Source organism: Chelonoidis abingdonii, chromosome 10, assembly GCF_003597395.2.
Source record: "Chelonoidis abingdonii isolate Lonesome George chromosome 10, CheloAbing_2.0, whole genome shotgun sequence".
Taxonomy (NCBI): Eukaryota; Metazoa; Chordata; order Testudines; family Testudinidae; genus Chelonoidis; species Chelonoidis abingdonii.
The window spans coordinates 34,693,085-34,765,173 of record NC_133778.1 but is presented as its reverse complement, the minus strand read 5'-3'; the positions used below and the strand labels follow the sequence as shown (position 1 = coordinate 34,765,173).

The following is a 72,089-nucleotide window of genomic DNA, read 5'->3' as shown; positions in this document are numbered from 1 at the left end:
TTTAGTGACAGGCCTGGCTTCCTGTCTCTCGCTCTGGAAGGAACCACACTGTCCAACCACTTTGGGACTGACTGGGTCTCTGGGAACTTCCCAGCTGTGTTAATGCAACAGGCTTAACTACATTTGGCCTTTATATGCAGGGACCTATGACAGATGATTAAAGCAACTTAAAAACAGTGTCTTCAGAACAAAGCACTATTTACCCATTCCCCGAAAGATATGAAGCTTAAATGATAAAAATACCAAAAGTTTTAACAGGCATGGGTCTGTCTTACGAAAGCTGCCAAGGAATGAGTATGGTTTAAGGTCCCCTCAGCCCGGCTAACCTTCCTCTCTAGCTGAGGAAGCAAGCTATCCTGCTCACAGCATGCTGTCTCTATCTCTGTGGTCCCTTGCCAGTGTGTCAGTTGCTGCTGGTGCTCCCTGGGCAATTTCTGTCCATTTATTCAATTCTCACCTTTTACTAGGCCTTGATATCCTCTAATATTTAGTATCCTCCTTTTGATCTGAGATTTAGCCTTGGGATGAGTACATAGTTCTTAGCCTGGTTGGAGCCACGTGGGGGGTGTTCCCCAATAAAGAGCTTCCCCGTTGTTTCCTCAAGGACTTATCTGTCTCACTGTTTTACTTTCCCTGCTTGGTTCCTTTAACAAACTCCATTTGCTCTAACTCCAAAGTAAAGCATCATAAACACAAAAAGGAATCAAATTCATAGAAATAGCTACTTCCCAGTTCATCACACCCTCTTTAAACTATTTCTAGTCTTGTGTGGGGTAGGTGAATTGCATGAAAGTTGGTCTTTCTGTTCATTACATGAGGAAATACAATTTAATAATTTGTTTCCCCACTTGGGGGGTGACCATAAGTGAGTGGGCTTCCTACTAGCAATGCGGGATTTCTTATGAACTTCTCCCATGCTCTCTCTCCCTTTCCATAAAGGCAAAAGGACAGACATATTACTGGTGAGGAAGCCAATCTCCTTTGCTGTAGGGTTCACTGCCACTGTTCTCAGCACAGAACAATCCCAGAACACATGGAAGCAGGAGCCTTGTGCCTCTGCACAGCAAAGATGGCTGGGGAGGAACCAACTACCATATCAGAAAATTTTGTCCTTACCTGTAAATTTGTCTTTCACAATAGGAAATCCATGGCTGTAGTGTACACTTCTTAGAGAATGAAGCTTTTTTATCAGCTTGAGGAAAAAGCCCAGCTGACAAATTCTGCTCTGATTTATATTCGTGCAAAGTCTCTGTTCAATGCCATTTTTAGATCCTTCAGCAACAGCTTTTCAGTTTTATCTTTTCCCTTTAGGCATATTTTTCTCCTGAAAATATTTGACAGTTTAGCAGTGGCATGGCACAGACTGCTTGTCATGTCACAGCTGATGAGACAGTAAGTGACACGTCCATCACTTCACTGACACGCATCATGCAACAACATGCTAAAAATCTTACCGATTTCTTTTGGAACTTAACCACTTGATGCCAGTAAACTTTACTTGATGACGGGCTAAGCATAGGAGCCTCAATCCAGTCTATATTTGGCAAGTGGATCGAGGCATCTTAAATAACCAGGAAAAAATATATTTTACTTATATCCAGAAGTAGGTTTGTAGCTGTTGATCTGACACTGACATTACATAGAAATTGCCATACTAGATGATAGTACAGCAATTCCTGCCTGTGATTTGTGTCAGATTTTCTTCTCACTTACACTTATGAGAATCAGGCAGTAGACTCATTGAAGTCAGTGGAGTTTCACTTGTATAAGTAAGACTAAAATCATGTAGCCCTATCTGCATGAATAGTGCATATCTGGAAAAATACTCGATAGCCAGCCTCACAGAGCAAGATGCAGGCAAAGGAAGGTTCAGATTAATGTCCACTATCCTGCTTGCCTACAGAGAATCACCAACACTTGGGATATTTGCCCACATAGCCTACTGACAGTAGGATTTATTCCTTTGGCCCAATACTTCTCTTCTGGGGTTATGGATATGTGTCCTGAGTTAAACACAAATAATATCCCTCAGATCCCAGGCTGCTTAAATTATACGGTATTTTCCTATATGGTGTAGTAATTTAAGACTATATAGGAGAAGATTAGGTCGGGATATTTTATGAAAAAACCTAAATATAGCCAAGGAGGAGTACCTGTTGTATATTGCATGGAATGGGGTGAAAAATATCCCAGGGCTAGAACATGAGCGTGCAAACCACTCTGAGTGAGAGGCAGCTGGTGGAACAGTGTATTCTGTGCTAGGTGCAGACCCAACACAGTGTGCTTTCCTGTAGCAGGCCAGGAGGGAGAAATCTAACCTCCCTGTTCCCCTGGTGCTTCCAGGAGGGTGTAAATTGGGGCGGGGGGGTCTACCTGGTGTACAATAAACTGCCCAACACGCTGGCATGGTTATATAACGGAGGGTTTTTCCCACCCACCTACACACTGGCTTTGTGGAGCCTGCTTCTCTTCCCACACTTCTACTCAAGATTTGAGTAGCTGATTCAAGGAAGTAAGAGGGCACTTTGGACTCCCTTACAGCCCTTTGCCATATGCCACAGTTTGGTCCCCAGTAAGTACAATATTTTACTCAGATTTTTATTCTGTCTCCTGGTATGAAACAAAAATCAAACTCTGTTTCTCAAATGGTTTTAAAGGAAGTTTTTAAAACATGAAGGAGCCAAAGAAAGTGAGGAGATTTTTCTGGAGCTAATTTATTTTTAATTCATTTTTACTGCCTTGGCATTTGAGATTTAAAAAAAAAAATCTATTTGAATGCAAAGTCCTTGAATTAGCCCCTTGGAAACACTGGCATTTTGTTCCCAATATCTTTCAAATTCTCAGTAGTTTAGACTGAATTCAATGGCTTGGGGGAGATTATAGTGCATATTCCTGATTATACAATATATGCTGTATCAAATACTAATTGAATTGTAATTAAAATGCAAGATCCTCCCAAAGATACCAGTGCAAACTGTTCTGGATAATATTTATTTGAACTTTCAAAAAGCCTTTGACAAAGTCCCTCACAAAAGGCTATTCGAAAACTAAGTAGTCATGGTGTGAGAGAGAAAGTATTGTTGTGGATCAGAAACTGACAGAGGCAGAAAAACAGAGTAGGAATAAAGGGTCAATTTTCAGCATGGCAAAAGATTAACAGGGGGATGTCTCCCAGGATCTGTATTAGTCCAGTACTGATTAATAGGATTATTAATGATTTGGAAAGGGGTGAACTATGAGGTGCAAACATTTGTAGATAATTAAATCATTTAGGTTACTGAAAACTGAAACCCAGAGAAGACTATGAGGAACTTCCGAGAAACCTAACCAAGTTAGTTGAACAGGCAACACGATGGCAAATGAAATTCACTGTTGTCAAGTGCAAGGTAATGCACATTTGAAGAAATAATATGAACCACTCAGACACATTGCAGGGTTCTAAGTTAATGGTAAGCACTGCAGAAAAAAGACACACATCATTGTGGACAGCTCAGCAAAAACCTCTGCTCATTATGCTGTGGTAGACAAAAAAGCAAACCAATTATAAAGAAGGAGAGAGAAAATAATACTGAAAGTATTATGCCAGCCTATAAATCAATGGTATGCCATCAACTGAAAAAATGAGTTTAGTTCTGGTCACTCTATGTCTAAAAAAGATACAGTAGAAATAGAAAGACCAGACAGAGGTTGAGATGAGGGCCAATAAAAAGGATTATAGATATGGAAAGATTTTTATCTGAAGAGAAATTGAAAAGATTGGAATTGTTTAGAGAAGAGATGAATAAGGAGGAACATGACAGGGATGTAAGCAACAATGAATGGTATCAAGAAGGTAAAACAGGCATTCCTATTGATCCTCTTTCATAATACAAGAAGACATTAAATGAAATTGAAAGGCAACAAACGTAATACAGATTTAGAAAAAAATCCTCATTGTGTAGTTTATTTCATAATAGTCTACAAGATTTCTTGCACCTTCTTCTAAACATTTGGCTTTTTAACAATTAATTATTTAGAGATAATGTGGCTTTAAGAACAGAAAAAGAAGAGAATGAACTTGCCAGGAACAGGGGAGGAGGTGAATTTAAAAATCAAGGCCAGAGTTAAAGTGTAAATTAAATGTGTCACTCAGATTGATAATTTCACAGATTGGTGACTACCATCATTCAACTGACCTTGAAAACTACTCTGTTTGAATTGGAATACAACTTACAGGACATTAAAATGTTTGTCTTTGTATTATATTTTCCATAGACAGTACAGTGACTGCAATTATGGAAATAAGCCTTCCTATAAATAGTGTGAAGTAGAGAAGGTTTTTGATTACATATCCAGCAAAAAGAAAGTAGACCTCAAGTTATGGTTTTCTGTCCTGTGCGCTAAAACCAATCATTAACTCCCAGCACATTTGTAATCAAAGTAACGCAGACCACAGAGCGTGGCACCCATCCTCCACTAGCATACAGACGCAGAGTCTCATCTTGATGTGTACACATTTTCAATTCATGTTAACTCTAAATTATTCCTGGCCAGTGAGTTACAAAATTGCACAAGTAAAAATGTCAGATGGCAACACCAAAACACAGCCATCCCAGTGCAGATATCTATTATTCCATCTTTATAGTACATTGCTCAATCTTTATAAAAATGTGTAATTTTCCACTTCGAAGGCACATGTATTATATCATACATCACAAAACACATTCTCTTATCTACCATGTACATATTTTTTGTTTTGCTACTCGATATCCCAATAGTAAGAATATGAATATATTGTACTGCCTAAGTGTTGGGAGAAAAATTTATGTTTGAGGTGTTGAGAGACCACGGTGATGATGAGCACCACAGAAAAGCTGGTATATAAATGAAATAAATATTTAAAAAAAAATCTGGTCTAATAAACTGCCTTAAAGCACACGAACACCTAACCGTAAATTATCAGATACAAAGAGAATGACAACTGAATAAAATATGTATGTAAAAGGAACTAAAATATGAAAAAACAGAGATGGAAGATCCACATTGCAAAACAAAAGGATAAATTAATCTTTGGTGTAAACTTTGCCCAATGTTTTTAGGCCTTTGTCCGTACAAGAAAAGTGGCTATAGTTTAACTAAATTGATCTAGTTAAACCAGTGCAAGTTAAACTACATCAGTCTAAAAGATTTCAGTTACTTTAGGTATATTTACATAACTCACTTGATTTTAAATCAGGTTAGTTAAACCGGTGTAACTTTGGGGTATAAACGAGGCCTCACTGAAAGAAGTGGGGAAAGCATAAAACCAGACTATTTAACAAAACTCAGCCAATATTCAAATGAACACAGATGGAAACGAAGCAGAAAATCAGAAGCCTATTATACCACCACTGACTTGGCTCTTCCTTTTTGTAGACTAAGGCCCTAATCCTGTAGCTTGTTTCAGGCCAGACCCTGAGTCCAGTGAAACGCCACCGATGTGAACAATGCTCTATGGAGTATGCTCATATTGAACAAATTGCAGGATTGGAGCCATTGTGCCTGCCACATTGGTTGCTTGCTTGGGAGGTGGAAGACCTGAATGAAAATCTCTGCTCCACATCAGGCAGAATGGGGATCTGAACCCATCTTAGCAGGCTGCTCTATCCACTGTCTACGAATCCCTTTTTCAGTTATCTAAACTCTCCACGTGCACTGCACAGCAAGCCAGTGCACCTAACTGGGGTTGTGAATACCATCAGGTAGCAGGGCATCTAAAAGGCACTGCAATGTGTAGACAAAGCCTATGAGCCCTATTAAAGCTTCTTAGTGTCTTGTAACCCAACTAAAGTGGGTGTGGTGGTTGGGAAGTATGGCACTATAGGCCAACTCTCCCTTATCCAAGCCATTCTTAATATATACTTTTCAGCATGTGTTTTGCTGGGTGTGCACACACCTAGGTGGAATACATGGCTGCATCTACTTGAAGAAGAATATACTTTTCAGGATGTATTTTGCAAGTGTATTTTTGGTATATGTTTTTCTTCCCCATCTTTTGAATGGTTAGCACACTGCATGTGGCAGAGAAAGAACAAAACAGTAGCTCTAAAAATAGGTCACTAAAATGACAGAATAAACTATAACTGAGCAGGAGCAACAGTCTAATGAGAGTGCGAATGCTGAACAACCCAAATATAAGAGAGGCAGGACTAGCAAAGTGGCCATAACCACACAGATCAAAGGCCTGATCCAGCTCCCATTTAACTCAATGGGAGACTTCAATTAAGGTTAGTGAGATTTGAATCAGGCTCCAAGGCAGAGAGGGAGGCCGTGCACATTTCCAGCTATGTGGGGCAAGGAAAAAAGCTTACCATGGGTCTTAAAAGTAGGCAGATATTTTTTAAATTAAACCATGTTTTAGGAAAAACAGTAAAGGTTCTATTGCCCAAAAAGTTGAAGACCAGATTCTGGTTCTCTTAACTAGGATTGAAAAAGTACCTTTCTCTGATTTCATTGCAATGACTCACAATGAGATCATTCAGGAAGTAAAAATTTTATTAAAATAAATGTTTGAAATGAAATATACACAGGTTGAGAGGGAAGGTACTGTACATCTGGGGTCAGGCTTAAGTTATGGGGGGGTTATAGATATCGTTTGCAAGGATGAAAAAATACATACATATCGCATAACCGTCATATGGGGTGCAAGAGTTTTTAAAGTGTCAGTGAATAAGTAAGCTCGGGTTTGCCACCCATGGAATGAATAAGGAGTCCAAGTCAGTATTGGTGGAGCAGATAGGTACATGGGTGGGGTGCATCCCTTGGTCGCTCAGGGACAGAAGTGAGTTATTTTCCTGGTCGACTGTCTCAATTACTCAGTGTGGTATTGGCGGTGTCCAGTGATGTGTTTGATATAAATGTCTCTGGACCACCTGATGGTGTCGGACACCACGAGCTGTCTCATGAGCCGGGCATAGCGTCAACCGATCCCACATGCTCTCAGAACCGGCTCGTTGCGGGGGTCCCATGAGCCGAGGGCTCCCACAATCAGGGTGTGTACCTGGACTTCATAGCCCTGGCTCTCAGGGTCTCAGCCAGCGAGGCACACTTCGACTCCTTCCGTGCTCGGGCCTTGTGGAAGGCAGGGGACCGGTTTTCGAAAGGCACCGTGATGTCTACCAGGAGGACCTTCTTCTTTTCTGTGTCCATCACGACGATGTCGGGTCACGGTCGGCTGTCTGTCCTGGGGATGGCAGAGTCAACGGTGATCTTCTTCAGGGACGGTGGGATGGCTTTCACTAGTCAGTTCTGGATGGCGTTGTGGCAGTGCTGCCAGGCTCTGGAGTGCTGCTTGCATCCACACAGGACATGTGGCAGGGTCTCGTTCACGTAGCCGCATTTCCTTGCAGTGCTTGTCCCGGCTGCTGTGGCGGATGGCTCTGTTGAGGGGAGCACAGTTGAGTCGGGCCCTGTGAATAAACCGCCAGTCGGCGAACCTGGTGAAGCTGCCCCCGTGGAGGAAGTGGTTACTGGCGTCCCACTTGCTGGACACCTAGAACATCTTGCCCTGGTCCGGCTTCCGCTTGAGGTTCTCGGCGTAGTGGTAGTGGATGGCATCTTTCAGAGACCTTTCTAGCATGGCTCTGCGGGTCGGGGTGATGATGGTGTGGTCCGGGGTCTTTACGCATGGCACCAGTATTCCCAGCTCCCGGCGTTCCTCGCACCACTTCCAGCAGCAGCCGATCCTCTTACTCAGGCGTCTTGAGGCATTGCGGGCGCGGGTCCAGAGAGAGGATAGGTCTCTCTCTTCTCTCCCGAACTCAGCCTCCAGGGAGCCGCTGAGGTAAGTGGCAACGTCCCGCTCGGAGGGGGCCCTGGTGATGCGTTTCCTGACCACACACTCTACGGACTCCTGTGCGATGCTCCTCACTGTTGGGTCCGGGCACGTCAGGAGGAGGAAGGCATGGGCATCACCACCACGTCACACAGGTCACCCATCCGAGGTACGTTGGCACCGCCCTGTCTGTGGGAAATGTAGGTGATGTCCATGCATGCCCTTTGGGGAAGGTGGAGCCATTTCTTCACCAGCTGTCTGATGGTGCTGTCGGCCTTGTTCAGGGACACCTTGGCCACGGCCGATCCCCTGAGGACAAAGGAGATGCGGGGGATCAGGAACGTGTTGAGGGCGTTGATCTTTTGCCAGGAGGCGAGCAGGGAGGAATGGATTTGGGCCACGTCTCGCAGAATCTCTGCTATGGTGTCTTCAGGGGTCTGCCGGACGCGGACTCCTGTGGGTATGCCGAGGTGTTGGCATATCTCTCCCTCTTGAAGGGAGGCCATGGACTCGCCCTGGATAAGGAACCGCGAAGGCCAGACCAGCGCCCTGGTGCTACTGTCGACGTGGAGGGAGGCGCATTTTTTGGGGTTGTAACACAGGCCCATCCACTTGGCGGCTTGGCTGGTGACGTTGAGCATTTGCTGGAGGCTTTCCGAGCTGTCAGCAACCAGGGCCAGATCGTCCGCGTAGGCCAGAATGTTGATTTTCTTGCCATGCAGGTCGAAGCCAGCCAGGCCATTGGAGATGGCTCAGATGAGCGGTTCCATGGCCAGGTTGAAAATGATGGGACTGAGGAGGCATCCTTATTTCACGCCATGGTGGATGGGAATGGCATCCGTCTCTCTGTCCATGGCACGGGATGGTGGTGGTGCAGTCCTTGTAGAGGTCCTGGACGATCTGGATGAAGGTAGCCGGCATGCCGAACTCTCCCAGGGTGGCGAAGATGTGGTGGTGGGGTATGGACCCGAAGGCGTTGGTCAGGTCGAGCCATGCTACGACGCACTGCCTCTTGGACCTCCTGGCCTCCTGGATAGCCATCTGAAGGAGGAAGTCATGCTCGTAGCATCGCTCGGAGGACATGAAGCCCTTCTGGACTGAATTGACAGCACCCCCGCAAACTGACCACTCCGTGATCCTTGCCGCGAGGCAGCTGGCGTACAGCTTGTAGATGGTGGAGAAGAGGGAGATGGGCCTCCAGTTACCGGGGTTGTCTCGGTCCCCTTTTTTGTGAATGAGGACAGTCATGGACTTTTTCCAGGAGCGAGGAATGTGATGGAACTGCTTGCATTTGGTGAAGATAGCAGCAAGCACCAAGCAACCTCTCTTCCTCAGCAGGTTGTAGCGGATGCCATCTTTTCCAGGGGCGGTGTTTTTGGTCCTTGTCAGCCTCGCCTGCACCTCCTGGGGGGAGAAATCTCGCTCCAGATCTTCCATGAGGTCGATCCGGGGTAGCAGGAGAAGGCATTCCGGGCATCGCAAGTCGGTCTGGGCCTCGTTATCGAACACGTCCTTGAAGTAGGAGTGGAGTCTCTCGGGCTGGATGGCACAGTATGAGGAGGTCCTGTCGAGGATCTCCCTCATGGCTTTCGGCCGGTTCAGTCTGTAGAGTTTCTGTATATGGGATGCAGCCCCCGGATCGTAGCGGCGACTGACGTTCCTCTCTTGCCTTCGCTGGCGGTGTTGTTACGGCCCAGCGCGGGGAATCTGCGCATGGCCTGTGAGGTCTCCTGGGGTTCCCTCCTTCTGTCAGCAATTTCCGCAGAGAGTTCTGCAGCCAGACTGTCCGTCAGGCTGTTGAAGATCTCAAAGTCCTCAGCCTTTGCCAGTTCTCCCACCCAGGCTGATTGTCATGGTGTGGCGACCCTTGCTCGTGGCCGTTGTTCCTCCTGCTGCGATATCTCCACGGGTTCAGGTGCTGGCCTTCTTGATCCTCGACCTAGGGAGCGGTGTTCAGGTGGGTCCTGAGGCAGGGGTCCTGATGTGGTGGGGGGGAGGGGGGCTGCTCTCGGTGTCTCCGAGCCAGCGCTGGATCTTCTGGGAGTGAGTGGGCTTCTGGAAGCACCGGTGCTGGGCTTTGTGGGGGCGTGGCTCTGTTTGGAAGCACTGGGGATGGTTCGAGATCTTCTGCAGGTGGTATCCGGCTGTCTGCAGGTGGTATCTGGGTGAGGGATCCTCGGTGGGGCATGGGTTTTTTGGCAGTTAGAGGCTCACTGGGTAACCTTGGAGAGGGTGTTGGGTCTCCCGGGGGCGGGGTCCAGCTGTGGGAACCGGGGGCTGCGGGAGGCTCCTCCGTCAGCTGGGTCCCGCCGTGTGGCCTGGGGTGCGATGTTAGTTGCTCCTATGGCAGGGAGACATGAGGTTGCCTGTGGAGGAGCACTGCACCGTCTCGTGGTTGTGTCATGCTGGATGTTTTGTATAAGGTCGCTGAGGTGTCTGGTGAGGTTGTTGACCTGGGAGGTGGCAGTGATCCCCTTCACAGCAGGGTCCAGCGTGGGGATTCTGGAGATAGGGCTGGTCCTTTTGGTGGCATCATCGGTCCTCGAGGTGGGGGTTGCGCTTTCCTCCATTAGCAGTTGGATCCCCCTCGCCTGCCATGGCGGTGGGGCTGCTGATTGGGGTGCTGAAGCCGGACTATCAGTGGGGGTCGGGGTTGGAGCCCGCAGGACGTCAGCAGGGTTTGCCTTCGTGATCGTGAGGGGTCCCTTTCATGTGGCGTTATGGGACTTGCATTTCTTTTGGGTCTCGAAGGGGGCATTGCAGCGGCTACACTGGAAAGCAATCCGTTTGTTGTAGGTCTTGCAAACATGCTTGCTGAAGGCCCTGAGGGTCTGGACTCCGTGGACGGGGAGGCAGAAGGGGCAGAGGAGAAGGCCTGTAGGGAGCGAGTACTGGAGGTAGATGTGGTCGTTGTCCCCTGCCTCGCCCTCTGTGGGGTGGACTCCTGTTGTGCCTGCAGACTCACCAGGTGATTCCTCTGGGTCTGGTGGAGAAGCTTGAGATGAAGTCGCTCCTGGGCGTGTGCTGAAGTCACTGGCCACGATGTCTCTTTGCCCGGAAGGACAGCACGTGGCACTCGAATCCAGGGCTCTGGAGTCCATTCCCCTTCGAGCGGCCCTCCTCCGGACAGGCGGGTGGTAAGAATTTTCAGTCTCGGGTTGAGGAGGTTGTTCCTTCTGGAGCATCCCTTTCTGGAACAGCAGAGCAGCGCTCGGCATCCCAGTCCTGGGTCATCTGGAGGGCTTCTCCGGCGGCATCCTTCCTGGTGGAGTGGCGCTCAGCATTCTGGTCCTGGGTCGTTTGGGGGGCTCCTCCAGTGGCATCCTTCCCAGCAGGGCGGCAATCAGCATCTTGGTCCTCAGTCATCTGGGGGGCTCCTCCGGTGGCGTCCTTCCCGGCGGGGCAGCACTCAGCATCCTGGTTCTGAGTCGTCTGGAGAGCTCTTCTGACAGCGTCCTTCCCGGCGGGGCGGCGATCAGCATCCTGGTCCTCAGTTGTGGGGGGGGCTCCTCTGGCGGCATCTTTCCTGGCAGGGCGGCGATCAGCATTCCAGTCTTTGGTCATCTGGGGGGGCTCCTCCAGCGGCATCCTTTCTGGCAAGGAGGCCATCAGCATCCTGGTCCTCAGTCACTGGGGGGGCTCCTCCAGCAGCATCCTTCTCGGTGGGGCGCCCATCAGTATCCTGGTCCTGGATCCTCAGGGGTGCTCCGCTGGTGGGATCCTTCTCGGCAAGGCATCCATCAGCATTCTGGTCCTGGACCCTTGTGGGGGCTCCTCCAGTGTCGTCTGTCTTGGGAGCAGCAGGGCGGTGTTCAGCATCTTGGACCTGGGAAGCAGGTAGGGATCTTCTGGGGTCCTTCTCCTGAGGAGCTGTAGAGATGTTCTTGCTCCTGGATGTGAGGTCCTGAAGAGCTGGCCTTCCGCTGCTCAATCTTCCTGGAGAGGGGCCTGCTGGGGGTTTTTTCTGCCAGCTTCTGATGTTTTCATCCTTGCTGGTGGTTCGGGTCTTTGAGCCAGGGTTCCGTTGGGTTTTCTGGGATGTGGAGCACACAGGAAGAGCAGCAGTTGATGAGGATGTAGCTAAAAGACAAGAAGAGAGAGAAACTTCTTTTAAGGTTTCAGCAGTGCAGTGTATATGCAGATCAGCAGTATCTATTTGCAAATCAGCTTCAACAGAAGCATAGATCTGTAGGGCAGCATCAATTTTTTCAAAAATAGCTGCAGGAGATTCAATCTTCAGGACGGCTGACCTGATTCGGAAATTTGAAGAAACTAAACTGATAAGAACAGACACGATGCTTTGATCTTAGCTCCAGGGAGCAGAGAAGTACTCAGTGTAAGGATGGCTTCAGTTATTTTAGCCTTTGAGAAACAGGTTTTACCAATGCATACCAAGGGTTCAATTGGTTGGGTTTTTTAGCAGTTTGTAGAAAATGCATGATGATAGTCATAAGGAGCAAACAGGAAAATAAATTCCCTGACTCTACTCACTGCCAAATTATAGACTCACTTAGGGAAAATATATAAAAGAAAACTAAATAAAAGACAGAATACCTAGAAAGTTACTTTAACTTTTCTAGTTCACAAAGGAATAAATTGGTCATGTCACTTTCAACCTAGTGAACAGTCCAAAGCATTTATTTAATCTAGAGTTAGTTTATATTTCCAATTCAAAAGCATTATGGTAATCAAAAGTAATTATTAGCTATTAAGAATATATTTAAAAAAATCCTAGTTAACTTAATCCTCCAAAAGGAAAACTATAGTGATTGAAAATACATAGACGGGAAAGTTTCCCTGTTTTCTGTAAGTTACTAGACAATAACAGGAGTCAGTTACCTTTACTGATGATACACCACCACTAAATAGCTTATATCAGATTTATGCTTTAAAATTCTTTGACGCATTATGGTTTCAAATCTTTTTCTGTTCTAAGAAAATGTATCAGTTTGAGAGTTGTAAATAAAGTTCAAACTGTTGCCTTCCTTTATATTTATAAAGGTGCACAAGGAAACTTATTGATAGGGATGCGCTTACATCTTTTTTGGAGTTATGAAAAAATACTCCACCCTAACCAACATTTTTGTTTTGTTTTGTTTTGGTGATGGGGGTCAGATGTATAATTAACTATTTTAGAAGGTTCATTGCATTCAAATGTTGAGACAGGGATCATTCTCAAAATCCAAAATGAATTAAATAGGACACTTTCAGGTTCAAAATCACGCTTTGGCATGTAGATCTCCTTACCTGTAATATTAACAATTCTTTGTTGCAAGAGACACTTTTCAAAATCCAATTTACTCTGAAATACGTATGCTGTGTGTTTATTTTATGCAATGCAGTGTAGTTATAGCTGTGCAAGTCCCAAGATATTAGAAAGACAAGGTGGATGAGGTAATATATTTTATTGGACCAACTTCTGTTAGTGAAAGAGACAAGCTTTTGAGTCACACAGACCTGACTTGAAGAGCTGTGTGGCATAAAAGCTTCCCTCTCTCACCAACAGAAGCTGGCCCAATAAAAGATACTACCTCATCCACCTTGTTTTTCTATTTGCGCAATTTATTGAGCTTGGACTGGAACAAGAAAAGCCCTCTAGTCAATTTCACTTTTCCATGCAATAGCACAGTGCTGCAATGTTTGTTGTTCAAACAGTACAGGAATTACTTCAATATTAACCTAAAGAGGTCTGACTAAAATTAAAAAAATATTGATATATATATTAGGGTTTTTAATTATTTTTTAATGAAGTCTAAAGTATGGGCCTAAATTACCAGTCAGTTAAGTACTCTGATACCTTGATTTGCACAGTATGATAGCCTAAATGGAATGGAAGTGTCCCAGTATTTCAACCATGGTTTTCAGACTTGAAGATGGGGATCAATAACAGTGCTAACAAGGCAGATTTACCCAAAACAGTGACAAAAATTATGTTTAGAGGGCAGAACAGTGGTCGTCATGGTAGCCATGAATTCCAGAGACGATCCAGGAAGAACTATCATTTGTATGAACATTGAATTGATTGGGTACTTTAAACTGAGGCCCCTCTACTGTCACCACAGTGCGCAATGGGAGAAATTCAGCACGGGCTTTTGGAGTAAAGATGGGGGTGGGGGAAACAAAATACCCAAGTCCCACACTAAGGCCAAGATTGGACTGAGATTTCATGGGTATTTGGAAAGCTAGGCAAATACCATTGACTTACCCATGGTTCTCTGAATGGATAAGTTGCTGCTGCCACAACAAATATATTTGGAAGAATTGAAACTGTTGTTTGTATCTCCAAATCAGTGTTGAACTCATATACTATTCTGGGACAAAACATTCAATTACAACCATTTTTGGAAGGTAACTTACTGCATATAAGTTCAGATACAAAAGAGATGGTCAGCTCCTTCTACCTGATCCTCTTGGTTCATGCCCATTCAAAACCATCTGGGTGAGACTCAGTCCTGCAGTCTTATCCAAGTATTCTGTGCTTTGATGTATAAAGATTATCAGCCCTGATCCAGGCATGTGTAAAAATAATTAATGACCATGTATTAAATAGCATGAAGGATCATTCAGAGCCAACATTCAGCATGCCTCCTAATTTTGACAAACCATGCAGAAGACCTTCTTGCAAAGCCTGATGGGATCTTTGAATAGGCATATACAAGTAGGCATCCAGGGCTGTATACAGGTAATCTTGGGAGTAGAGCTCCTGAATGAGAAAAAAGACACACATCATTCTGATGTGTCCGTTGAAAGTGGAGAAATCCATAGTAGTTAAGACTCCACTGCATCTTAATATCACTCCAAATACTCCATGATGTCTATGTTCCATTCCATAACAAGAATTGGGGAATGAGCCTGGATAAGAAGTTGTGCATTGTTTCCACAAAAATATGTTTTCTTTGGCTCGATAGAAAGAAGGGTAAATTGAGAGATCTGAGGAGTGAAGACAAATTATATTGGCCCTAGATCCTCTCAGGCTCAATGATGGGGGTGGGGGAAACAAAATACCCAAGTCTCACACTAAGGCCAAGATTGGGCTGACATTTCATGGGTATTTGGAAAGCTAGGCAAATACTATTGACTTACCCATGGTTCTCTGAATGGATAAGTTGCTGCTGCCACAACACATATATTTGGAAGAATTGAAACTGTTGTTTGTATCTCCAAATCAAGTTAGCAGTGGTTGAAGAAACTCCAGAATAACTTCTCTTTCTTCTGCCATTTGGGTTTCCGTACTTTCCTCTAGTTGGTGGCTTATTGATTACTGTACTGAGTTCCACTAAGCAGCCAAAGTTATTGTTAGACCAGATGCTGTCTCCCCACTATGGAGCATAGGAGAATCAAGAGAAAATAGGCACAAGAATCATCATTTACAAATAATAATAATAATAATAATAAACCCCAAGAAAGCCATCAGTGTTCTGATATCCCGTTTGTTAGATGTGATCAGAGCAGCACGATAGCCTAGATGTTATTACCTGTTTCAGCTCTCAGTGGCCTGTGTAAGTGTTGTGACATAGGCCAGAAGAACAGCCTGTTTCTTGCTGTGTTTGTCCTTCTGGAATTTTTATTATTTGTGACCCATCCTGCTATTGGAATGTTCACACTATGGGGTGATCCTGTTCGACTTGTGGAGAGGCAGAGTCTCATTTGGATTTATGCATTTTGAGAGGATCTCCTTTCTGAACTGAAATATTTAGGATTAATAAGGACATAAAAAGAGAATGCAAAATGAGAGAGCAGAAGCTCTGCTGGAGACAGAACATGGAGGAAAACAGGCACCAACTGTGACAGTGCCTAAACAAAGAAATTCGCACACATTAGCTCAAGCTGAAAGTGGGCCGACCCAATCAGCATGTGAATCAAATTGGCAGATGGATGCTCACCTGAGCAAGGCCTTGCTAAACAAATGTCATTGTTCTGAAAATGAACAGCTCCTTTGTTTACAGTTAAGCAAAGAACCAATACTGGCTGGATCTGAGCTAGAAAACTGGCCCACGAACACAGACCACTGGCTTTAGTGATACTGCAATACAAGTAAATCAGTGTATATCATTGAATATTTAAATGTTTGATTGACCTTTGCTATTCTTTTTGTATCTTGCACATCACCCAGTTATCACTATTATTATATCATTTGAATAAATCCTGATGCATAGCCAGAAATCATCATAACCTGTGTAAGGTGATCTGAAATTATACACTGAACACAAGTTTTATTAACATAGGCATTTCAGGTTCCCTGACAAAGAACCAGAACTATTGTACTATTACATAGGGTGTAATAGTTACAGTTAAATGCATAAACAAACACTTCTGTAAATGATCATTATTTTGAATTTAGGCCTGGAACTTCTAAGCCCACAGAAAATCACAAGAATAACTGTGAGCCACTAACAGGGCTGGATTAATGCACAACCCTGGCCCCACCGCCACAGCTGGAGCTGCACCACCTCCTGCACCCCAATCCCCTGCCCCAGCCCTGAGTCTACTCCCGCACTCAATCCTCCCAGAGGCCCCACAAAATTTAATAGCCCCGGGCCCACAGGAGAGTAAATCTGGCCCTGTCCACAAAACCTGAGTTAGGCCCCTTGGCTCCCTAAACAATGAATGGGAAGGGACAGATGCCTTAGTGTGATCCACAAAAGCCAGCATACTAGATCGGGGGCCGCCAAAGCTAGCCAATGGGAGACCTTGATAAAAGGAGTGAATCCTCAGCCCTGTCTCACCCATGAAGAAGATGGGTGCCAAAATCTGGGCTGTAGGGAGGCACCTAATAGCCTCTCTCTGCTAGTGACCCACAACTGGAAACCTGTCTCCTGGAGTCAGGCAGCTTAGGCGCCTACATTCTGTCCTGTGAGTATCAGTTGGATGCCTGATTCACTCCATACAAAGCGGGGGTGACTGGGAGGATCGCCACTTTATTTTTTGTCCCAGTTAGAGCACTCACTTAGGATGTGGGAAAACCCAGTTCAATTCCCCCCTCTGCTTGGGGAGCAGGGGGAGGAAGGATTTGAACAGGGGTCTCCACCTCTTACTACGGTGCTCTAACCACTAAGCTATGGGATACTCTGATGTTGGGCTCTCAGTCTCTCCTGTTGATGGTATTCCTCTTTGGATAGAGTCCTTGGAGTTCAGGGACTCCCACCTCTGTGGGTGCCCTAACTACTGGACTAGTCTCTCTTCCTCTGGTGCAATTATTCTCATTTTTTGTACACAGTGGAACAACTTCAATGGGAGACTGAGGCTCCTGAGAGGTGGGAGACACCTATTCAAATCCTCTCTCTCTTTCTGTTCGAAAGGGTAATCAAACCTGCATCTCATATCACAGCTGAGTGCTCTAACCACGGGCTAAAATTTATAAGGTAGGCCCCACCACCAGCCACATTTTGAATGAGACCCAAAGCAGTAAGCAGCCTCTGATGAGGGCCCATATGTAAGTAGGTGGACAAACCCCTATATTCCCCAGGTTCCTGGATCACTCTGGGCTTCAGCAAGAGATATATGCCCAAATACCTAAAGCAGAACAGCAGTTTACATGCCTACAGGCAGAAAACTTAGGTGCTGAAGAAACTTTTACCTCAAAAATTTAGACCCTGAGTTAGTTTAGGCATCTAAAGGGTTTGACAGTTTTATCGATCACAGTAGACCCTAAAACTGGGAGTTCGGTGCCTAAGTACAATTATGGATCTGGGCTCTTTTGCCTAACAAGTGAAGCACTAAATACATCTCTTACACTACCTTATTGGCAAAAAAGTACTTGGCAAAAATGTCCATATTGTTCCTCTCTCTCCATGCATTGTAATGTATTAATAAGTTTTCGTCCCACTCTGCTTCAAGGTCTGGAAAACCAGCCATACTGTAAGAAAGTAAAAAAGCTCAATCTATTCAATGGAAGCTGAAGCTAAACTAATACAGATTACAAGAAAGGGGCACATTTTAAGTCACCATAATTAACCACTGGAACAACTTACTTAGGGACATGAGTGGTATATTCTCTCTGTTGCCTGAAGTCTTTAAAGCAAGACTTGATGTTTTTCTAAAAAATCTGCTCAAACTCAACCAGAAGTTATGGGCTTGGTGCAGCAATCACTTGGTAAAATATTATATTGGAACAGACATGTATTGGTGGTTTTATTGTTTTTAACAGTATTAACTTCCCAATAGTGAAATAAGGGCTGAATTTTTAACAGTAAGATTGGTATCTTGCTTAAAGCTGCAGTTAATGCAATTTCTTATCTAGTGAAATGGAAATAGCCATCTTTGATTCATGGTCAGCAACAAAATGGTGACACCAAAGAGCTGACACATGAGTTACGCTCCATCTCTCCTGTGAACCAACTGCACTCATCCACAAAATGGGAACACCTTTTTGTTTAATAAAAGCTGCTTGTTTTATTTTAAAAGTAGAGAGAAATGATTTATGAAAAACACTCCCATAAAAAGAAACTGGAACAAAATTGAAGCCAAAGGGTCATCTTAAAAAAAAAAATCTTTTGCGAGACTGTAAAATGTTCACATTTATGTTAAATAGCAATAAATTTCTCTTTACAAAAGCCATCTTTATGTCAGATACAGACTGTATGTAACCACAACCATAGCTAATGCTACTCTAGCAAATTATTTTGCTGATAGCAAAAAGTCAAAAAAATTATAGCAATACCAGAATTTATGCTAGCACTTCTTGAAATATGCCAGAAATAGAGTTATTTAAAAAAAAGTGAATTTGTTTTTATGTATTAACCTTTATTCAAGTGCCTTTTCAAGGCTCTATTAACTGATACACAGTACGTAAAAGAGTTTATAATGTGAATGTTAGCAGACCCTTAACATAGTGGAGTAAGCGTTATTGCAAAATTTGGAAAAATATGGTGTGGTAGTAAATAAGCTTGTTCAACACAACTATAATCAAGAAAAGGCCATTATGACAACAGCATACTGTGGAGAGTTGATGATGTCAAGAAAATTAATGGACAACCACCAATTGGAATTCTTCTGTCACAAGCATTCTTTCAGAATTAACCTTTTCAGTGGGATTCTTAGTTCAAGGCATTACAGGGAATAAAATAGGAAGAGTTGAGACTGTGAATACTGAAAAATGAAAGTTTTCAGATTCACAGCAATTTGCATTTTAGTTCATTCTGTAAAAAAGTTCAGGGAGAAAAGTCAGTCTTATATAGCAGTGAGGGCAAGCTATAGAACTGACTCAACTGTTACTTTTACAAAAATCTCCCATTGTATATACCTACACTATTTCTTTATACACCTTATATCAAAGGACCCTCTGTTTCTTTAGGTATTACTCATTACCCAGCCATACTTACCAGGTTATTTTGATTTCTCTGGTGACTAATAATATATTTATCTAACTGCCTCAGCTATTTTGGGTCTGTCAGATTTATACTAACTGTTTCTACAACTACTTTTTCTGGTCTGATATAACATTTTGTGAACTTAATTATTCTCCTGCTGGCACTTCTGGAAGGAATTTTAGAGCATCTTCTGTACTATAGCCCACTTCTTCACATAGCCCCGTGCCTACTGAGTAAGGTCCTGCTAAGGCATCAGTTATAGTGACAGAGATCAGAGCTGTATGACCTTCAATCAAACGCCCTGGTTGAAAAAAATAATTAGGTGGGGGATATTTTTATAAGCAAGCTAAGACAGGCTGGTCCAAGAAACTAAAATCTTCCAGAAGTAAAAAGATTAAAAAGTAATATAAAAACAAGTTTCTAAAACTTCAAACTGTGATGTTTACAGGTGCAATTTTTTTGTGTCTTAAAGAAAAAACCAATAATTTATATTATATCAGATTACTCAGAGGTCTGTGCTCACATCTGCCTCCAAGTTTAACTGCGAATCTAAATTGAAGAACATGCACTACAGGTCTCCACTGTTGGTTATGTACTTATGCAGTCTGCACGGTCTATGCTGATATGTTTATAGAAAGACTGAAGAAAAAAAGATTTTCAACACTTAGCTGAGCTTTACCTCTTACCATCTGAAGTTCACTGAGAAGACATCACCAAAATAGGAAGACATCACTCATAGTTCCAGTTCAGATTTTTAAACTGTACTCATAGCATAACATTTTACAATATTTCAGCTCAGCTTTTTGAAAGTGTTATTTGCATATTACCATTTGGTATAAAAACATACTTGAGACTCCTTAATTTGTTTTGTCTGTTTGCATCTTAAGAGCATGAAATATGCAGGGTGTCCATATGTACAATAATCTGACTGCTCTGCTTGTCAACTACTAAACAAAACTAAAAAGTAGCATTTTCAGATACTATAACTCAAACAATATTTACGAAACATCTGAAGTTAAGTTGATAAAAACATTCATTTTGGCAAGATCTCAACTATTTTATTCACAAAATATAAGCAAGCTTCTGTTTTTCTCTCTCTCAAATGAAAATCCTCTTCGAAGGAAGAAATTTAACAGGTTCTTCACATACAGTGATTATAAAAGATTCAGTACTGAAAACCTTAAGAAGGCCAATGAACCTTACAAATACAAACTTGCACTTTGTACAAAAGCTCCTTTTTTAAAAGAAAGTTCAGTAATAGAGTTAAAAATATACAGTTTTAGCTGCACAGAAAAGCATTTATTTCAAACTCAGTGGCATAGTGTTATTTTCGCCTACGTGGAGAATTCTCCCTTCGTCTGTCCTCATTTTTCCTAGATTCTCTACATTGGTCAGAATATCTGCTGTACTTCTCTGGGCATTTCTCTGCACCATTCCGATATCGATTCTCCTGCTCCTCTTCCTCTCTGGGACTTGAATTATTACGGTTTCTTTCTCTAGATTTTGACCTCTCTTTTCTCCTGCTGTGATGTACACTGTCTTTAGTGCAGTGTTTGTCCTTTTCATTATCAGAAAACGAAGTTCTTCTGTCTGTTTTCTTCTTTTTGGAATTACCGTGTTTATTTTCTAAATCCGTATTTCTTTCACGATACCTGTCCTTTCCACTTCGGTAACTGTTCCTGTCAGTGGCATCAGCTTTGTCATAGGGATATTTAGATAGATCTCCTCTCCTATTTGGATCTCTCAAATTTCTGTCAGCATTTCTTTCTGAATTTCTCTCAACGTCATAGCTATCTTCCTGCTGTCTCCTTTCTATTTTCTTTTCAAGTAGTTTCTTTTTACTCCCTTGTTTTTTCCTGGCAACTTTATCCAGTGCTTTATTTTTCTTTTGCATCTTTTTCCTTTTTACTTCAGCAGCATCTGAAAGTACAGCATACATGAGTGTTAACTGTTTTTAATTTATTCAGTGTCATTACTTATGCCGAATTAGAATATTACATTCTATAGAAAGTTTTGGGAGAAATGTTTTGCCAAAATTTTATATTAAATGCTTATCTTGCCACAGGGTTCAAAATAATGAGCTTAGAGTTTTGTATCTCTTTCCCTCATGTGAGTCTCTCCAAAGCATGCTGGGAAAATCTGCCCATGCTCTATTAATTGAAGAGAAATGACTTATTTTTAAATGGCAGCCTAAAACAGGTTTTTTGTTTAAAAAAAATGAAAAAGATTCTCTAAAGGAAAGCTAAGGAAAAAGAAATTTGGTAAACTGGCTATCACTTCCAAGATTTCCCCATATTTTATTCTTCATTTTCTAGGTTTTGTTGCTGGCCTATACATCCACTTGTTTTATTAATACAAAAACAACAACAACTTCATTTAGTGACAGTAAGGTTGCATGTGGACACACTGCATCCACCCACAATTTTAAAAGCCTGGAAATAAAGGGAGTCGTCTACATTCCTTCCCATTTTATATTGCCTAAGTGCTGTCAATACCACACTCCATCCAACAGAAAGCTTCCACTTGCATCTCCAATAGATAACAAAAAGAAATACATATTCCAACTTCATGAAATCCTCACTCTAAACACAACCTTACAAGAAACCTCAGCATTAAGGCAAAGTAATTTCTCAAATATAGGGAATTCAGATCTGCCTATCTGTTGATTCAAGAATTATAAGTGTCACCATTAGTTTCCCTTAGAATCATATTTCCCTTATTTTAAGTTTATGAGTGTGATGGGAATGTTCTGATGAAACCTTACCAATCATTAAACAAAATTACTGTGTGCATTAAATGGCTAAGGAACATATGAGAAGCAAGAGTACGGTGTTATAGCCAAAACTATGCAGATGTGGCTGCCACCCACAGAGAGGATAAAAGCCTTGATGACATACAATACAGGGAGGTGAAGGAGAATCATGGAAGACTTGCATTTTTGGAGCTGACAGATCTGGGTTCCATTCCTGTTGGAGACCCCACTGTGCCCATACGTACAGCACGTGGATTTATTACAACAGTTAGAGCAATGCAAGCTATCAGGGTGACTGGAGAGAGCAGGACCATCGCACAGATCCTCAGGTTCATACACGGAGTCAGTGACAGAGACAGATATAGAATCCAGGAATCCTGACTCCCAGCTCACTATTCTAACATGCTAGATCACACTTCCTACCCAGAACTGGGAAGAGAACTCAGGAGGAGTCCCAACTCCCTATCCTTAATTAGATCATCCATCTTCCATAAGCATACTCCTCCCACAGAAGTCTCTCAGTCCAAAAGGGGCTGAGGTCCCTGCAGTAGTCTGCTCAAGTTATCCTGAGGGAAAGAGAAGGGATATTGGAGAAAGTCATGACAGAGTTATGGGATAGTATTGCAGCAACATGAGATACTCTGAGACCCATTTCCACGATGTAAGTGGTTGCAGCTGGTGGGCAACAGCACCTTGACAGAGGTTTCAACCACCAAATTACCCCAGGCACCAGCTTCAGCCTACCATAGAGAATGACCAGTCCCAGAAGCTTTTCCAGTGATTCCCCCAGTCCCTGCTGCTCCTCCATGCACAAGATAGGGCAAGTTCATCAAACTCTCACTTTCATGCAGAAAATCTTAGGTGACCTCATATGCTCTTGTATCAACAGTTCAGTTCCACCGCATATATTATTTTGTTACTCTGCATTTACATTGCTGAGGCTTTGCATCAGAGTGAGAGTTTGAAGAAGTAAGGATATAGCACTTTTAGTATCTGCTACAGATGAAAGTAAAAATCTTATAGAGTGCTTGAAGTGTGTTATTGACAGCACTGGAGACAACGTGAGGGTGGCAAGGAACACTGGAGACATCCCCCTTATTTTCATGCTTTTAAGATTTTGGGTGAGGTATGTCCTGTGCAATCTTAACAGTCACTACGCAGTTTTTATTTATGCTATTACTACTTAAAGACAGCAAAGACAATACAGCTAAAAAAGTAAATTATGTTGCTAACTTAGAAGAGGTAGTTTTTTTCCTCTGCATCCCACCCAAAAAATAGGTATCCAGGTTCTACATTTACCTCACAGAGAAGCAAAGCTTTAAACAACATCTAGATTTCCGAACAGACTAGTGTCTATCTCCATTGTGAAACAAATTTAATTTTCCCAACCTACTAATATCTGTCAATGCAGAAACTATTTAGTATTCATTTAAGGTAACCAGATAGCAAATGTGAAAAATCAGGATGGGGGTGGGAATGTAATAGGAGCCCATATAAAAAAAGAGCCCTGAATATTGGGACTGTCCCTATAAAAATCGAGACATCTGGTCACCCTATATTCAATGGAATGAACAGACATGGTAGACGTTTCCAAAATCATGGATAGTGTCATTATGTTGATTGATCACTAAAAGAAGGGCTTAAAGGATGAGCTGCAAATAAAATACAAACATTACATCAACAGTATGTGCTGAACATCCCCTAGAGTGAAAATCACCACAAAGAACACAGCTAAAAAACAACCTTCATTTCTTTTTACTCTAAACACTGCAATGTCACACTGGCCAGCTCTATCTCTGCTTAATTGCCTTTTGAAAGCATCACAACTACCAAGAAGAAAATAAAACATTTTATTTTAGATCATATAACTGAATTTTACAGCAGCTGCCTAACCTGATGTGGAGAGAGAGTTTGCTGGTGCTTCTCTGATGACATGTTTAAAACCAGCCCATAGGGAGTAACTTAAGTCAGATTTTACAATATGTTGGGTTTTTTTAATAGAGTTTCTTTTTTCATTATTATAGCTCTACTGGAATGTAAAAAATAAGAGACTTAGTAAAGTAGTTTAATGGATAAAAAAATAACTAACTTATTTGACTATGAACAAGCTTGGTGCTCCAACAGACAATACGGAGTCACAGCTGAGCTGACAGGGGAGATGTTGGGACACACAGTAAAAGACAAGTTCACTATTTGTTATGTGTTCAGTGCCTTCTTTCTCTGTTCCCTTTAGATGTTCAGAACATATTGCTGAAGCAATTTTCAATTTTCTTTTCAGGTTCACCCTGGAAATTTACCTGAAGACCAAGAACACCCTTTCCAGAATAAAATGTTTTTAAATCTGGCTTACTTCCTTTCTGTTCTAAGAAACATGGAATTTCTTTAATTCCTGGCCCATATCCTATTATATATGCACAGAGCTTCCATCAGCACAGGAATCACAAATTCTTAGATTGTTCTTTAGCAAGAGATTTTCGCCTAGCAACATTTATGTGCCAGGTTTAATTGCTAGACCAGTACTACACTGTTAAGAGAGTTAACAATAGATTCCTCTGGGAAATGCTTTTCAGAATACTACTAGGAAGTCCTCATTATAATCTACGGAAAGATACAAAAATGTGAAGAAACTGAGTTACAACCAACAATTAGCCTTTGCTTTCTAGCAAAACCGTGATGTTTAAACCATTAGGGAATACACAGTTACAAAAAAGAAATCTGATTATCTCTCAGAATTATTAGTTAACACTGTATTTAATTATTTTTGCCACATTCCTGCTTCTAGTGTACATAATCAAAGCATACCGCAGAGATTATCAAAATGCATATATTTATCTGTTTCTGAATGGAAAAAGGACAATATAGTACAAGAGTGTGTCCTTTTACAAAAAAGCATGCTCACATTGACAGACTGCAGAATCAGTTGGTTTTTCACTAAGGACTTACCTCTCTGGTTCCTATCAAGCAGCTCAGCCAAGCTGCAGCTGTCTATCCAGAAGCCATCTGGCTCTTTGCTGAACTTACGTCTCTCTGACCCGGTTAAACTGTGCCCTCCACTAGTGCTTTGTCATCATTAATGCAATAGCTTTATAGTGATAAACAATCAATTCAGACTATGTAAAGTAAGCTTGCAACAGAAAACAAAAATGCATTTCTAATACATGTGTAATTCATACTGCTTGTGTACTTGGCTTTATTAGTATTTTTTGCTACTAAAATCATAATAAAATCAAATTAACTTTGAATCAGCAAGCTTCCTAACTACAGAAGTTCATGCTGTGCTATCATCTGCTCTCCCACCATACTATATAAGACTAAATGCTCTAAATTAGAATAGCAGATATATTTTAGCTTAACAATGTTTATTATACTTCATGTTAAAAAGCAGATTTTACATCAGCAAGATGATCTTATTAAAAATACTAATTATAATTGTAGCAGGGTGGATCCCTGCTCTGGCCCTGAAGGGTTAAAAACAGCCCAGGGAAGGGGCCAGAGCTGGAGAAAGCAGCCTTTTAGGCTGGGCTGATTGGGGAAGTGGCAGCAGCTGGGGGCACGCCCCAAACTGAGCCACAGGCCCTTATAAAAAGGGCAGAGAAGCCAGGAGCCCAAAAAGTCTTCCTCTGCCTGTAGAGGGAGAACAGCCTGGCTGCCAAAAACCAGAGCAGGTACCTAGGGTAAAGCAGTGCTGGGGAAAGGCAGTGGAGCTGGGGAGCTCCTTCCTGGAAAGCCCCAGGCTGTGGCCTAGAAGTAGGCCATGAGGTACTGGGGTTGCAGGGTGCAACCCAGGGGTAGGCCAAGGCAGCAGGTCCAAACCCCTTTGCTGATGATGAGAGGCTAACACTGCAGTCTGCCCCAGGGCTTGGGGGCTAGCTAATGACTGGGCAGTTGCCAAGACCCTGAGGCAAAGTGGGGATAGAGTGGGGGTGGGGGTTCCCAGGAGGGGGAAACCCTTAAGAGAAAGGGGTTACTGCCAGGGGGGCAGAACCCCACAGAGAGAAGGAGGCACCGGGGTCCAGGGAGGGACACGGGACCAGTAGCGGAAGCCAGAAGATGGATCACCGGCCTGCAGAGGGCGCTCCGAGCTGTGTATGTGAGCTAATTCCCTGAAGCAACCGGCAGGAGGCACCGCGGGGGTGAGTTCGCCCCGTTACAATAATACATGAAATTCTTGCACAACAGATTGTCAGCCAAAGTTTCATCTTTCTTTGAGAATTCTCAAGGGACAGGAGCCTTGGTTATTATAACAGCGCACCATACTGCTTCTGAGCAATAGGAATGGGAGGTGGATTCAGAAACCCAGATCTGCATAAGAAGCTAAATGAATTGCAGAGAACTGAGCAATCCCTTGTTTGACACATGAAATAGCACAACTGTGGTTACAGGGAAGTAAGGAGCCAAAAAAATAAAATAAAAGGGATTGGAATCCAATGGACAGGGCCATGAGACAGGCCTGTACTAAAATAATAATTAAAAAAATCAGGTGTGTTAACCTTTACAGTTCACTGATAATCCTACCAAAAAGACACTGGTGCTTGGCCAGTATTTATAAACCAGTATCAGGAAGTGAATCTGAATAGTAACTCCATGCAATGGATGCATCAGTTTAAGTAAACAGCACACAATATAATAGGTTCCTCAAAAACACATTTTTCACTCTCTGGAAACAGACTCCCAACAGTTATAACTTCTATAATTAAAATTACTATGGATTTAAAAAACAATGAGGAGTCCTTGTGGCACCTTAGAGACTAACCAATTTATTTGGCATAAGCTTTCGTGGGCTAAAACCCACTTCATCAGGTTTTAGCCCACAAAATCTTATGCCCAAATAAATTGATTAGTCTCTAAGGTGCCACAAGGATTCCTCATTGTTTTGGCTAATACAGACTAACAGGGCTGCCCCTCTGAAACCTGTCACCTTGTATGGACTGAAAGCAATTTCTTTTCTTCTAGGATTTCCAGAATTTTATCAAAATTACAGATAAGAATTTTTAAAGTGCAGATTTAGCAATAAATATTAAATATCAACTACAGCTATTTCCTCGTGGTAAGTATATCAGTACACACAGTAAAGAGAGAATGAGATAAAGGAGAGATGTTGTTTAATACCTGAGTCACTGCTATGGCCACTGCCAGAAGAGGAGTCACTGCCACTAGATGATCCCGAGCTACTATTACTGCTGACAGAATTGGAATCGGAGGAGTCGTCAGACTCTGAGGAAGATGATGAGCTATCTGATGACTCAACATCTTGTTTCTGTGTCATGATCATCTTTGGTGCATTTTTCAGATGTTCCCGTAATTCATCCCTAATTAGCAACAAAAAACAAGTCTCAATCCTTAAACAAAAAGTCAAGCAATGTCAAATCATGATTAAGACCAAAAAAACCCAAAGATTTCTTACGTTAGTCCTCCAAGACCAATGGAAGTGAAAAAATTGATGGCAAATCGAGTGTTTCTTGGGTTGTCCCGAGGCAATAATCCTTCAAAAAAAGGTTGCAGTGTTCTGATAAAAACAAAACATTGAAGTTAAACCTCACGCAGCAGACTATTCTTAATTTCTACATGCATTTGTTGAAAAATACATCATAGGAATCCCACAGGACAAAAAACAGCCTTTGTTCATGCATTGCTTTTTGTGGACACTGCAATGGATGAAAAAGCAATGCTTTCGTGGGTCCAACAAAGTAAGTGTTCCTTTAGCAGAATTTTAAAATTTCTTCATAAGCCTCTTGTGGTTTTATAAAAAGAGATGGCCTTTCCCTGTCAGATTATGACAACTTTAAGAGCCTGATTCTGTAGCAACTCTCCATGTAGAAATTCCATTGAATTGGGTCCTAAAGTAGGTCAAAGTTTGGGCTTCAATGAGTTTTGAGTGTCTGTTTCATTTACCATCATATAGGAGAACAGCTCCTGAAAATGAGTAAGCCTTAGATCCTCAAGAAATAACCTGAACAAATAGAAGGATCCTCACTGTTGTGTCAGTACTGGAACACACACATAAGAGAATGTTTTACTTTTGTTGTGCTTAAAATTAAGCAATTAATCTTATAAAAATATAAAGTTAATATTTCAGGCTCTGCCAAAAAAAAAAAAAGACTATTCTGCCCCACACCCTTCAGGAATGATGCTGATATATACAAATACATGTGCTTTAGCTCGGAAAGTTACTATTCAAGTTGAAATAGCAGTGGAACAAAACCAAGAAGATACAGGCCCTGATTCTGCAAATATTTATGCATGTTTAACTTTGACTAGTCACAGCATGTACACCGACATCAATGTGCACACGTTTGTCTTTACAGAATTGGGGCCATAATTTGTTTTGCATTTTCATTTAGTAAACTTTCATGTGAAAATGGAGAGTCTGTATGTATTCTTACAGGGTGAAAGCATTCAAAAGACAACGTTAAAGAGTAAAAATTCAACTTACTCATCCTTTAATCTTGCATTAAGATTAGGAAGTCCCATATATTCACTAAGTTCCTGGAAGAATATTTTGACAAAAATTCTACTTGACGACGTAGTAGTTTCTTCACTCAATATTATACATTCAAGGACCTGAAAATGTTAAGAAAAAACACAGGTTAAATACATACATCCGGTTCTATTCTTATTTTTAGAAGTTCAAGCTCATCCTTTGGCCCATACATAAAATAGCATCTTTCATCCCAACACTATAGCAATATAGTTCCTAGACTTAAAAAGGTATCCCTGACACAAAGCACGATATATTGTAATTTATTTCTGAGCACCACAGACTAACTATTGAAGAAAGAAGCTAGGACAAAGGTCTTTTCTACTTACACTCCAGGGAAGTGAATCTGTGTACAGAAGATGAGCAAACATCTTGGCTACATTTCTCAATTTGTTTGTTTCCAAACGGTGGATAGTATCATACTGTTCTTTGAAAATAGCTTCAAAGGATTCCATGTATTCTTTTTTTAACATGCAGAAACGCTGAAATAACCAGATTAAATAGAACATTAAACAAAAATACACTTAGAACTAAACATTTTATACAAGTCTTTCCTTTTAAAAGGAAGGAAAAAATACCTTTAAATGGAATATAAAGATCAATTTATTACCTCCCGCAGTTTCACAGAGGAAACTAATCTTGTATTATGAAACAATTACCAAATTTGACATGTTACTAGATAAGGTAATTTCTTCTACCTTGCAACATCTGGTTTCTAATAGCCTCACCTGGTGGGACCCCTTAATATAATACCACAGGCCATAATATTTTTAATTGCATCATTGCAAGTTTATTTGAAATTAGAGAAGTAGAAGGGAGCATAGTTAGTGTCAAGACATTTCAGGGAGAAACAGCAATTCCAAGAAATAGAAAGAACACACTTGGTTCCATAATAATCCTGAACGTTGAAATATGTTTCAGTGGCAATCTGTAATAAAAGTACTATAAATTTCAACATGCAGGATTATTATGGAACCAAGTGCTTTCTTATAATCAGTTACTAGCAAATTATAAGGTAATTGTTGAGTACTAGGTGAATAATAGGAGAAGGAAATATGGTCCTTTGTGCACAGCTACATCAGCAGTAACATTTTCTGAAATCTGATAGTCTAGAAATTAATGAAGCTTCTGTATTGTAAGTAACCTTGTAAGGACATCAAAAGTTTTACTTATGTAATCTTATATTACTGTCAGCTATACTGAGATTACAGGTGGAGTAAAAGAAAAACTGCTACTTAAGTAATTGTAACAAAAGTTATAACCAATTTTACATACACGAAGAGAAAAACCTGATTTGTTTCTTTTAGTGACAGAGAGGTGCAGGAATGCGTAAAGTCATCCTAATTTGCTAAATTAACTAACTAAGCAACCTTAATAAAGTGGAGAAACAACGGAGAACTGCAAAATACCATCTTTCCTGCTGTTGCAAGAAAATTATAACAAAGAATAGTACTTTGCACTTATGTAGTTCCATTACTGTTACTGCTATGTATTGGCCACTGGACCATCCTTCTACAAGATAGGAACATTAAAGAAAAAACAGGGAAAAAGTGTGCTCCCATTCTGCATTTACTGTGAATGCTTATTACCATCTAATGGATAATCCAACTACCTCAGCTCATATAACCAACTTCAGGACAGAAGAGCCACACGTAATTGACGTATTTATCATAAAATATCAGATGCCTATATGAAAACTTTTACTGCCATATTACATAAAGCATATGTTTCTTGCTGTAAAATCTGAAGTCTGAAAGTGGAACTCACCCCTGCCAGTAAACCAAAGAATTTTTCATATGTTCTTTGTTGAGCACAGCAGTCAAGGATCATGTTGCAGAGTTCTTTCTGTTTTAAGATAACACAAAAATTCCTCTACATAAATTCTTTGTAGTAGTAGAAATCAACTCCATAAATGCAAAAATATTAAAGAATGATTTTTGCATGGATGCCATCTTTGAAACAAGAACTTAAAGGTTTTCCTAAAGAAAGGTCAGAGGGGTCAATTTCAGTAGTTTTCTGTATTTCCACTATTTTGGAAGGTATTTGGGGCTTGGCTATTAACTTTCTCTATCCAAACTTCTCCACCTGTCCAGATCTGTAGGGAAGTTATAATCCTGTAGTTTTACTAAAGAAGTGTCATCACAAATTCAACATTATGATTTAACTGCAAGATTAAAAAGACAATGGGTTGTACAAAGGGAAACCACTTTTAAAGCACTGATCCTTTTCTTATTGCATAAAGGTGTCATAGAAAGTGAGTGATAAAGCCAAGCGTAAATGTGAAATTCCTTGAGTAAATGGCAGTTGAGAATGCTCTGTGATCTCAAGATCAGAACTTCAGGTGTTGATTCTACAAAGAGACTTATGCATGTGCTTAACTATACATTTGTGAGTAGTGACTTCTTTAGGACTATTCCTGTGCAACGTTAAGCATGTGTGAATGGGTACATTTACCCTACAGAGACTACACTAGCAGAGTTATGCTGGCATAACCCCATAATGTAGATGCAGCCTAACTGACAAAAGGGTTTTTGCTGCCAGTGTAGGAAGACCACCTCCACAAACAACATTAGCTACATTGACAGAAGCCCTCTTCTGTTGATATAGCTACATCTGTGGGGGTGAGAGTGAGGTGTGGGTGGGGATTAGAAGGGAGAAGGAAGCATTCATATCAGCAGAGCTATGTTAGTCAAGGGTGTGTTTTTTCATATCCCCAATGCTGCTGCTACAACAACTTTCAAATACAGACGATGCCAAAATCTTTGCAGGATTGAGGCCTAAATTACTCTCACATTCATGTCTACTCTTAACCACAAATTTAATCCAAATAAGGCTAAAATTATTCCCTTCTTGTATTACAATTAAGGGACTGTTGAGTAAGTCAGATACCAAAGTTAAGTTTTAGTAAGGCCCAATAGGAACACAAAATAAAAGAACTAAAAAAACCCCCACCAATTAAAATAGGTTTTTTTTTTTGTTTGTTTGTTTGTTTTTTTTTTGTTAAATTTCTTCTCAATGCCAAAAACGCAAATATAAGATCTGGGCTAGTTCATTAAAACCAAAAGACACCACACAAATGTTGAACAGTACATTTGTTTCTCTAATTCTTGTATGTTTAACTGTCAAAATATAGTATATGGCTTTTTTAAAAATGACACTTTACTTGACAGTCCCAGTTTAGATATTTTTATGCACATTCTATTCTGCTATATAGAACTTTCTGTCATCATTGAAAGGAGGAGTTCTTGAAGAATTTTACAAGTAAAATAATTTGGAAGAATAATTGATTAACAAGTGTAACTGCAATGTTTTTATCTGGACTTCCCTCACCTCAAATCAGAAATTTCTTACATTTTAATTACTGTACACCAAGAAAAGCTACATCAAACAATAAGGCTCAATCATGAATTTGCCACAAGTCCTAACAAGGGGAGTGCCCTGTTGCATTGCCCCTTGAAGCAGACCAGGAGATCATGACTCAGAGTAGGTCTATGCTAGAGAGCTTTGAGCTGCACAGCTCTAAGATCTCTAGTGCAGCTGCTCTATGGCGATGGAAGAGAGCTCTCCTGCCAACATAATTAGTCCGTCCCCAATGAGCAACAGTAGCTATGTTGGTGGGAGAAGCTCTCCTGTAGACATAGTGCTGTTCACACCGGTGCTTATGTCAGCATAATTTAGGTGCCCCTAACCGACATATATTATATCAACAGAAGTGGTAGTGTACACAGCCTGAGTCATAATCTGCTTTCCAGTTCCCTCTGCTCCACTGGGGAAGGTACACTTGTGCAGAAGTGAGATGGGGGAATGGGGATATAGCTTCTTTCTTCTCTGCATTGCTATCTGGGTAGCTGACATACAGGGGTATGGGATCACCTTACACCTCCTTACTCCCTTGCACAATTGTGTAATTGGGTCCATAATCTGCCCCTGCGGCAGCAGCTTAAAAACCATTTATAAAGAATAATTAATATTAAGACAACAGAAGCAAACATTTTCATATAAATGGACAGTACATTTAACAATACTGCACTTCGTAAAATTTAGTTAACATTTTATTTTCATTAACAAAAATAAAAAATTATGCTAGTAGTTCCCAAATACATTATGTTTTAAAATGCCAACTTTGTAGATTTTTGGAGATGTCTGATCTAAATGTTATGAAGGATCTGTCTAGCTGTTTAGATCACATCATAACATTTTAACAAGATGACTTGTCTGACTTGTGAAAAATAAAAAAAGAGATTGCACGCTAAAAGTTACAATTAGACTGTCAGTCATACCTCTTTAGCAATTAGTTTAAATATTTGTCTCTTTAGACTAATTAGAAATCTTAGGAAAAACGGAACACACACATTTATAGTTATTTCCTCAAAACTGAGAAGTCAGAACAAAAATTTCCCCCAATCAATAGAGAATAAATATATTTAATACAACTACAATTTAAAAAAGTCAAAACAGATTTATACTTTAAATTTGGTAAGTCTTATATTAAATCTGTTGTAATGTACTTCCATTTGCACTCCATTCCTTCTATCATGAAATACTAAAAAACATTTTTGCCCATTACACAGCTCAAATACACAAAACAAGCTAATAAAAATAAAGACATCTATTCAGTGTTAAACAAATAACTTTCAGCAAATACTGTACCAAAAAAAGTTAACTTATAAATCTGTTTAAGGCCATTTTTTCAATGTAGTCACATTGTGTTAGCTTGATATATTAAAATGCATATTAACTTTTTTATATTACCCTCCTGTTTTACAGTAATGCTGTAATCAGTTTTCAAACAATAAAACAGGGCAAAGTGCTGATGCCATTGCTAATAAAGTCAGCACGAGTTGCAAAACCAATTATTTTTTCCTCATATTAAATGCAATTACAACACTGATATCCCTTGAGGTTTACAGTAATTAAATATTTTAACATTTTAATTAAATATTACAATGATTTCTAGGAGAATATCTTGAATAACCACATGCATGAAAATAGATTTACCCACAAAGACATTCTTGCTAATGTTATCAAAACAAGTTGAGGTTAAGTCTAGAGTAACTGTCGTCTAGATTAAAAATTAACAAACTTTGAAATGATTAAATTAATTTTTAGAGAGATAACAAGTTCACATAGCAATTTTAACTTCAATTATAGCTTTAAAGGTTACTTCACTAGTTTCTTTGCTTATAACACTTCTGATAATGCCTATGACACCAACAGTCTGCACTTTTAAGTCCATTATTTGCTTTAAAAAGCCAGTGAATTTTATTTTTTACAGACAATTTATATACCATATAGCTCAAACGTTTTTACATACTAATGCACAAATTGCATGCAAAAGTGACTGTAATCAACATTTAAATGACAGAATAAAAACACCTGTCCAATCATGATGTAACCAAGTATTTCGAAAGTATTAGAGTTTAAGTCTCACGTGAAGTGAATCACTTATTTTTGTGAAGACCTTTAGCTCCAGATTTTGTTTTGTATTATGGAAAAGTCACTCTACTTGGAAGTGTCCCTGTGTCTAGGTGGTTGAAAGATAAGTTAGAAGACTCAAAATAAAGGTGCACTCTCCAAAATGCCTGCTCCATTTCCACCTCTATCCTACAGAACAGCAGTTCTTAGCCATGGGTCCACGAGCAGGTTTCAGGGGGGCCACCAAAGTAAGTCAGAGAGTAGGGCTGTGTTAGGCTAGGACCCAGGGCAGAGAGCCATAGCTCAAGCCCCACCGCACGGGGCTGAAGCTGAAGCCTGAGCAACTTAGCTTTGCAGGGTCCTGAGCAATTGCCCTGCATGCTACCCCCTAACACTGGCCCTGCCTCTTAATTTACTGGATATGCAGAAAAACAGCTGCTGTGGGCTGTGAAGTTTTTATACCATATGGGGGGTGGAGGAGACTCAAAGAAAAAGGCTGCTAAGAACCCCTGCTATAGAAAAACCAATCAGAAAAAGACAACTGGGGCTAAGGAGAAGAAAAAGACAGTTACCTGTTTCGTAACTGGTGTTTTTCGAGATGTGTTGCTCATGCCCTGTCCATGTTAGGTGCGTGTACTCGCCACATGCACCAATGCCAGAAGTTTTTCCCTCAGTGGTATCCGTAGAGGACTGGCTCTGGTGCCATCTGGAGTGGCGAACACATGATGTGGTATAAGTGGTGCTGCCAGCTCCCCCCACCCTCAGTTCCTTCTTGCCAGAAAATCTGACAGTGGGGAAGGAGGGCGAGTCATGGAATGGACATAAGCATAACATCTTGAAGAACACCAGTTATGGAACAGGTAACTGTCTTTTCTTCTTCGCTTGCTTGCTCGCTCATTTCCATTCCATATTAAGTGACTCCCAAGCAGCACCAACGGAGGCGGGTAGGAGTTCAAGGATGTGTATGCAACATAGCTCTGCCGAACCCAGCGTCATCTCTGGCCTGCTGCGTGAGGGCGTAATGCACCATGAACGTGTGAACCAAAGACCATGTCACAGCTCTGCAAATGTCCCGGATGGGAACGTGTGCCAGGAAGGCTGCCGAGGATGCCTGAGCTCTGGTCGAATGGACGCTCACAACTGACGGCAGTGGGACCTGTGCCAACTCGTAACAGGTCCAGATGCAGGAGGTGATCCAGTTGGAAATACTCTGTGAGGACACCAGAAGGCCTTTCATCCTGTCTGTTGTCGCGACAAAGAGCTGGGTCGACCTGCAGAAGGGCTTGGTATGCTCCAGGTAAAATGCCAGGGTACGTCTGACGTCCAGGGTATGTAGCCTCCTTTCCTCACTGTGCGGCTTGGGACAAAAGACTGTGAGGAAGATGTCCTTGTTGACATAGAAGGAAGACACCACTTTTGGTAGAAAGGCTGGATGGGGACACAGTTGAACTTTGTCCTTATAGAACATCGTATATGGCGGCTCCAATCTCCAACACTGGTCTCACTGATGTTACCACCACAAGGAAAGCGATCTTCTATGACAGGTGAGAAAGGGAGCAGGAGAACATAGGCTCAAAGGGCAGGCCCATGAGCCTAGAAAGAACCAAGTTAAGATCCCACTGTGGGACAGGAGCCTGGACAGGTGGGAAGAGTCTCTTGAGGCCTCTCAGGAATCTGACCAACATGTGCAAGAACACTGTCTGACCCAGGATCGGTGGCTGGAAAGCAGAGATGGCCGCAAGGTGCATCCTGATGGAAGAGAGGGTCAGCCCCTGGTTCTTAAGATGATGCAGGTAATCTAAGATAGATTGTAAGGAGGAGCACAACAGAGAAATGCTATCCTGACGCCTAGTGGGAGAACCTCATCCGCTGGACCTCATTAAGAGCAGGTCCGCTCCTGCGGGTTCAACAATGCAGCATCCACACTACCAGGTGGAGGAAGGTGAGGTTGAGGTGTAGGAGGCTCCCGTGATCTTGCGAAATCAGATCCGGTCAGTTGGGAAGGAGCCAGGGAGCGGTCTCCGCCAGGTCCATCAGCGTGCCGAACCAATGTTGGTGTGGCCATGCTGGGGCGATCATGATGACTTGGGGCTTATCTCTCTTCATCTTTGACAGAATTCTGCTGATGAGTGGGATTGTTGGGAATGCATACATCAGACCACCCTCACCATGACAGGAGGAAAGCATCGGAGAGAGAGTCCTTGCCCAGACTCGAAAGAGATTGTCAATAATCAATAGATAAGTAAGCCTTAGCTTAGGTATCATAATTGTGACTTTGAAGATCAATGCATGAAAGAGGAACAATCTCACCACTGCCTAAATACCTGTCTTGGAAATTACATGGCTATTTAGATTCTGCCCACCGCTTCATGATCTGGTTTAAGTGATATTCAAACAGCAATTTCAGAAAACATAGCAGTCAAATGGATTTTAGATGTACTATCTGCAGACAGACAGACACTCTTCAAGCTTACACCAAAACAGCCATACTTGGAGATGACTGCTTAATACAGTACATATTGTTCAAACAAGACTGTGAAAACAACAAAAAAAATTTTTTTAAAGCATCCCCATAAAAACAGGGTGCAATTCCATCTTTTGAAGCTATTGTGTTGAATTTCTAGTTGAACAGATAAAATCAATAGCTATCCAGAAACGTACTAAAAAATCTTCCTTCAGATATATTCTCTGGCCTCTTAAGTTGTAGCTGTTCTATAGTAGTAGTTTTGTCATTTTGGCAAATGACAACATTTCAACAGTTTGTATAACAAACATTTTTATAAACAGAATGACATTTTATCATTAAAAATGTATATTGAAAAGAAGGAATTTCACCCAACTGTCTAAACTGCTAACCAGTGTTCTCCCTAATTTTTTCTATCCATGTGTGGAATGAATTTTGTTATGTGCACCATAGCGAGGTAATATGCATCACCAATAGAAACAAAAAAACCTAGACATTATATAATTTTAAAAAAACTACCATAGGAATAATTACTCCAGCCAGGACAGGTTAGGCATTTTAGAACTCACTACTCAAAATAATTAAATTTAAGCATAAGAGAGAAATAAAAATTATGAAAAGCATAGACCAATCAAAAAACTAAAACACACTTTGAAAATAGTATCAAGTAGCAACACCATCACAAATAAGTGTTAGAAGGGGAGTGTGACAGAGAGATTGTGCGTGTGTGTGTGTGTGAGAGAGACAGACACACACACACTGCACCTTGAAGCAGATCAGCACTCAGCAGTCTGAAGCCCGCTTGCTGGCAGCTGTTGCTGTGTCTCAACAAGCTCCTTCCATCCTGAGCCCCGTTGTGTTCCCTCCCACATTATGTGGAGATGGGGTACAGGGTGGGGGGGGACACCCTGACATCAGCATCCCCCCCCGCACTGCTCCACACAGCAAGTGGGTGGCTCCTGGGAGTAGCTGGCAAGGGGCTCCAAGGCAGAGGGCAGGAGCAGCATGACAGTGGTGGGAAGGGACACCTGAAGTGCACAGCACTTGATAGCTGGCTGGGCAGCCACCCAGCTACACAGCTTAACTTAGTTGCTAAATGAGAAAGAAAAACCAACCGCATCCCTCCACCCCAATCAAATGTCATGGTATTTGTCATAAAAATTACATAATGATCATTGAGAAATAACTGTAATGGCAGTTAATTCCATTTTATAAGTAACATGATTGCATTGTAGGTGTATATCACGTGAATATTTATTTTGTTAAAATGTTAATGATTAAATTATACTCCCACCCCACGTCATCCTCCCCCAAGAAACAGAAAGGGAATAAAAAGCAAGGCTTACTTACAGTTTGACTGTCAGGAAAGTCCATCTTCAGCAATTTGTGGGCACATTCTTCAAAGTCTAAGCTGCAAAGAAAAAATAGTTTTGTATTCCCCTTAAGTACACATTATGTTAAAAACATACAGAATTATGCTGATATCAATGATGTTAAACGTACGAAGTGTTTTAGCATGACAAAAGTATGAAGTAATTGAACTTGTTGCTGTTAAAATGCCCTAGCAATGCTAGTTTCAGCTCCTTCCAAACATAAGGGGAGTTGCGGAAATCAGTATTTGCAGTATGACGACAAATGAAACAATAGGGAAAAGCTGTCTAAATCAAGGACTATGATCTGCATTTTAAAGAAGGCTGAATAAATTCTCCTTTCACCACACTTTAATTACTCATGAAAAGCACTGTGTTCAACAGCTTTCCTTAAAAAGTTTTCAAGCTTAAGTTAACATATTTCCAATAGCATTCTGCTATTTAACAATTTTGTATCTGAAAGTGAATCCAAACTCAATAAATCTGCAGACAGACTAAAAACAAGATGACTCTTTCATATGAGTCATTACTATTACATCATACTAAATGAAAATACACAAAGTCTAGTAACAAAACTAATGTTAGTTCATTCTAACTCCTGTAAAATACCGAAATGTAACCTTTATACCCATGCCCGTATGCTTTTCTGAAGTTGCTATCTCTTCTTTTGTATCTGTTTTCATTTAAAAAATGCTGTTACTGTTATGCTGTTATGTTGTGAAGAAATTCTAAAACTGCTAAGTTAACTGACAATGAGGCTCTCTCTCTGCTACAAAGATAAGCTGGCCTACATTAGGTAGACTTACAGCCACTGCACTTATTACAGTGGTGGCTGATGTCCACACTACCCTCCTTCTGTTGGTGATGCGCGTACTCACCATTAGAACTTCTGCCAACTGAAGAGGGGCAGTATGGGGACTGAGAGCCAAGGCTCTCAACACCACGCAGTTCCCCTCCGGGAGCCCAGCTGCACTCCAGGCCTTCTTGCCTTTCCACACCCAGCTCAGAGTGGGGGGAAGTTGCCTGGGCCTTCTCGCCTCCGTTGGGGAGATCCGCACCCAGAGTCTGGTAGGCTGCTGTGCTCCCAGTGGGGAGCTGTGACCCCAGGGGGCACAGGGCTCCCTGTGGAGAGCCCCAGCAGCAGCCCAAGTCAAGAGCCTGGGTGGCAGCCCAGCTTGGAGCAGAGACCAGGCAGAAGCCTGGCTCTGGAACCAGCTATCAATTTCATGGCTCTGATGACTTTTGTCAATAAAACTGTGTATGGTAGACAAGTCCTGAGGAAGGTCTCAAGAGAGCTTGGAACAATAGTTCTGAGAGGTATGAACTGCCTCCATTCATGTCTGCAAGGTGTTAACTCAGCTGCCCAGTAATAAATTACTGTTCACTATTTCATTCCTCATGTAGGAAAGAAGAGAGGATCACACATCTGTACAATTTCCTTTGAGCGATGACTCATTTTGGTACCACAAGAGGTTAGCATTTGGCAGATACTACCAGTTATTTTTTAACTCTCATGAAAAAGCCAATCCCAAGGAGCTCATGGCATGTTCAAGAAACAACGGAAGGGAGCCAAGCAACACATGCATATTTACACAAGATTCACATGGGTGAAGCTTATTTTGTGGGCAGAGTCTGCAAAAGTATTGCTTCTCCGTACCCCAATCTGCCCTGATTGTACCAGTGCTCCATAAAACAGAAGAATGATCTAGTGTAACATTTTAAAAGTCTTCACTCAAAAAGGAAGTTTAGAACTGTAATGTACTAAATGGTCTCTAAATTAAGAATTTAAGAATGACCATTCAGGGTCAGACCAATGGTTCATCTAGCCCAGGGGGGGGCCAAACGATGGCCGGGGGCCATGTTCAGCCCTTCAGATGTTTTAATCCAGCCCTCAAGCTCCCACTGGGAAGTGGGAGCCGGGGCTTGCCCAGTTCCATGCCGCGGCTCCACATGGCTCACGGATGCAGCGACACGTCCCCCTCTGGCTCCTACGGGTAGGGGCAGCCGGGGGCTCTGTACGATGGCCCTGCCCCAAGCACCGCCCCCACAGCTCCCACTGACCCCCTCCAAGTGCCACCTGGAGCCTGCACCCTTAACCCCCTTCTGAACCCCAACCCCCTGCCCTAGCCCTCATCCCCCCTACCCTCTGAGCCCCTTGGTTCCAGCCCAGAGCACCCTCCTCCACCCTTAACCCCTCATCCTCAGCTCCACCCCAGAACCCTCCCCACCTCCCTGCACCCCAACTGTCTGCCCCAGTCCGGACCCCCTTCCCACACCCCAAACTCTTAATTTCTGGCCCCATCCCAAAGCCCTCACCCCCTCCCGCACTCCAACCCCTAATTTCATGCACACTCATGGCCCACCATATAATTTCCATACCCAGATGTGACTCTTGGGTCAAAAAGTTTGCCCACCCCGCTTTAAAACATCTCTTCAATTTGTTTATAAGACTAAGATAATGATAAAGCTATTAACCATGTATTCAACAAATTCATACAAATGCACACACTTTTTTCAGTATAAATTATATTGCATTTTACCTTGACTGAATAGCAAGATAAATTGTACGACGAAAAGAGACCAGGTTAATTTCTGTTTGGTCATGGATAGTCACTTTTTGTCCTTGAAGAAAAAAAATGGATATTTACAAACTGAAGCAGAGACATACATTCTAAGAAAGGAGAGAGATATGCGTCTTCAGTAAGTCTTCAGTCCATTATGTAATATTGTGTATAAATATATTTAGGAGCATTTAGTAGGTGCTGTAAACTTTTACAAAACACTGGTACTTGCATGATATGAGACTACAGCTTAAAATAAGTCAAATTCACAAGTTATTCACAATTTTCAATGATACACATATTAAGATCCTCATTTTACAAAGGGCAGAACCATATGCCTGTGCAGAATACAGACACCTGTTTATGATCTGGGGCTAACTGAGTGAACATTTTCTTTTCATATGCTGGCTGGCTGACATTTAGCCCAGAACCTGAACAGAAACTACAACATTTATTAAAACAAAATGTTTAAAACAAAGTTTAATAAAGGCAATTACTTACACAACTGTATGTATTTAGACTGAGACCCAGCTTCCATTGACATAAACAGCAACCTTTCCATTTACATCAATGGTAGTTGGATCAGGCCCATAGTGGATATTTGATGTCCACCAAAGGATATTTGATGTCATGCACTGGAACAGAATTAAAAAGGACTTAAATATCTAAACAGCTGCTCTGAAGGAAATTAACATCCTATTTCATATGGGAATTTTCAAACATGCAGTAGAAGTGATAACAGGCTTCTGTGAATTACCATCTTCTTCTTCAGCCTGCTACCTAAGTCATTTTTGTGTTTACTTTTTTTTGTACAATACTGTAACAAGCTGGTGAAGAAAGGATTCCCACTGCTCTACAAACAGAATAGAGCTTTACTTCTAGATTTTGCAGACCTACAAAGTAAACATCTAAACTTATTCTCATCCATCCTATCTTTTTCAGTAATTACATAAGAAATTCTGCAAAATGCACAGACACCAATACGATTGTTTATTTAGAGTAAATAACTTGTAACAATGGTCTGTACAATAAGTTATCCTGTCTAGAAACTCCCCTTTTTAAAAAAATCAGTTGAAAGGTAATTGCAAACTTGAATTTTGAAATTGACCCTAAAACATTCAGAGCACAAATACTATGTCCTGAACTGTTCTTAAAAATTCCTTCAGAAAAATTACACTTTTTTCTACTCTCTGGTTTATATTTATAGGGATCTTTCGGGAATGCAACTGACACAATCAAACATGCAAAGCCATAAATTTCTCCCTACTCCCGTTTCTCTTTCTATGGGACCCTGCCCACTTCCTCCCACCTCTTCAGTTTTAGCCTTGCTGCTGCTATAACTGGTAAACACCCTCTTGCAGAGTCAGTGGGAAGACATGCATAATCAACAAAAATGAAACTTAATATGCACAAAGTGCTGTCAAAGATAAAATAAACAAATTGAAAAAAGAAAAATAAGCATATTTAATCTTGTAACAGTAAAAACAAATTTTAAATAGAAATGTGATTTTTGTTGATTGCACACTTCAAATCTCAATTGCTTCAGATAGCATATAGCAAGTTACATTGTTTTCTTGACCTACCACTAAAAAGATCAATAGTAAATGTCTATACTCATACTCCTACCTTCTTCATCCTCCTCCTCTTCATCCTCTTCACTGCTTCCAGCATCTTGATCTGCTTCTGAGTCACTATCGCCTTCATCAAGAATTTCTGGAACCAAATTCCAAAGTAAATATGGACTGTATGCGTAGTGACGCAGAGATGTGGCCCCAAATACCTCAGGATATGTCTAGTTCTAAGGGAGGGAGAGCCTGACAAAGCTGAAGCATGAAGACATGCTGCAACCAAGCTTCAACAAAAGGAAAGTCACTCTGAAACAGAGCTTAGAAAAATGGGACTCCAGAGGGCCTAGATACCATAGTAACAGGTATATTAAAATATATGATAGACAGACAAATAAAAGGACCCTCCACCCCCCCCCCCCCCAAAAAAAAATAGGGACACCAATCTCAATTCAGGCATACAAGGAGGAAAAACTGGTGGAGAGGGAAACTGGTTGGTACTTCTCTAAAAACCTATTTTAAAAATTCCTTTCACAGACTGATTTGACACGGGCAAGAGATGGAGGGCTCTGTGTTGAAACTCAACTCTGGAGCAGAGGGAAAATCATTGTGACAAAGACTCAAGAGGAAAAGCAATGTACTCAGTGCTCTCAGGAGAGGTGGAGATCCCTGTTCTTGGGGAGAAAAAGCTGCCTTACATTTACTTTATAACTAATATTAGTTTTAAAATAATAGATTTCATATTTCAAAGCAGGATTATCATTTGGAAACAGAAGTGTTGCCAAAGAACACACAGTAGAAAAATCTGTATTAAGTGTGTATTAAATTATTACTACACAAATATTTAGGACACAAGTGGCAGATTAAAAATTGTGCAACTACAACAAGGATGTAAGTAACTGACAATATTTACGGAGTATTGTAATAAAACAAGTGATGTCTCTCTCATTGTGCATATGTGCAGTCTACAACATCATTTCAATAAGAAAAATTCAGCTAAAATTAAAATCGGCTTTTACCTCAACAATAAATATTGTTGGAAATTTTTTTCTGCCACTTCCCCCTACAAAACACTATCTATAAACTAGCTAGAATGCTATCATATGCTTCATAGTTTTATACCCCACCTGAGTGCTTAAATGAACCTGGTTTACATACCCTTCTTAAGGGTTTTGTACTTTTCTTCGTTTTCCATGAAATCAGGATCCATCTTGAAAACATCTTTAAAATAAAAGAAAATCTTAATTCAACTAAGAAAAAAATTATTGCATGTTTCATCTTAAATTTGTTTTTATACAGAATGAAATTGGGAAATTAAATTTTTACTTCTCACTTACTAAGAACATCTTCTGGGTTATAATCATCTTCTAAAGGTAGCATATGAGTAAACTGATCCTCCTCTTCTACGAGGTCTAGTCCCTCTGGAATGATTGGGTGATCCTTGAATCCATCCTTACGTACAGCAAACATAACTTCTATCATGTACTGAACACGCATGTCAATTTTAGATTCGTGAAGAACGTGGCGAAGGCGGTCAAAGATTGCTTTAGATTAAAGAGAAAAACTAATTCTAATCTGAAGTGATCAGATACTAATAAAAAAAGACTACAGATTTAAAGATAATTATTCCAACTAATTATACTCACCATTAATACCTCTAGGAGAAACTTCAGTTAATTTGAGTCCACATTCCTTTAGAAATCCAATTGCTACTTCAATACTGTCATCTGTTGGTCTTTCAAGAAGTAATGTGAGCATCTCCAAACATAAAACCTCATGAGCCTTCAGGGAGAAAAAGTCAGGGGTTTTATAAAAGCAAGAACCTCTGACTTCCAAAATTATGATCCATTTTTATTGCACTATTGTTATAAAATACTAGTTGACCAAGAACTACGCTTCTTGAGACTGCTACATCTTGTTTCAGTCTGGGAAGCCACCTAAACTAAAGTCAGCATTTCAAATAAGGGTTCTGATTCTTATATTTGCACCTTATTTGTACTGGACGCCACTTTACTACTCAAATACGGCTGTCCTCGTTCAGTCAAGCAATGCAAGAAAATCATTGCCATCATGAAGGTAATGGAACACATTCTGAACACACAACAACATCAAACATCATTTAGAGAAATAAAGTTCGGCATCTTCCTTTCATGCTCCTCTCCTTTATATTTACTGCTAAAGCTTATTTAGAGGGGAGAAAAACGAAACAACTGCTGGACACCAGTTTGTTTTTAGGTGGCATTAAAGAGGTTGATATTGACCTATAAAGCCTTACATTGTTTAGGTCCTATTTTAGGCAATGATTCTGCAACTGTCTTTGCATGAACAGAGTCTTGTGCCTGTATAGAAGCTCCACTAAAAGAACTGGGGCTCTTTGTGAGCACCAGGATCTGCTCACGTAGTCTTAAGTGCAGAGCTAGACCGTAAGAGATCCCTGCTTTCCCTAAACAAATATTATTTGTTTATGGTCTCTTAGTTCCTTTTTTAAATAAAGAAACATTTATCAAAAAGTAATAAATTAAACATCTTACTGTTCAAAGATTGCTAAGTGTAACCTCTAGTACAACCATAATGCGTGAAACCATATCAAATACAAAATAACGTACCACATTCTGATTGATTAGATGTGCAACAAACTTTGAAGCTGTCAGACAAAGTTGCTGAAAAACGAATAAAGAACAGTTAAAAATACTTCAGTTTCTTCGCATATTGAAAGAGCTCTCAACTAAAAACCAGACCTCACAAACTGTGTATTTATGTAAATCACAATTTAAAATTCACCAGGAAGTCCTGTGGCTTGTGTGATACAGGAGGTCAGATTAGATGATCACAACGCTCTCGTCTAGCACTGCAGTCTATGAATCTATTAAAGCACTAGTGCAGGATACTGAAGCATTTATTTTAAGATTATTAAAAGGATTGTACACTTTAAAATAAAAGCCACTGTTGTTGCATTAACTGAAGTTAAAAAGATTATCAATCGTCAAGCTGCAGGGCATAAGATGTGGTCAGTTTAATAAAAAGACCACCATGATATATTACCACTACTACTACAATTAATATAGTATATTATGCCAGATTCTGGGTAGTCAGACACATTCCTTTGAAACATACATTATTGACCACTCAGTAATAGGATAACACACTAGGGGGATCACTGGTTTAATAAATTTAATTTAATAACTGGAGATATACGTATCTCCTAGAACTGGAAAGGACCTCGAAAGGTCATGGAATCCAGCCCCCTGCCTTCACTAGCAGGACCAAGTACTGATTTTTGCCCTGGATCCCTAAGTGGCCCCCTCAAGGATTGAACTCACAACTCTGGGTTTAGCAGGCTAATGCTCAAACCACTGAGCTATCCCTCCCCCACGTGGCACTGTTTAAGTTCTTACATAAGCTTTTCTTACATACCTTATCATTTCTGCGATATCCTTTGCGAAAATTTAGAATTAGCCTCTTTAGAATCAGTTCTCCAATATTTGGAAACTTTGAATTGATAATTGCTACAACTGCTGCATAAACGTGTGTAAAGATTGGAGAGGCACTTTGTGCTTGCAAAATTGATCTAGACAGCAGTCCCCTGTAAGTAAGAGTACACACAAAAGTGTAAGTGCCAATCACGAAAATATGAAATGATTTCATTCACCATCTACATTGTAACAGAAGCATATTCTGTGTTCCAGATAGTTAAAAGGTTGTTCCAAACAGTGGTTATTTTCATACTAAAACTACGGATTATGTTTGGAGTACCGATTCTAAATCATATTAATGTTAACAACAGGATTACAATTTACTTAAATAAGATTTTTAAATCAGTGATTAATTGTATGATCTGAGATCTAGAACAGTTTATCTTTGAAAAAAATTAATCTTGCTAGTTCTCTCTTTCTGCACCTTTATCTTCCTTTTAACTTAGCCCTAAGTTACAAAAGCCATTCCCTTGCAGGTAGGCCACTTCAGAGAGGGACAAGTGTACAAATATAAAACACAATGGTTACTGTATATTGAGACCTCTCAATTGAAAATTAAACCTAGTTCAATTTCTTAACCATTATTTCAATGCTATTTCTACTATCTACTAAAATACTAACTTTTTACTAAAGATTAGGAATGATTTACACTTCCAATTAGTCTTTAAAAAAAAGAAAAAGAAAATGAAGATTAAAGGTGAAATCCTTTCAGAAGCCCCTCTTGATGACATTCTGGGAAAAAGCCATTAGAAGAAGAAAAAACTCTGCTTTTAATTTTTCAACTTAATTTAGAAAAAGTAAAATCAGAGGCAAGAAACTCATTACCCTTTTTTATTAAAAAGTGAAAGATTGAAGATGGTTTGGGAAAATGGGGCGGGGGGGATAGAAAATCTATAGTTAAAGAAAATACAAAAAAATTACCCCAAATAAATACAAATTCTAGCTAACAACATGATCTCAAAGCGTGTGATAAGTATATAATGTAACTGAAAAAAAAAATGAGCAGAAAATGTCACTAAAATTAGATGAGAACTATTTAATCATTACTTTTTATCTTACCATAAATTGTTTTTTTTCCCATAACTACATTTTGTAATGGTTGATATTCAAAAGACCATTAACACCTTATAAAAGTAATTCTGCTGCTACTGTGTTTTAAATTACAGTAAATAAGAAATGTGTGTGAAAACACCATCTTTGTGAGTTAAGAGTTCATCTGACCTTGTTCCTTACTCTTCAACTGAATTAATATTTATTTGTGACAGAATAGCCATCTCCACTGCAGTTAATTGTGATAAACACAGAATTATGACTTTTTTAATAATGGAGTATAATCAAAAGCAAATGAACTTCTCAGGAACAGAAATCTTGTTTTCATGCAATGTCACCAACCCAAAAAAACAAAACAAAACCCACAACCCAGTTTAAGACTAATAAAGAAAATAGGATGTTCAGCAAGACCAGAATAGTCTTCAAATTGTAATGCTATGAATTTTCCCCACATGCACCAGCAAACTTTTAAACACTGTAATTATGCTTTGAACTGACAGCTGAGGACAGAAACATTGCGTCTGAGAAAGTAAACAGTGAGACAGAGAGGAGATGATCAAGTGGTTATTTTAACTACTTTCCTACGCACTAAAGACTGCTACAGTTAACAACATGGCCCAGTTCAGCATAATTGGCAGACTCAGATCAAAAGACACCCAGCATGTTAATTGGGGTACTGTTGCATGTCAGGATTTAAATGCACTGGCAAAGCTATGAAGCAGCTAGCAAAATGCCTGCCACTACCTAATTCTATTAGTTTCTCATTTTCAGGGACTCCAACTTCACTCAAATCATTAAATGGCTAAATTAAGGTTTTGACATGAACCTAAGAGATTAAAGGCACCCCATCCCTTGCCACTTCACTAAATTATGGTATCAAACACATTTACCAAATGCAGCACAATATTAGTACACGCTACTCATCTGAACACATTACATAAAAACTATCATGACTAATATATGCTGGACTGTAATAAAAGAGTTAATTTGTCTCACAGGACATATGGTGAGTATAATAGAATCTCTGTGTGTCCAAGAGTGCAACATCAGCCCTAAAACATTTATTTTCAGGCTAGAGTTCTGCATGTCAACTTTTATCCTAAATTTGCAGTTTTGCTGGAGTCATGCTGGTCTCAGGTTATTAGAGAGAGACTTTTATCTTGTGAATTGGTCTAATCATAAACCCCCAAAGATTCAACCTAAATTTAGCTGATTCAAACTAAGCTGAAGTATAATTGGCAGATTACAATTTGTGTATAGTGGAGATATCACCAAATTTAAATAATTACACAAAACTGGGCTCAATGCACCACATTTTCATTTTAACATCTCCTTCCAGATAGAACTTGCTGAAAATTATCTGATTTTTTTCTGCTGGAAAATGTCAATTCACCAAAATTAAAATGTTACGGGAGAGGGAATATGCTGATTATAACAATATTGTCTCAAAAAAAAATTGAAATGACCCTATTGGAATGGAACATGTACAAAATTAGATTTAAAATGACTGTTTAGAAATTTATTTTATGATATAAATTTAAAATTGAAAACAAATAAATAAAACAAAACATGATGGTAGAGCCCAAACAAGATTTTTTTCACAAATTTCATTCTGAAGGAAATTTCAAAAATTATGTTTTTGTTCCAGTTCAGAATGAAAACAATATTTCAAAATTGAATAATTTTGCATGAAACTGAAATTCTGGTTCTCACACAGTTCTAGTTCCAGAAAATTGATGGTGTGGAAGAAGATTGTGCATTCTAGTTTCCTGGCTAGCCTAAGTAACACAGAAACAAAATAATTCTTCTTAATATTTACTCATTCTCTGTAGCATGTGGGACATGGAACCTAAAAATAATGTAAAAAATTCCTTTACCTATCTTACTTTATTACAAATGTAATATACAAAACTGATTTGCCCTTTAAGACCTCGATCTTGAAATCTGAACTATGCACCCACATGGAGCTCTCCACTCAATTGAGCTCTGACTGCTTGCATTTCAACAGAACTCTCCATGAGCGCAAGAGTTCACTTAGCATAAAAATTAGCCTTATGCTTCTTCTGAGACCATCTTAAATCGACACAAAGATAACTATCATGACTGTATATTAACAGCTGAATAAAAAAAATTGGCTTTCCAAGTTTGCATTTGCCTTTAAAAACATGTGGGGGTTGTGTGTGTCAATTTAGGAGTCACAATTTAATTAATGAGATAAAGCCAAATGGTGCTGTTTTTATATCTAAAATAAGTGCATGCAACTTAATAAAACTAGATGAAGCTTTATCACAAGCACACAAACAACTCCCAGAGGCTAGACAACTATTTTAGTAACAGTCATGTAACTCATTTTAAAAATAATCACTGCCCGTAAGAAATACAGTTTTTGAGATATAAAATTCATAGAGAGGAAGGTGCTACAACAAAAACTGTTCTACAATAGGCTGTCAAAGACTTTACTGTCACTTCCTGCTAGAAGTGATGCCTGGGAGCTAGACAGTTATTTCTTCTTTTTAGATTCTTTGCAACCCTTGGATCCCTCCCTCCCTTCAGATTAAAAAAAAAAGCATACCCAATACATCCCTCTCCTCTAAAGGTACATCCACATTGGGATAAAAGCCCCACAGCATGGTATTGCTGGCCTAAGTCAGCTGATTTGGACTTTAGGGCTAAACAACAAAAAAAAAAAAAATCACTTTGTAGACATTTGGACTCAGGTTGGAGCCTGAGCTCTGGGACCCTCCAACCTTGCAGGGTCCCAGAGCCCGAACATCTATACAGTAAATTTTCAGCCCTGTGAATCCAAGTTAGCTGACCCAGCCCAGTTGTGGGTATTTTATCCCTGTGTAGATATATCCTAATACAGGGGTGGGGAATCTTTTTTCTATAGCGGCCACTGACCCACAAAACAAAAAAACCCAAACAAACATCAGTCACGGGCTGCACACAGCCCCATGGGGCGTTGTGCGAAGGCTTAGAGCTTCCCCCTGCAGCGAGGTGAGCCAGCGTTTGTGGATCCAGCCCCACAGGTAGGTGTGGGGGTGTGTGTGTGTGTGCGCGCGCGCTCAGTGCTTCCACTAGGCTCCAGGATGGGGCCAGAAATGAGGGGCTCAGGGTGTGGGAGGAGGCTCTGGGCTGGGACAGGAGTTTGGGGTGCAGCAGGAGGTGAGAACTACAGCTGGGGGTGTGGGCTCTGGTGTGGGGCTGGGTATGAGTGGTTTTAAGGTGCAGGAGGGAGCTCTGAGCTGAGGCCAAAGGGTTAGGAGTGCAGGAGACGGCTCAGGGCTAGGACAGGGGGTTAGGGTATAGGAGGGGGTGCGGGATCTCGGAGGGAATTAGAGTGTGGGAGGGGGTTCCTACTTTGGGGACAGGTGGCTCAGGGTGCAGGCTCTGGCCGGGCAGCACTTACCTCAGGCAACTCCCAGTCAGCAGCACAACCGGGCTAAGGCAGCCTCCCTGCCTGCCCTGGCTTCACACTGCTCCTGGAAGCGGCTGGAATGTCCAGCCCCTAGGCAGAGGTGTGGCCAGGCAGCGCTGCACAGTACATGCTGCCTGTGCCCGCAGACGCTGCCCCTGCAGCTCCCATTGGCCATGGTCCCCAGAAGAGGTGGCGCTCAGGGAAGGGGTAGTGCATTGAGCTTCCCTGATTGCACCTGTGCGCACGGGCAGCAAGGACATGTCAGATGCTTCCAGGAGCCGATCTGACTTTTAATGGCCTGGGAACCCTAGCTTCCCATCGCAGTGGGGCAAGCTGGTGCTCACGGCTCTAGCCCCACATGGGGTGGGGGGGGGGGGGGGAGAGAAAACAGAGGCTCAGGGCTTCTGGCCCGCAGCACAGAGACTTGCTGAGGGCTGGGTGAAATTAGGCAGCAAGCCAAATCCTGTCCATGGGCCATAGGTTTCCCACCCCTGCCCTAAGAGTACCATAACTGTAACATTTACATTATAGCAGGTGTTATAGTCTGCCTAGAGCAACAAAATATGTATTTTTAAAATTATTCGTTCTAGACATAAAATAATTGCGTTTGTTCAAGGCAGAATGTGTTGCTCTTGGTTTTTCTGCTTCTCTTTCTTTCCAACCTTAGGAGAAGACCAAAAGGTTTTTACTTCTCACATAAAACCAAAGAGGGCATCTCTATTTTTCTGGATTAGCTGTTCTGATATCAATATATCTTTATTAATTTTAAGTCTGCTGACTGTAGTTTAATATCTAATGTTTATACCAACCTGCAATAACTACTGCATGAGATTAATACTATAAAACTGAGATTAACATAATTTTTCTCCTTTCTCAAAATGTTTTTGAGGACTTATCTTTCTAGACAAAACACAGAGGTATAAACTGAGGGAGCTGAAGGAGGGAGAGGGGGGCGCGGAGAGGCCGTGAGCCATCTAACAGCAGCTATTAGGTCAGAGATATTCTCCCTGTTTATATGTCAGAGAGAAATGGACAAGCAGAACAGAGAGGAAAGATAGTTCAGCAATTACAGCACTACCCTAGGATTTAGAAGACCTGAGTTCAAATCCCTACTCTGCCACAGACTTCCTTTGTGACCTTGCCCAAGTCACTTAGCCTTTCTGTGCCCATGGGAATAACAGTACTTCCCTACCTCACTGGTGCATTAAAGATTGAGGCACTGAGATGACTGGGGCCACAGAAGTACTATTGATAGACAGAATGTGATTTTTGCTTCCTGCACTGTAACCAACCCAAAATCAGCACCTTATCTAAATTAACTTTTGTAACGTGCAAATGTCATACATGCTAGATCTTTTGTTTTCATATGACATGCACTACTTTTACTCAATCTTGTTTTACTGGGACGGTCATGCCTTCTGCCCTGACAACATGAAACAATCTTCAACTTCTAAGCGGAAGCAGTGAAGACAGAGCATTTGGAGCCTATGCTGCTTGGGAAACTCAGTCAAGCATGCGTAAACTAAGACATTCTTTTCCATTAGGTCTGCTACTTTTAGGCTGTGGTCTTTCAGATGCATGGGAAATGCCTAGTGATCAGGGATGAGAAATGAATTGGAAGATCTATTCTTGAGATGTAATCATTTCTACTGAATAAGTTATCCCATCCTGTTCCCTTAACTTCTCTAATAACAGTATGACAACTATTATTTAACAGTGTAGAACTCAGATCCCCAGAAGTCTGCCCTTCCTGCCTCAGATGATGTTACTCCTATAGTATGTGTAATGACAAGTATAATATTAATTTAGATTTTCTTGTTCTGCTTGGTAGAATAAATCAAAGTTGGGAAAGTAACAATGCTGAATATTTCTTCTCAACTGTACTACAGCCAGGTTTTGTCTCTGCAGCAACATTTTTAGTCTTGGACTAAATCCCCTTTTAATCCTCACCAATTTTTATTAGACACCTCTAAATATTCACTGAGCAAGAATTTCATGGTCCTTGTATCAGAATATCCTCCTACAATATATGTGCCTGCTTCTTTTGATTCTGTAACTATACCTGCTCCCAACTATTCAGTGTTGTTTTCCCTTTTTATATTATGTCCAACTATTTAAAGCAAGAAAAGCAGATACTATATTAAGTGAGGTATAAACAGTCAGCTAAGATATTACCTACAAACTGACCTTTCAGAATTGCTTTCAAGATTTTAACTCAATTTTTCAGTTTTTAAAACCATTTAACCATGAAAGACTTTTGATGCTGTACAAAATACAAACAACAACCCATTGAATAAAATAAGTGTTAAAAGCTACGTAAAACCTCTGTACAAATATAAATATATAACCATTAGCAGGCAAAAGACAAAGAAGAGATGGCTGATGCAAGGTCCCTAGAAAGTCAGCAGAATTTGATGATGGCAGATCAAGGGCCCTCCTTCATTTAAATTTGGAGAGTGTTAGCAAAAACACCCCGGCTGACCTTAGGGGAAGGAATAGTCTCTTGACTAAAATCCAAACTATAAATAGCTTCATAGATCAACATATTGAACTATACCTGAAAACTAGGAACAAATCTGGTCTTTGAAAAACTGGTATGGTATGCTATGCTACCAATAGCATGACAAGCAACACAAACTATGCATTATATATCAGCAATAGTTTCCATATGGCCTGGGAACACACTGCAGTAGTCAATTCCACAGGTTACAAAGACAAGGATAATTATGGCACAGCACATACACAAGAGACAACAGTGATCACAAGCACACTACTAGATGCGCATTGTTTTTTAAAAGTGCTTTTCTCCACTGATACACCTGGATTTACAGCCTGTAATTAGAGATTAAAAAAAGTATTCCTAAAATGAAAACCACTTAGGCAAAGAGTGGATAACTCCTTACTCTATTCTCTCCAACCTACCAGCAGCAAATGTGTTTTCTCTGCAAACAAACAAACATATCTTATTTTCCGTGCAGGTTCTTCTTTTTATGGCACAGAAGAGTTTCAGAGCTATTTAAAAACTTGACTATTATTAGTTTGTCTTAGCATTAGTATTCTTTACATATTATAAATAGAAAAACCAAAGAATTATTTATTATGAAACAACAATCATTTGACACTTACCTTCCTCTGACAATATTTTCTTGAAGAAGTTCATGGATGATATTTTCTATATTAGAAACGTTCACCTTATTGACAAGACCGTTGATTGACTTCTTCAGGGCTTCCCAACTCATCCTTTGATATGCTAAACTATTATGAAAATATTACATTATTAATACAGGTATATCCAGGGACACCATAAATACACTTTAATATACCAAAAATGTGAAATTAATTTGTAGTCAATAGGAGCTCCAAGGTGCAATGCTTACAATATATTTTGATGCCTTTTTCAGTTTTGGTTTTATGATTATGGTATACTGACTAACTCATTACTACTAAACCAATCTGATTTACAAAAACTCACTCTCTCCCCCCCAAACCCAATAAAAACTGTAAAGTTAATGCTGAAGTATGATTTTTTACAGAAAAGAAAGAAAAGAGAAAACTTTATCCCACAAATCTCTTTGCTAATAGCAAGTACTGTACAGGAAATGAATCAGAACAAAAAACAACATACAGCAATGTTAAACAGTATTATACTAAAATACTATACTTCAAAAAAAATTACCACAATATAGTTAAGACTTATCTGCAATATTCAATAATAGCTTTTTGAAAGACTTCCTAGGTAATTGTAAAAAACATTACTTTTGTTTGCAAAAAAGGCATTTGATTTTGGCATATTTACAACTCCTGCCAAAACTGTCACCGAAAAATGTCACAAATTATACAGACTCATATCCCTTTCCATGTAATCATGTTTCTTATTTATGAATACGTGTGATTAACATTTAGTGAGTGTAGATATGAATTCATTCCTCATTCTTAGTGACTAAAAAAAGAAATTCCAGTAGTAAATACTTATAAATGAAAGGAATATAAAAAGTATTTATTTATAAGTAAATACTTATAAAAAAGGAACCCCTTTTTTTAACAAACAAAAGGAACCCTACCTCTTTTTGCTGTGTATATCCGCTGTACTCATAACTGTCAACTTTCTCAAAACTGTTTGATATATTTTAATTAAAGATATTTCAAAGCTATTTTACAGGATAAAATATCAACACACATTTATGATGCATATTTATATACTACTTTTTACTATTTACATTTCAAAGATAGGTAAAAACCCCAAAAATTACAGCACATGGCATTGCTGTTTCTGGATTTCACAGCTTCTCAACAACTTTCATGTTTGATCAGCAATCAAAAATATTTTACACTTTTGTTTTACAGTGCTCTACTATGCCAGTAAATCCTGTTAATTGTGAAATTTGTTAACTTTGACTTACCTATTTTTATCAGTAATTTGTTCCTGCATCATCCTGAGCTTTGCTGGAGGAATGTATGCACCACCTGTGCGGGTGAGAATTGGATCCATCTCTTCTTTTCTCTTCTTTGAAGGGGGTTCATCATGAGCAAGTGAGTTCTGGGGTACTGATCTTTCTGGACTTTTTCTATCAGGTGAAGGGAATTTTTTCTGTTTCCTTCGATCAGATTCCTTCTCTCTCCCCCACTCCCTATCAGACAAAAGTTGGAAAGTAAACGTTAAAAGCATTCCCATCTTATGGAGATGAAGGCTGAACATGTGGTCAAGCATTCAGACCAAGGCAAGTGCAATGGTTTTACTTTTAAACAAAATACTAATAGTTAAAAACAATATTAAACAGAATGAACAGTATTTTTCATTTTCAAAATACTTAATACTCACCTGGCTTCCACAGTTTTGTCATCACGCCCCTTTCCTGAATATTCTTGATCATACTTGCTGTGATCAGAGTAACCTCTGCTTCTAGGGGACCAAGACCTCTCACGCTCTGCATACCTACTCCCATCCCCAAACAAAACCCTTTTTAGTATAGCTTTATTAAACTTCTGGTTTATAGGAATTGTACTCTCTTGGGTTTGTTTTTCAATCATGGGTTGATGCACACATACCAATGTTTTAAAAACCAGCAGGCCCCACTTTTGTACCAATGAACTGAGCCTCACTATTAATATATAATTCAAAACAGAAAGATGCACACTTTAATAAATCATATAGTCCTGGTCAAACACAAATTAATCTGATAGGGGTGTGACCTTTAAAAGAAGCATTATAAAAGAGAACTGAGCACTCACAGTTACATGATAAATAGTAATGAAGTTAAATATTAAGTGTACTCAGCACTACGCAAGTCACATGATAGCCCACTAAATGTATCCATTCACTATATTTGTCACCTTTGTTTACTTGGTATACCATATGTACTGGCACAAAAGAAAAACACACTTCATGTTTTAGTACCACAGAATGTTTCACTGGAAGTGAAATGGAAATTAAAAGACAGTTACCCTGAAATAATTCAGTTCATGCCTTATGTATGGTAGACAGTACAAGAAATGGTATTTTTGAGTTCTCCAGCTGACATCCATAACCTTGCTATAAAGTGACAATTCTGATTAACAGCACTGGAGCCATGCAAAAGACTGGAATCCAATTTCCATTTTAAAGCTGTTCACTATTCAAAATGAACATTGAAGATTTTTAAAATCTTCAATTAAGAACACATTCACTTACCCCTCTCTCATTTTCATCCACAATTAACGACATTGTATTACATCTATATTTTTCATGTTCACTTACTAGCATAAGTGAAAAATATGGAACAAAAATGTGTGTTGTTGTACTTATCTGATTCACTCTGGATGAAGTTACACACAATTTTAACTACTATTAAAGGCAATTAAAACAAATACTTGTTTACCTGTCTTCTGGAGAGGAACTCCTCCGGTGAGAGCCGTGGCTCTCTTTTCTTTCATAACTGGAGTCATGCTTTAAAACAAAGTATTAAATTATTTTAGATCACAGTACATTTTATATAATAGTATATTTACTAAGCATATCTATCTTCTTATATGAAGGGTTATTTTATGTCCTTCTCCCACTCTGAAATTTTACACCTGCTGTCATGCCACCCCCTATATTTTGAACAGTCTCCTACTATACCCATTGTTTAACAAAGCTCTCCTTTTTTTTCTCCTCCAAATTCTTCTTTATAATATACTTTTTCCATAATGTCCTCCTATCTCTCTCCTAAATTTCTATGGAGTTGCCTCATTTATCATCTGTGTCCAAGTTACATTGCACCCCTTGTTTTACGTTTTCTAAATTATACATTTATCATTTAAACCATTCTATAAATGTACTTTTCAAAGGTTAAAATGGCAATCACTTTATAAATCTGTCAAGGAACAAAGATTTAACTGTAAAGTTAATACTTCTGTTCACAAAAATGAACCAGAGCTGCGCACAGTGATTCAGAATTATCAGAAGTACACTTATAATAGATCTACAAAAGAAGTTATAAAGAGGTTCCTACAGCTTACCAAGCTCTTTCACAATTAATTTGACTATGCTTAGGAAGCATCTCTGTTGAGTTCTACCCTTTCATTGTAACATTTAACTCCTCCCTCTGAAAAATATTATTCTTGATTCACCAGAACCACAAACTGATACCATCCGGCAAAAAAAACCCCCAAACCTATGAAGTAGAATAACCCATCACCTTGATCCAGAAACACCATATCAAGAGCTGTTTACAACATTCCTGGGCTGGAATTCTGTCACCAGTACTCATGTAATATATATTGACCCTCACTCCATCTATAAGGATGGCAGTGTGCCCACTAACAAGCTGATATACTAGTTTCTATATCACCTTGGGGCCAGTCAAATATAAGTTTAGAAAGCTAGCCAGTTGAATACAAGCGACATCTGCTTAATAATGGATCCTCCTAATGGACAGCAATACCAAATGATGTTTGAATATTTAACAAAGGAAATTATATTTTTATTACTTGGAGCAGGGTCTATTTGTGCTAGATGCTGTACCGAGTACAACTAGATCCTGATTCTGATTGAGGCTTCTAGGAGAAATAGTAATACCTGCACAAATGAAGACTGAAATATTCTCCCATTCAGGGTCCAACTAGGCTGACTCATACTGGCTCAGTGAGCCAATACGTTGTTTTTTTAAGCTGCCATCATGTGTTCTAGAATTTCAACTTATTTTAAAAAGGCACATTTCTAGCCCTTAGGGTTGAAACATGCGCCCCTCCCTCCTTCATTCTATAGAAAAATCTGCAACGGTGCAAAATGGGCCAGTTGCACCTGTGCAGCACATCTACAATGGGGTTTGCACTGAAAAAAAACCCAGCATAGACAAGTCATTAACATGATCAATGCAATGTCTACATGAGTTTGCAGGGACTCTGAAACAGCTCTGAGATACATGAACTGCCACAAGCATCTCAATAGGTGTTAACTCCAAAAATGTTTAAACATTAAAAATGTTAACTATTTTACTGCTGAAAATCAGGTAAGACAGCAGAGGCAGGATCATATCATGAACATCTACAGTTTACTGTGAGTGCCTTTTCCCTTTCTAATCTAATTTATGGAGCTGAACCCTTTGGGGAGCCAAGCTCAGCAGAATATCCACGATCATATTTTGAACAGCTGCATGATTTACTGTGAGTGGTGTCTGACTTTTGCATCTCAAGCAGAAAGAGCATGGAAGAGACTATTCAGCTTTCCCCAATACTCCATATATAATACCTGCTCCCAGCCCTAAAACCCTGTCCTTCCAGACCAGTGTTCAAACACATTAACAGAGCTGCATAAAGATGTTTCCATTATTGATGCTCGTGCTATGCTTGTTCTGAAGATAAACACAGGATTTTAGTCTCCTGCAGGCTAATGATTAAGCATCTTTCGTTAATAAATGAGAAAAAATACTCCTTGATATAATCTCTAAGCATAACATTCATTTCACTGTAGTCATGACTATGTGATGACCAGAAGACAAAACTTTGAAGTGAGCACTTCTATACTATATATTAATTTCTAAAAATTACATCCACTAATTACTTACTTAACAACATCTCATGCAAGAAACACTCCAAAATATGGAAAGTAATAAAAAATTCCATTATTTCTGCAAATATTTAGCTTTTAAAATATATTAGCTGGATCTCAACTGTATTGGTAATATTTCTCTACTTTCAGAGGAGTAGCCATGTTAGTTTGGATCTGTAAAAGCAGCAAATAGTCCTGCGGCACCTTATAGACTAACAGACATTTTGGAGCATGAGCTTTCGTGGGTGAATACCCACTTCGTCAGATGCATCCGACGAAGTGGGTATTCACCCACGAAAGCTCATGCTCCAAAATGTCTGTTAGTCTATAAGGTACCACAGGACTCTTTGCTGCTTTTACATTTCTCTACTTTGTTATCTGAAGGAAAGTTTTTATATACATTGTGTGTGAATGAAATTACATAAAAAATATTTAACTTCATAGAGGTAGCATCATGAGGCCAATACTCTAGAAGAAAATCTATACTTTTAAACAGAAGTTTTGCTTGCTGCTACATTCCTAACAGTACTGCACCTGTCCCTTCTGAAACATACAATGTTCAGATTCTGAAAGGGCAGAACCCTTCACTCTAAGAAGTAAGTCTCTCAGAATTGTAGGAATCCAAATACCATACTTGTAATCTTGACTGAATAATAGTAAAATGAATAACGAATATCATAATCCAGAGAAATATGCAATTTCCCCTCCCCACTATTCTTATAACCCTCCATTATACCTCAACTCACTCATGCTTTCTACTGAACTGTTTTCATCTTTTACTCACTTCTCTTCACATTTCATTCCCTTTTCACATTGCTGCCAGGAGCACTTCGGACATCTGTTGCTAAGAATATCTGTACATCAAACAGCTGCAGTTTGCTGGTTTAGGTAATACTGTAATATTTTTTGTTCTTAATTATGATGCATGTATTCTCTCCCCAATATATGCTGTAACTCCTGTTAAAGTTAAGGGCATTTGTGTTCATATCTGAAGTGGACATAGGCCCCTACATGCTAAACTCACACAAAAATCCCCAATGCTGTACTTCTCCCGAAAAATTAAACTTCACGATACTTACATTTATTTGTGCCACTCTACTCTTCATTTTTTCCTGTAGCTCACTTAAAGTTCAGAACTTGCAGGAATAATGATAATGTACTCAACTCAAACGTGGGGTCTCTAATGAAAAAATGTTTCACCTACAAAAGATAAGCAACACATTCTATAATTGATGAAACAATGGATTTATTTTTAGCTGTATTGCAAAGGCAGATAGTCAAGTTCTGAAATTTGGCTGTTATGGGAGACAGCAATGACTGTGGGAAAAAAAGCAGTTTACCAAATACACTTGTCTTTGAAATTAGGTATTCCACCCCTCCAGTACTCTGGAAAAGGAAGTGCATCTGGCCACACAGTGGACAAGAAGTTAACTATGAGTCCACAGTGTAACACTGTTGCAAAAAATCCAATCATCATTCTGGAATTATTAGCAGGAGTGTTGTAAGCAAGACGTGAGACATAATTCTTCTGCTCTACTCCATGCTGATTACGCCTCAACTGGAGAAGCATGTCCAGTTCTGGGCACCACATTTCAGGAAAGATGTGGACAAATTGGAGAAAATCCACAGAAGAGCAACAAAAATGATTAAAGGTCTAGAAAACATGATTTATGGGGGAAGACTGAAAAAACTGGGTTTTTTTAGTCTAGAAAAGAGAAGGCTGAGAGGGGACATAATGGTTTTCAAGTACATAAAAAGTTTTTACATGGAGAGGGAGAAAAATTGTTGTTCTTAACCGCTGAGGATAGGACAAGAAGCAATGGGCTTAAATTGCAGCAAGGGAGGTTTAGGTTGGACATTAGGAAAAACTTAACTGTCAGGGTGGTTAAGCACTGGAATAAACTGCCTGTGGTGGTTGTGGAATCTCCATCATTGGGGATTTTTAAGAGCAGGTTAGACAAACACCTGTTAGGAATGGTCTAGATCAATATTTCTCAAATGCAGCCACTAGGGGCTTCTCTTGCAGCCACAGCCTGTTGGGCAATGATTGGGGGGGCAAAGCAGCTGCCCCTCCCTGTTCCTTCTGGATGTCCTACCTTGATGTTGGTTGCTGGGGCTGCAGGCAGCGGTTGGGCTCTGCCTCCCTCTGGAGACACCTGGGGCATAACCCTGGAGGAGCAGGCAGCCTTTGAGTTCCCTACCTTCCCAGGGTTTGTAGGGCTCAGGCTTCAGCCCTGGAATGGCAGGCTCCAGCCATGGGCCTTCAGGCTCTGGCCCTGGCCCCTGGCCGCAAAGCTCCATCTCCTGGCTGCAAGGCTCCAGGCTATGGTCGTTCCTGGGGCCCCATCCCTCAGGCTTCAGGCTCCCCGCTGCCTCGTCCACCCCTCATCGCCGATGGCCCCTGCTATCTATGCATCCACCTCCCCATCCAGGGCTTAATTTGTCCCCAGCTTGCCAGAGCTAAGTAAGTCTACTGTGAAAAGTGTTACTATCCCTTTTCACAGCAAAGACTCGTTAGCTAGCTGGGAGGCTGTGAAAAGCGATACTAACAAACGTACAAAAATCATTTTTCACAGCCGCAGACTTACTAGCTAGCAGTAAATAAATTAAAAGGATTCTGATATGCACATATATTTGTTTCTCCTAAAGTTAATGAAGTATTTTAGGAAAAATTGTCACAGTGGCCACTAGCAAAAGTTGGTGCCCGCACTCTGTGGCCACCAAAAAATTTGTCATGAGAACCCCCTAGATAATACTTAGTCCTGCTACAGGTGCAGGGGGCTGGACTAGATGACCTCATGAGGTCACTTCCTGTCCTATAGTTCTAGGATTTGAAAAACACTGCCCTAAATGGGCTGAATTATAGATGCTGGAACCCAGTATTTCCCAAAATTGAGGCTTTTTTTTAAAGTAATCTTAGCCACATATAAAGTGCACTTAAGAAGAGTTAGATATTTATAACAAAAATTATGACCCAATAGAACAAAAAAGTCATTTGATAAAACAGTTGGGCATTACCATATAAAAAGGTCCAAATTATGTGCTAAACCACATTCTGGGCCTGTTCTTTGGCACGGATAAAAAAATTAACTGTTCTTTCGCAGGACTGTTAAGGAGACCTACACCGATTCCTGCAGCACATAATCTTTCACTGTTTTTAAACCTTTATGGTTAAACATAAGAATGGCTCTACTGGATCAGACCAAAGTCCATCCAGCCTAGTATCCTGTCTTCCGACAGGATCAGACCAAAGTCCATACCAGGTTGCCCAGAGGGAATGAACAGAACAGGTAATCATCAAGTGATCCATCCCCTGTCGCCCATTCCCAGCTTCTCTGGCAAACAGAAGCTAGGGATACCATCCCTGCCCATCCTGGGTAATGGCCATTAATGGACCTATGCTCGATGAATTTATCCAGTTCTTTTCTGAACCCTATTATAGTCTTGGCCTTCACAACATTCTCTGGCAAGAAGTTCCACAGGTTGACTATGCATTGTGTGAAAAAATACTTCCTTTTGTTTTAAACCTGCAGCCTATTAATTTCATTTGGTGACCCCAAGCCCTTATGTTATGAGGAGTAAATAAAACTTCCTTATTTACTTCCTCCACAAAAGTTATGATTTTATAGACCCTTTAGTCCCAGTCTCATTAATCTCTCCTCATACAGAAGCTGTTCCATATCCCTAATCACTTTTGTTGCTGTTTTCTCAACCTTTTCCAAGTCCAATACATCTTTTTTTAGATGGGGAAACCACATCTACACACAGTATTCAAGATGTGGGTGTACCATGGATTTATACAGCAGCAATATATTTTATGTCTTATTATCTACCTCTCTTTTAATGAGTCCCAATGTTCTGTTTGCTTTTTTTGACTACTACTGCACACTGAGTGGATGTTTTCAGAGAACTATACACAATGATTCCAAGATCTCTTTCATGAGTGGCAACAGCTAATTTAGACCTCATCATTTTATATGTATAGTTGGGATGTTTTCCAATGTGTATCACTTCGCATTTCATCTGCCATTTTGTTGTCCAGTCACCCAGTTTTGAGAGATCCTTCTGTCGCTCTTCGCAGTCTGCCTGGGACTTAACTATCTTGAGTAGTTTTGTACCATCTCCAAATTTTGCCACCTCACTGTCTACCTCTTTTCCCAGATCATTTATGATTATTATATTAAATAGGACTGGGCCAAGAACAGATCCCTGGCGGACAACACTATTTACCTCTCTCCATTCTTAAAACTGACCATTTATTCCTACCTTTTGTTTCTTATCTTTTAACCAGTTACTAATCCATGAGACAACTCTTATCCCATCACTGCTTACTTTGCTGAAGCAGCTTAAAACTTCCAAGTGAAGACTGACACAGTGATTTGTGAAACCTGAAAACAACCTGCAGGCTCCAAGGCCTCTATTGTTCCTGCAGTTTTACTGGCCTTTTTAGGCTATGTCTATACTACTAGCACCACAGCAGCATAGCTACATAGGGGCTGAAGGGCTTTTCCTTCGAGATCATTAATTCACCTGAGAGGTGGCAGCCAGCTCGATGGAAAAAAATATTTCTCTCCAGGTAGCCGTGCCTACACCGTGGGTGAGGTCGAGGTAACTACGGTGCTCAGGGCACGACACTGTTCACAGCCCCGGGCGCGGTAGCTCGGCCGCTGCGATTTCGAAGTGTAGACCAGGCTTTTTAGTGACCGAGAGATGCCAATTCCCACCTCTGATGCTCCCGGGCCGCGAGCAGCGGTGAAACGGCGAGAAGCCAATTCCGCAGAGGCCGGTGCTGCAACGCGGACCCAAAGACAGACTCGTGAGGGGCCGACCTAGCAGCCGGTGCATTAACCTAGGCGGGCCACTGCGCTGGCAGCGCCCTTTCAGGAAAAGGGGGAGAGGGGCTCAATGGGCTCCGAGTCTGTGCGGATACCGGGCAGATGGGGGGAAGGGATGGGCGGCTAGCGTCCGCCCCAACCGCTCGGACCAAGGCAGCCCCTCCACAGAACCCGCGCCATCCCCCGCCCTCAGCGTGCTCCACACCCAAGATGACAGAGGCCCCGACAGGCAACAGCCGCCTCCGTGGAAGTGGAAGGGAAGACAGTGAGGTTCTCCAGCGGTCAGAACTTACCTCAGTCTTCCAAATGCCGCCATCTTACCAGAAGTATCTTTACTTCCGGTTGAGACACGGGGCGGGGTTTTCCTGCCGGAAGTGGAGTAACACCTTGTTGATGTTAATACTTTTAACGGTATTCATTTGGTGTTTAACCGAGTTCATAACAGCGAAGAAGAAATGCAGAAAATAACCCAACCCTCACAGATCCCCAAAGCAGGAGGGTGCTACGTCAGCAACATGGCGTCCACGGAGCCTCAAACGGCCGAAACGACAGCTCCCAGCGTCCAGCGCAAGCTGGGCGGAGGAGATGTTGCTCGCGGGCGCTTTCCCGAAGTGCTGTTCGGCAGAGGCGCTTGTGGCTCGAGGCTCGCTGTGGTGCCCTCACCACGCGAGGTCTATCGCCGCCCTGGGCAATGGCTGCCGCCGAGAGAAGCGCTGTTCCCGGCCCGGGGCTCAGGAGCCCGCTGCTCTCGAAGGCTGATAGGTTTGAAGCTACTCAAAGGCTGCAGGCCACCTCTCGACCCGGGGGGGGGTCACTGGCTCACATCAGGGAGGGGGAGTTTAAAAGCTGACCCCATTTTTGGATTAAAATGATCCGCCCCTTAAAAGTAGTAAGTAGGAGTCTTTTAAGACTTGAAGGAAGACACGTCCTAGGTAAATCTACCCCGGCGTAGCTGTGGCCAGGGATGTTTAGGGGCACTTGCATGTTGAACTTTGGATGAAGGGTTGTTGAAAGTCTGGCTTTTCGTGAAAAACTAACTTCAACCTTAACTATCGAGCAGCTACTGTTATGTCACAGCAAAGCATATTGATGAGTCAGACTGTGCCAACCTTAGTCAGGTCACAGAATGCAAAAGTGGTGACTATATGGTAAGAAAAGCAGCTGCCCCTCTAACATCCCCCCAAAGAAACCAATTCCACTGACAATTTCCATGCTGCTTCCCAGGCCAGGGAGCGGAGGGGAATCAGAAAAGATATTTTAAGGTAATTTAAAAATTTCCCATGTATTTTTTTTAAAGTTTAGTTTTATTTTATTGGTTTATCAATCACTAATAAGCCTTTTGAGGTGGATGGCTTTCCTGGAGAAAATTGATGTTTAGGGCTTGTCTACCCCGGAATTTGATTAGAACAGCTATTGCTCATACATTACCCACATATCTATACCAGAATAGCTTTACTAGCTTGCCATTTGGATACTTTATTCCAGAATCAAAGTAACTGATTATTCAGGAATAATTAGTGTGCTTCCAAAGTGGAGGAGTTATTCTAGAATAAAATCATTTTTATTGTGTAACAGCATCGACATAGCAAGCTATTGCAGAATAGCTTGTTCACAATAACTTCTCTGATCACAATAGCCCCATGCAGTTTTGTAAGTTTGGAGATAAGCTGTGGGGGAATTACAAACAGCTGATTTTCTTTGTACATAGAGCAACTTGAAAATAAATGATTTAACATAAAAACATAAATCAACTTGTTGCTGCCTCCAGGCATTACAGCTAGACTTTGTTTCCTGTGATATGTCATCTGATGTAGTCACCTTAGAAATACAGTATTTTAACATAGTTATTTTGTATGTAATTATTAATAAGTATGGTCAAATATTTTCAGTACATGAGCCTCTAAGCTCATGTACACCTCTTGGGTGTAGGTGTGTCCATGTGAGCTGCTTGCTCTGGGTGTTCATTTTAGATAGCTCCTCTGTGCCCCAGGATCATGGTGCCAGGTTACCTTGTTTATGCCTGAGGGGGCACTTGGGTGGTGAGTGTCCCAACCCAGCCCCTCTGAGGGAGAATGGGAGGCGGCAGCAGCAGCAGTTTGAAAAGGTCTGTGCAGCAGCTGGCTCTGTTGGAGGCAGGCCAGGATTTAGGATCCATTGATGGACATGGATTCACAATCCATGGTTCCCAGAAGGTCTGTAGGGAAAGAGGCCCGTGGAAAAGCCAACAGCCCTATGAAACAGGCTTAGCAGCATAGGTTGAAGTTGCAGGGCAGAGGGACTGGTTAGGTTTAGCATGTTGAACTAGAAAGACTGCCTCTCATTGAGACTGATGGCTCTGGTAGGCCAGAATCTCAGCTCCAAGAAACATCTGTTCTTGCAAGAACTGGAGACTTAAGCAGAAGAATAACATGGAAAAGAGGGATTTAGGCTGACCTCATCTTCCTTAGCTGCTGTTGTCTTCTGTGAGTATGCAGAGTAGGGCACATATATCCAGCGCTATGTGCTATCCCTGCAGAGAGAGTGCATTACCATGCACTGTTTCACTGCAGGGAGGGTGTTGCAGCAAATGCAGCATATCTATGTTACAGTGAAAGCTTATGGATCATCTCGGCCATGCTGTACAGCCTGTGGTCTTGCTGAGTTCAGAATCCCATTGTAACAAGTGGTGCTATAAGGGGTAAATAATGACAAGGACAAGGAAATTATGGACAGCAATCAGGATCGGTTAGTAAACTAACTCTTCAAACAAAATGCATTTTAAGACAACCAAATGCAACATGATTATATATGAGAAGGAGTGCAGGCCATACCTCCAGAATAGGGGACGGTATCCTGGGGAGCAGTGACCTGGAAAAGAGGTAGGGTTCTTAGTGGACAGCTCAGCATGAGCTCCCAGTGCAATGCTGGGGCAAAAAGGGCCAATGCAATCCTTGGATGTATAAACATAGGAGTAGAGAGGTGATTTAAGCTCTGTTTATGGCATTGGAGAGATCAATACTGCATTCAGTTCTGGTGTCTACATTTTAAAAATGATGTTGAAAAATTGAAGAGACTACAGAAAACCACAAAAATGTGAAGGCTGAAGAAAATGCCTTACAGTGAGAGGCTTAAAGAGCTGACTGTTCAGCTGGTCAAAGAGAAGATTGAGAAGTTGCTTGATTACAGTGTATAAGTCCCTTCATAGGGTGAAAATACTTGGTACTAAAGAGCTCTTTAATCTAGAGGAGAATAGCAAAACAAGAACCAATGGCCAGAAGCTGGTAGTTTGGCTAAGCAGAGGACTATCTTCTTGTTCTGTATTTGTACAGCACCCCTAGGCACTATAGTAATACAAAGAATAAGTGGATAAAACTTGGCTCTACCCCATTATTAAGAGGTTTGGCTTCTATTCCAGTTCTGCCAGAAATGGCTTTGTGCAGACTCACAGATCTTCAGTTATCACATCTGTAAGATATGGGGAGTAATATTTGCCTGTCTGCTAAGGTAGGGCCATGAGGCTTTGTTCAGTAATAAAGGCTATGAAGTGCCCAGAATTATTAACAAGTGAGAGAGATGGGACTAACAGACATGATCTCTACTCCTAGACCAATGCATGTTTCCTTAGGCTAGAGAATATTTGGATGGGATTTTAAAAATTGCACCACAGAGTAACTACCTCAGGGTGGCCATGATAGCAGCTGAAAATAGGGTCTCCAAAACCCCTCTGTCTTGCCCCCTGCCTCAGTTTCCCCACTGATGTAAGTCATGAGGCCTATTCCCTAGCCAGCTGCATCAGCGAAGTTCCCACCAGCATCAGCATTTCATTTCTTTTTCTTAGGGTTAGATTTATTGCACAAACATTGTTCATCATTAATCAAAACAGAAACATTTCCTGCCAGCTGGCCCTGCCTAAGGCGTCTGCTTCAGAGGGCTGTAATTACCACTGCTACCTACAGAGTAGTATTCTTAACCAGGACTTTTAGCTGTCTGCTATGACTGGGGCCCTACCAAATTCACATCCATGCAAAACACGTCATGGACTATGAAATCTGCCCCCCCACCCATGAAATCTGGTCTTTTGTGTACTTTTACCCTAGACCACACAGATTTCACAGAGGGAGGCCACCGTTTCTCAGACTGGGGGTCCCAACCCAAAAGGTGGTTGTGGGGGGCTCACAAGGTTATTGTAGGGGGGTTGCATCACCACCTTTACTTCTATTCTGTTGTCAGAGCTGGTGGCGGACGCTGGCGGGCCATCCAGCTCTGAAGGTAGTGCTGCAGCCAGCAGCAGCGCAGAAGTGAAGGTGGCAATACCATATCATGCCACCCTTATTTCGGAATTTCTGCTGGCAGTGGCACTGCCTTCAGAGCTGGGCTCCCAGTCAGCAGTTGCAAAGTTTCCTGCAGCTGGGGGAGGTTCCTGGATATGGGTCTGACCCACCCCCAGGAGTGGCCCTTACAGGGAAGAGGAAGTCCCGTCCCTCACCAGCCCCGCCAGGACCAGCAGCTGGAGCCTGGCATATGGTAGGAGCCTTTGGCCAGGGCACCCCCAGCCCTGACCCTCAGCTACAGGCCCAGCATTCTGGCACTTGGGAGTTAAAGGGGCTTTGGGCTGGCTGGGGTGGGCGTGGGCACCCAGCTCTGAAGGCAGCTCAGCCACCAGCAGCAGTGCAGAAGTAAGGGTGGCAGTACCATAACCCCCTGTATAGCCTCCTTTTAGGTAGGGACTCCCCTGGTTATGACACTGAAATTTCAGATTTAGGTATCTGAAACTGTGAAATTTACAAATTTTTAAAATCCTGTGACCATGAAATTGACTGAATTTAGTAGGGCCCTAGAGCTGACACATTCTTCCATATCCATCCCCTAACCCAGCACCTCCTACCCCATTCTCTCTCTGCCTTCAAATTGCCTTTTATATCCAAGCAGGCTTGACTTTGAGTCAGTCTTCTATCATGTGACCTCAGGACTTATTCTCTTCACCTGGGAAGTTAGGCTAAGCCTGGAACAGGATGCTGCTTAAAGGCCTTCTTACCCTGCCCTAAGAGGTGCACACTGCCCCACTACTTCAGTAAAGGCCCTTCTCTAACTTAACAGATAAGGCAAATTATGTCATCTTGTTGAGTAATATTTGTGTGGTAGAGAGTCATCTGGGGTGGAGGATTGTGGAAAGGTGTTATTAAAATATTGGTGGCCTAAAAGGAGGTCATGGCTTTGAAAAGTTTGGGAACCACTACCCTAGCCAGGCTCCCTCTTCACTATTTAGATCACTCCTGAATTTGGTCCCAAGTTTTCTATGGGAATGTCACCTGCTTAACTGGGCGGAATCTGTCCCAAAGCCTAGAATTCCATGGGCTTTAAAACAATCTATTGAAGGTCAGATGAAAACAATACATTACCTGGAAAAAGCCCCACAAGGACCTGCAAAAATGCTGAGAATTTGGTCTAATTCTCTCTCTAATTAAATCTGCAGTTAGAATGTGTGGGTGTGGGATGGAAGGGTAGCATACATTTCTTTTGCTTAAATTAGGTCACTAGTTAAGCATGAATACAGCTGAGCAAATTTTCAGGACTTACGGTGATTATCATAATGCTTAATTTAACACAGAACGCATTACACTATAAATTCCTATTGAACATTAGGAGCTTTGTTAGGAGACCTGATGACTATTTAACAGGTCTTTTTTCAAAGCTTACCAGTGGTGTAACTTGGCATAATGCAGGGGTGGGCATTGGCCCTTCAGATGTTTTAATCCAGCCCTCAAGCTCCCTCTGGGGAGCAGGAGCCCGTGCTTGCAGCTCCATGCTGTGGCTCTGCGTGTTCCCCCTCCAGCTCCTATGGGTAGGGGCAGCCAGGGAGGTTTGCATGCTGCCCGCACCCCAAGCGCTGCCCCTGCAGCTTCCATTGGCCAGGAACCATGGCCAATGGGAGCTGCAGGGGCGGTGCCCGCAGACGGGGAAGAATGTGGAGGCCCCTGGCTTCCCCCATGCATAGGAGCCAGAGGGGGGACATGTCGCTGCTTCCAGGAGCTGCTTGAGGTAAGCACTGCCTGGAGCCTGCACTCCTGACCCCCACCTGTGCCCCAACCCCCTCCTGCCCTCTGAGCCCCTCGGTTCCATCCCAGAGCACCCTCCTGCACCCCTAACATTTCATCCTCAGCCCCTCCCCAGAGCCTGCACCCCCAGCTGGAGCCCTCACCCACCCCCACACTCCAACCCTCTGCCCCTGTCCGGATCACACCCTGAACTCCTAATTTCTGGCCCCAGCCCAGAGCCCTCCTACACCCCAACCTCCAATTTCACAAGGTTTGATGGCCTGCCATACAATTTCCATACTCAGATGTGGCCCCTGGGCCAAAAAGTGTGCCCACCCCAGCATAACGGAGCTTCCTCAATTTACACTAGCAGAGAAGCTGGCTCACAGCATATAAAAGTTTACTGGGACTGTGAAAGATCATATAAAGCATGTTACTAACCACCTATTTATTGTCAAAAAATAAAGAAACATGCTTTGTAAGGTCTTAAAATGCTTACATCTCATTTTAAAGTTTGTGGAATAATGAAAAATAATAAACTATTGGAGGGCACAGTATATCAGGGTCAGAAAAGCATTAATTCAGCAAGGAGCCAGATGGTTTTTTGCTGGGACATCTGCAGTTCTGAGCTGCTTTGTAGGAACCAGAGAGGTAAGATCTTTGTGACAGCTCAGCTGATTCTGCAGTCTGCTAGTATCAGTGTGTGTGTGTGTGTGTGTGCGTGCACGCATGCATGTGCAGTGGCATGGGATTTGTGTTGGGGGAGATTTAGGGGGAAAAATGGTAGGAGGAATGTTAGAAGAATTCTAACAATTTGTCCTTTTTAACAGAGGGAAAAAGGATCTAAACCAGAATAATTTTGATGATCTTAGAATACTTTTGCCTTATACTTACAGCAAAAGTGTCATAATGACAATATTCAGCTAACTAGCTTATTTGCATCATTTCCCACAATAATTTAAATGTACTTGAATGTACCGTATTTGCAGCACAATATACTAGATCACCATCCCATGAGCTGTATGTGGAGGGGTCTGCTGTGTGCAGATCTCCCTGTGACTCTTTTGTGGTAACATCGGCCCTTCCTTTATATTGGAGTTTCAGGGAGTGGAACAGGGGCATCATAGAGGGTGAACCATCTACTAGAATCCATGGATTTCCACATGAAAATTCTGGCAGGAAGTAATACAGCTAAAGCTGTATTCTCTTCCAATTAGTCCACTCCGTGGCAGCTCTGCAGATTCAGGGAGACTCAAATCAATGATACTGTGTGTTTTTGGCCCTCTGGGGCACTGCTGTCTGATATATATTAGAGCAGCTGGCTGCCTCACCAGCTCAGGAAAGAATCAGTTCCACACCGAAGTCCATTTCAGGCTTTGCCTTAAGGCATAATTTATTGTTCAAACATAAAAATTCATGAAGAAACCAATTCCTTTGCCTAACATGGGCTGCAGTCCCCAGAGGCTCTCAGCCTGCACACCCCTTGCTGGGTCATATGACAGGCAGTAGTTCTTTGCCGTTTCCTGGCTGTTTTACTCTATCACGGCTGGTCATAGTGAGACACTCTTCCATAGCTATTACGTATTTGCCTTTTAACTTGAACTAAATAAGGATAGTTTAAACTGACGGTACATGCTTTGCTCTTTTTATATGGAGAACATAAAGAAATCTCGAGTACACTTACCTTCTGTCCATGCCAAAAATCTCGGGGGTCTCATGTATATTTGTAAACAAATTTTAAACATGCTTTGCAAGGTCTTAGAATGTTGACATCTCATTTTAAAGGAAAATAATGAAAATAATAAACTCTTGATTTTGTAAAGGAAGGGCATTTCAAAGCTGAAGGACAGTGGTGCAACAAAACAAGCACATTGAGAAAAACAACTTGACAGTAAAATGTATTACAGATTTCTGCAACACAACCAGTGAAAAAATTATGGTAGGAAAAAAATGCTACATGACCAAAGTGTGATAACTACCTCCTGAACTATGACAGGGAATATGCAATTTCTTTTGAAATGGACAGAAATAAAAATGCTGATGCTAAGAAAAGCAAAATGATATAAGTAGTTATAGAACCAGGATAATGAATGTTCAAGTTGGTGAGAAAGTATAGGTGCAGAGTTGTGGACTATAAAAATCAAATGTAATGATGCAAGTTTTTGAAATGACATAGTAAAAGACTATTGAAATGGTGCAGAAAAGCAAGTTAGAAAAATACAAGATAGAGGTACTAAACCCACAATGCAATCAAAGTGGTCAAGGGAGGAAAGTAAAATGAGGGAGTTTCATAAGTAGCTCAAGATATTTTGAAGTGAAAAACTACTGAGGATGTTGAAATAAAAATGCTTCTTAAAATAGGGATTATAAAAAATTAACGGCCCTAGTGAGTGCTCTTCAGGAAGAGAAAATTCCTACTGAAGTCCCTTTGAACCTGAAGAATGATGCAGTATGAAAGTAATTCTCTAATATTTATGGTTTTATGTTACAAATACGACATTTTATTTCTCATAATCAGACTGTTTCTAATGGATCTTGTTACTTTCTATAAATAAATAATTCTTAAAAGCTTTTAAAATGTTTGAGTATTTTGTGATAAGCTGATCATTCTTGGTCACTGGAATATTTAACAATCTCCCATGATAATTTCAGTACATTGATTTACTTCCTTCATTGATTCAGTAGATCTACAGTTTTGAGTCTTGGTCTTGAAGCATAACTAAGGCTGCTAGTCTATCAGGGAGGTCACAGATTCCGTGACTTTCTGGGACCTACGGGACTTCTGCAACAGTGATGCAGCTGATCCTAGGGCTGCCCAACTGGGGCAGCCCCAGGGCCTGTCGCACCTGCTGCTGCTCACCAGACAGCTTGACTTGGGGGATGCCGGAACAGCAGTGGTCCTGGGAGCTGCCCCCTTCTTCGAGCAGCAGTGGTGCCCTGGAGTGCCCCCCTCAAAAAAAAACAGCAGCAGCACCTTGGAGGCCCCCAGCGCACCTAAGATTTAATCTGGCAGGAGTGAAAGTAAGGAAAATTACTTACCAGTACAGGGGCCCTGCCTCGGGCGGTAGGGGCGAGGCTTGGGTTCAGCCTCTCAGTCAGCCCTTCCAGGCTTCCCAGCCTGCACCGCCCGGGGCTCCAGCTGTAATTTAAAGGGTCTGGGGCTCTGGCTGCTGCTGCTTTAATGTGGGCTGTGTATGGGCCAGTAGCGGCAGCCACTTCTTAGCGGTACACCATACCAGCCCGCTTTCACCTCTGGTCAGGAGTATTTTAGTACAAGTCATGGATAGGTCACAGGGTCGTGAATTTTTGTTTATTGTCAGTGACTTGTCCATGACTTTTACTAAAAATACCCATGATTAAAACGTAGCCTTATGCATAACCATTGAAGTCACTGGAAAGCTCTCCATTGATTGAGGTCCATTCTGGACATGCTGTGGGGCCTCTGTTTTCTGAAGACGTTGGTGAAATAGAGGATAGGTTAGTGCAAAGCAAGACAGACATATTTGTTAATCTTAATAATGAGGAGGAGAGATTGTAATTTGTAACTGCTTTATTTGTGAGATCTGTTGTCAATATATATGTACC

The 72,089-nt window shown here is 41.1% G+C and overlaps 1 protein-coding gene across 1 annotated transcript; it reads right to left on the bottom strand.

Moving 5' to 3' along the window:
* Positions 1-18,330: 18,330 nt before the first annotated feature.
* CWC22 (CWC22 spliceosome associated protein) lies at positions 18,331-65,484 on the bottom strand. The gene is made up of 20 exons (XM_032783816.2): positions 62,784-65,484; positions 58,735-58,855; positions 55,503-55,570; positions 54,467-54,580; positions 54,048-54,275; positions 52,774-52,902; positions 45,121-45,289; positions 44,313-44,366; positions 43,353-43,488; positions 43,044-43,250; positions 42,865-42,927; positions 41,768-41,854; positions 40,121-40,202; positions 37,561-37,621; positions 30,099-30,176; positions 28,661-28,813; positions 28,287-28,414; positions 27,258-27,359; positions 26,963-27,162; positions 18,331-21,021 (listed from the first exon to the last, which is right to left on the bottom strand). Exons 2-20 carry the CDS (start codon positions 58,759-58,761, stop codon positions 20,426-20,428), a joined length of 2,682 nt encoding a protein of 893 aa, XP_032639707.1. The 5' UTR covers positions 58,762-58,855; positions 62,784-65,484; the 3' UTR covers positions 18,331-20,425.
* Between the last annotated feature and the right edge of the window lie 6,605 nt (positions 65,485-72,089).

Excerpts from the sequence above, each read along its gene's own strand:
- CWC22 (XM_032783816.2), bottom strand. The coding sequence starts at position 58,761 with ATGAAGAGTAGAGTGGCACAAATAAAT. Across the intron at positions 44,367-45,120 it reads GATATCGCAGAAATGATAAG|CAACTTTGTCTGACAGCTTC; the intron begins GTATGTAAGAAA and ends TTCGTTTTTCAG. Across the intron at positions 40,203-41,767 it reads AGAGGAGGAGGATGAAGAAG|GACAAAAAGTGACTATCCAT; the intron begins GTAGGAGTATGA and ends TTTTTCTTCAAG.